Source organism: Cupressus sempervirens, chromosome 4 (assembly GCF_028749045.1).
Source record: "Cupressus sempervirens isolate cs-2001-9-10 chromosome 4, ASM2874904v1, whole genome shotgun sequence".
In the NCBI taxonomy this organism is placed as follows: domain Eukaryota; kingdom Viridiplantae; phylum Streptophyta; class Pinopsida; order Cupressales; family Cupressaceae; genus Cupressus; species Cupressus sempervirens.
In genome coordinates this window covers 244,739,061-244,811,149 of record NC_143121.1, presented here as the reverse complement: position 1 = coordinate 244,811,149, position 72,089 = coordinate 244,739,061, and the positions used below count along the sequence as shown (strand labels likewise).

Below are 72,089 nucleotides of genomic sequence, written 5' to 3'. Positions count from 1 at the left end.
GAGGGTAGAAATCTTATCATCTCTTGCAACACAAACATAGAAAATGATAGTTATGGCATGAGAAAACAAAAAAAAATCATTTTAGTTTGTTAGTTTCACCACTATTTTTGAAGATGCGGTGGCAGCGATTCAGAAAAAATAACTCCAGAGGCAATTTTCAAATAGTGATAGCTCCCTCATATGGACTCCTTTTTCCAAGCAATTTTTTTTTTGTTTTGGGGTAGAATTTTACAATCTACATAGTGATGCAAGTGATTTTCGATCCCTGTCTCTAAATATTTCTAAAAATCACAAATCCCATTTTCTACAACTTTCAAGGCTCTATTTGGGCACATTCGATAACATTTTCAAGTGCAATTTTTTTTTGAAAGTGCATGATTTTTCTTCTACTCTCCAGATATGTAATCAAATTTCAATGATTTAGAGTGGGCATATCACTTTCAGAAATAGATTTTTTTTGGCTATATTTGTACTTGGTGAATACTTGGATTGCAATTTTCATAATTGAATCAATAATTTGAAGGAGTTATTAGTTGATTTCAGTCATTCTTTGATTCATTATGGATTTTTCAAAAGTTCCATTACTCACTCCATATAATTATCATTAATGGAAACAAGCAGTTTCTAATCGGTTGATGAGTATTGGATTGCTTAGAATGATTCTTGGACAAGATCTAGAACCAGCTATAGGTGTTGCAAAAAGAAGAAAATGGTTTGATAGAAGGGATAAAGCACTTGGCTCTCTTAGATCTACCATCTCCAATGATTTTCTATATCATATTGCATCCTTCACACATCCTCATAATGCTTAAACCACATTGGAAGGAATCTTTGGTAAATCTAATAGAATATGAAAATTCAAATTAGAGAATGAGCTTATAGTTCTAAGTCCATGTGATTTTGACAATATTCAAGACTTTTTCTCTAAGTTCAATTCCATTATATTGGAACTTTCTAATTGTGGTACTACTAAAGATGATGAGCAAATGATATTTGTCTATTCTTTCCAAGCTAGGTCTTGAATATTCAATCTTTGTTTTCACATTCTATGTTACTATAGATGCTCTTGCTAGTGCATAAAAAATGCCTTCTCTTCATGAATTTGCAACTCAACTCACAAGGGAACAAGCAAAGTTATCACACATGGGTTAATTGAAGCCTTCAAAGCATCAAGCATTAGTTGCAAATGACTCCTCTCCAAAAGCTCTCAAAGGAAAGGGAAATAGACAACACAAGGATCCTAAGCAACATGACAAAGGTGATGACTCTCCTTCACAACATAATATTGAACCCAAGTCCTCTTCAAGAGAGGAAACATCTAGAAGAAAGAGAGATAAATGTGCTTATTGCAAAAAGTTAGGACATGATGAGCATAAATGTTTCCATAAGAAGATTGATGAGCTTACTCACATTCTTCAAAAGAACAATATCCAATTGCCCTCATCAATGTTTTCTCCTTCTATACATTAGGTAGCTTCTACATCTACATCAACATCATCATCCAAAGGAAAAGGACAAGCACTCATTGCTTTCACACATCCTAAGCAAGGTAAATGACTTCTTGATTCAGGTGCATCGCATCACATGGCATCTTCTATGGATATGTTTTCTTCTATTGAGCCTTGTACTTCTCCAACTATATTGATGAGTAATAATACATACATGAAGGTTTGTGGGAAAGGTTCTATTCCTATGGGAGAGGGTACATCTAGTGATGTTATTTGTGTACTATCTTTGACCACTAATCTCCTTTCCATTTACCAAATTACTCATGGGACATGAGGTAAAATTGTTGAGTTCATTCCTAATTATGTCTATATTAGGGACATGGAGACTAGAGATGTCATAGCTATGGGAGTTATTGATCATACATCACACTTGTATTCTTTTGCACATTTTGTTGATAATGATGATGATATTCATGATGTACCTAACCCTTTATCAAGGGTGAATAATTCATGTGAGGAGAACATTGCACACTTGAATCATTTTGTTCTTGAGACAAGTGTTGAACTTCCTACTCCCCTACCTCCTACTTCTTCATACATGAGTTCTACAATTCAGCAAGATGATCTTTATGCTTTGGATCTTGCAGTGTGGGATGAATTCCTTGATGCTCTTTTAGATGAGTCTCATAATGCAGATTTGATTAATACATTTGAGTGGGTTTCTCTTTGAGATACTTCTTCACCTTATTTGGAGATTGAATTTCCCAACTCTTCATGTTCTCTTGATTTTTCACATCTCATAGATTAGCTTGATGGTGTGACAGAATCTTTGAGCTTGGAGACACCTATTTAGTCTTCAGAGATGCATACACGGAGACCTTCTTCCTCCTTCCTCACTTTTTAAATGGAGTGGCTTCTCCATCATTTGATGTATTTATCTCTTCCTAAGGAGAGACATGTTTCTTGTAGGCATTGGATTATATTTTGCTTGTAGGTACTCTTCATATACATTGGAGCTAATTCATAATGGGGGGGATATCATGTCTCCTTATTTACTTCCTATGGGGGGGTCATTCTTTGTATACACATGATGTATGCAATTTTTGGGGGGTCTTGAGTACTCCATCCATCCATGCATTTGTTTTCATCTCTACTTTTGGAGGAGAGTTTTTCCCATGAGGTTTTCTCGCTTTCTCCACTTTATGAGACATTACATTTCATGTATTGCATTGCATATTGTACATGGGTATCTAAAATGGCCTAATAGCTGGGACCCATCTTGCATTGTGATTTTAAGTGCATTCTCCTAAGTTGCACTTAAGGGGGGGTGTTGATGTAATTAAATATTCACTAATTACACTTACTTAAGCTTACTTATGATAATGCATTGCATCATAGTTTGTGATTGAGATACTTAGGGGTTTGCACCTCAATTAAACACATGGTGTAGGAGAATTCCACTCTAAGTGGTCATAGTTATTATCTCATTCTGTCTTTAGTGTACTTATCACATTATCATCCTCATCATCACACATACTTCATTGCATAATAGAGGATGATCCACCTTTGGTGGATATGTGATTCCACTTTGTGTGGGTGATAGCTTATCTTCTCCTTATCATTGTCTCTTATCACATCTCCTATATAAGGAGGCCTGTTATGTACATTTTAAAATCAATCCATTGGATGTCAATCAAGTCCATTATCAATAATAGCATTCTTGCATCTTCATGTAGTTGTCTTGCCATTCTCTTGTGGAAGTTATCTTGGGCTTTCATCTAATCCTGGGTGTGTTGTAGAGTCACCTAAAACTCTAACATCTATCTTCACAATCATAAGATGTATCATCATCATAAGATGCACCATATTCACTAGGACTTTCAACACTCTCACATTCACTATCAAAAAAATTAATATAGTATCTATTTTCAAGAAAATAACCCTCAATATTTTTCAAATATTCCTCAATGTGAATACCCTTTTCTAATCTCAATTATGTTGACCAATTAATGGAATTAGGTATGAAAACATCTAAGAAGACAATAGGCCATGAAGCCTCCTTAGGTCTTAAAGAAACATTAAGATTCACAAGTGCTAATTTAAACTTCATGTAGATTTGAACATCACTTAGACCTTTAATACTTCCTACTTCATACCTTATGAAAGTGATGAGCTGATTACAAAGTTCCTTTCTTAACCTAACAATATCTTCACACACACTCTCATAACTTGGTAAATCATTTTAAGATTTAGATTTTGGCTCTATTTTAAAATTTATACCTCTTTCTCCTACTATTGAAAACGCCAAATAGAGGCACTAATTTTCTACCAAAATGAAGGAGTAAAACTCATTCTCTATTGCAAATATTGGTGGATATATATCCAAGTCTTTGACAATTTAAATCACCACAAGATTTGCACACATCTAACAAATATGAAATAAAATTGCAGCAGCAGTTCTTCTCTTTTTAAGAGTCTTCACAATCCAACCATATACTTCAATAAACTGAAACTCAAAAGTGTGAATACTTACTTGATGTGTTGCACATTCTAATGACTTTCACTATGAGAGATGCATTCCTTGAGAAACCTTGCAGCCAAACCTCCTTCACGAAAATGAAGCTAAATCAAGATATTTACAACAAGGTTGTCATTCAAAACTATCTTGTGCCAATTTCTTCGAGATTTCATAACATAAATTGCTGAAGTAACTTCCTTAGCAATACTTAGAGACAAGAGTCGCCAACCAACACAAAAGTAGGACTAAATTTCTAAAAAGTTCTTGCACAAGACTACAAGACTCACTTGCATATGTGACACAAAACAAAATGGCATGAATTTTTACCAAGAACATAAAAGCCTTTTCTTCTCAAGATGAAAGACTCAAACACCACTCTATGCACTTCAATGGACAACTCATTGGGTTTCAAAATAATAGAGATATGTATTAATGTTGTACAAACTTTTCAACATAATTATTAGCATTACTAAACATGGATTTCCTCACTATTTCCTTAGTAGGGTCATCATTTTGTTGGCTTCTAATTTAATAGTGATTTTAACTACAAGGAAGTTGAAACAAAATACATCTAAGTATAGCTAACTCCTATGATGACTACACTTTGTTTAGAACCTAGGCCAACTATAAGGCTAAACTCCTTCTTTAGTTTAGGCTCTACAAAACATAGGCAGGTAAACCTTAGCTTCCATTATGAAACCAGTGCAAAAAACATAAACCTAAACCTATCTTAAGTAGATGAAAACCCCAAATGCTTCTATGCTTATGCAATGACAAAGGCTTGGAATATATAATACCACAACCTATGAAATTGACAAGCTAAGTGTGGGTATCCTTTTCAACTCTACAACATGAAAGGGAAAATGATTTTGATTAGAGACTGATTTCAACATAACCCACATATGGCACAACACAAAACATGTAGATCCCATGACTAATTAGTGCCCTATCCATTGGGTATTCTACAAATCACAACAAACATCAAGAGATCAATGATCTATCCATTCACTTTATGAATTAGACATTAGTGTTTGCAATGAATCTCATACTCATCAGATCCTTCCATGAAATCTGCAACTCTGTCAAGACACATCAAGCATTTACTTGATTCTTTGGATCAATGGAAAAACACATGAAAACATACAACCTAAAATAAGTTGCAACTGGGAGCTATGTTCTTTTTCCATAAATCTCAAAATATTGCAAACAACAGAGATAGGAGATAAGAATCAAAATGAAACTAAGCACATTTGCTTTTTTTGTATTCATTTATTTGAGACAAATACATTTAAGATGCATGGAAATAACTCATAAAACACCAAATAGATCAAAACTAAACACCGTAACTTCATTGTCAATGTTCATAAAAGAGAGAATACTAAGAAAATGGTGGAATCACAACTATGGAAACTTTTCCAAAAGTCTGGAACCAAACCTATACAAAGAAAGAGAAAGAGAAGATATAGAAGCATAAAGATCTCATGTCTGATCTAGAAATGCCATTTGTCCACTTGAATCTTCATCCATTATTGAAGTCAAACTTCTCTCCTCTCTCTACAACTAAAAACCAGATCAAATCTCACCATCACTTGCAACCAAGTTGGAAATATCTCTTCAAATGATGAAAATCCCCTTGGGGAAAAGATCAGATCTGCTGCAAAAACCCACAGCTAAAATTTCACCAAATGCACAAAATGGAAAATAACACTACTAGGAGAAACCTCATGAAGTTTACCTAGATGGCAGATTTGCAAGAAAGAATCTGTAACTGTCATTATTGGACCACAAACAACTAGGAGCTAAAAAAGTTAGAATACAACCCACTCAGATGAAACCCTAAATTTTTTTTTACCACAGACACCTACATGCATTTGGACTACAAATCTGGAATATATGTTACGAGACCTTTCTGATGATTTATGATAGTCATACCTTTTCTTGTTGAAAACAAGGCATACCAGAAGAGAATGTCCAGGCTTCATTCATAAAACATTGATTTTATTGTAAAGTTTAAACTTTATAATAGGAAACAACTTCAATTTAAAACTTGCGAGCCCATTGTGAATTTTAAAATCTTTTAATTTTCTTAGGCTATACGTTTTGTTTATGGCAATAATTTTCAAAAATGAAAATTGAACTTTATGAAGCATTTCCCTCCATTTTGGACTTGGTCCAACTTGGATGACTATACATGTGACATGTGTCAAGTCATGATTGGCTGCTCATATCCCAATCACTACCATGTAATTGCCCAGTGAGTACCCTTTGTCAACCCACCATGTCATCACCAAGTAGCATTCTCCAATTAGTTAACAGATCCATGTCACCATGCCACCTCATCTAGTTCCACTTATGCAATCTTCCACATGTCACAATCATGCTTCATCTTGATGATGTCATCATCACCTTGTGGGACAACAAGATTCAACCATGTGTCCTTCATTGATGTCACTATTCTCAACCTTGGGTGCCACATGTCATAATCTGGTTCATCAACATCGCCACATCATCCACCAACTAAGCGCCATGTCGTCAATTGCCTACTCAATGCCCCATGCTTGCTATGCCACATGTCATCATCACACTTCTCTACATCTCTGACACCACAAGCTTGTGGGTGTGCATAATTTCACCATGTGTCACCTCTTGCATGGTCAACTAGCTAAGTCCCACCGCCACATGGCATATTTGTGCTTCATCTCAAGTCTAACAACAATCTCTTGCAAAAATGTGTGTGCTTGCCACCTATCATGCTCATCTAGTCATCCATCTCGAAACTCATGCCATGTGGAGCCTTCTCTTTTTCCACTCTGTTGCCACGTGTTCATTGGTCCTTAGGTATGTGTGCCACATGTCACAAGCTTGTTTGTCCAACTTGTTATCCAATTAAGTCTTGTCACTACCATGTTGATTCAAAATTTATCTATCTGTCATCATCTAACTAGACTGTGACCCACACCTGTGAGCCTTCCTTCGTGTCTAAAAGTGCAATGCTTAAGACACTATCCTCTTGAGCCTCCACACATAAAAAGGATATGGAAAAATTTTACCCCACCAATGTGGGATATATCAAAGCATTATTTTCATTAAAATTTTAACACATTCTACCTACGTAGCAAATGCCTTGTTGACCGTCACATTGGATCAAGTTGTGCCTCCAACATTGAGGATCTTATATAATCTTTGGGCTTCCTTTATGTAGGTTACAATCCATCTAAAAACATTGCTATGAGCTAGGCTAAATTAATCAAGGAAAAGAAAATAGTTCGTTCATCTCTATCTTACGATGCATATATGGCGTTGCTTGGGAATTTAATGTGTGTAGATTTAATCACAAGAGACTCATCTAACCATGAATCTTCTAACTGATAGCATTGCTATAATAGACAATATCCCCACAGTGAAAATACAACTCCTAAATCCACATACAAGATACTTTGTGCAAGCTTAGAACATTGGATAGAACCCATTTTTCTTGTCATTTAACTTATAGATTGAAAAGAGCTTTCAATGTTTGGAAATTCCAAGCTATGCCCATAGTCATGAAAGTGTGTGGTTGCTTGTGTTCAATCATTCAACTCCTCACATACACACAATGAAAAATTGGTCATCCTAATATGTTCCATCTTCTTTCATGTGCTTCCATTTATCATTTATATGTCTATGTATGTAAATTGTGTTTTCCTTCATCCTACAGCTTAGGCACTGAAAGAAAATGCTTGCCTCTAGAATCAAAATGTATGAAAGTCAATGAACTCTTTCATGGATTGCAATCAAACCTCAATAAATGCTCTGTCCATTAATATGCTTGTCCAATTCGAAGTATTGCTTCTAAATTTGATAACAGGCCTTAAGTTTGAATCCATCCTAATGCAAACTTTAATTAATGGGAAAACATAACAAAAGTAATGTTCTCCCTGGAAACTTTCCCTTTTATGTTGCAAGTCACCACCACAACTTTTGATCTTCAATAAGGGACATATTACTTTATGTCCATATGCATTCAAATGAGTCATTATAAGCTCATTAGTATTAACCATAAAAGAACTCCTTCCTCGATTAATCATTGTGTGCATAATCTCATATCCAACTTAACCTCAAATTGATCATGTTCTCATTAAACTATTATATTGATCAGAAGCATTATAATTTCTTTTAAGCATATTCAAACCTCACAATGTCTTATCAATCTACTGAAGTCGACTAAGCCCCAAAGTGGGTCTAGCTAATTTTTTTTCAAACTCAAACACTTGACCCTTGGACTAACCCACTAAGATCATTCCACTAATTGGATTCAAAATAAGGTGCTAATTGAACATTTAAAACTCATCTTTCACCTTTTTTGCAAATTGTTAGTTTATGTTAGGGGGCTTCTAAGCTAGCCTTAAAAATTGACAAAATCAAATAAGCAAAGCCTAAAACCTTGCATTTATGTTCTTTGGTGCATACTCTTTCAATCTACAAAAAAATTTCTTATAATAAAATCAGAGTCAAAAGTTATTAACTATTAAAGTTGTCTCCTTCAAACTGCCCTACATTCAAACATGTCAGAAACAATAAATTGCATTCGGTTTTGGCTTTGAAAACATGTCAAATGACTACTTGGGAAAGTGAAACTTAGGGCATTGGTAGAATTCTACATGAAGAGTATGAATGTGCATTTTGGGCTTATGATGAATAACTGGGTGAATTTGGCAAGCATACAAAGTTGGGTTCTAGGAACTGTAGAATTGGGAATATTATCAAAACAATGATTTTTGTAAATGGAATGAGCCTAGGAAAGTGTACAAATAGATTCATCATAACCTCAAAGCTAGAATCTAACATGTCTTTGACCCATAAAATACAATGGAAAAATAATTTTCACATTTTGGTCAATTGGGTCAAAGTTATGATTGGTCAAATAGGGCTTCTTGGAATTCTGAACAATGAGCATCAACAAGGTAATAATGAAAAACCAACTATGAGGGATTCATAACCTTGTCAAAACATATCAAAATGACTTGAAAGTTGAAAAATAAGTTCTCTAATATGCATACTAGACACTCCCAAAGTGGTGACTCACAAAACTTTACTAGGTACAAGATATTCAAATGCAAATGAGGCTTCTAATCACTATTTGACACTTAGGCAAGAATGCAGATTTCTCAAATGCTCAAAAAGACACTTCAAGAAATGACTTGGAATGACAAATTATCATCATGAAACATATGCATATACTAAATGGAAGGTTCAAGATAATTGAAACACCTCATAGACCTCATATTGGCAGTCACGTACATATGCATGAAAAGCACTTAGAGGGGCTCATTGAGAATTAGTTTTCATAATGGTACTCAAAATAAGTGTTGCACTTTTGTGTTCCAATAGGTTGTAGATTTTTTTAATCAAGATACACAAAAAAAGAGCTAAATGACATAAAGATAGAGAAATCTAGTGGTTTGGTCCCTTGGTTTAGATGTCATTACTATTTTCTTCTACCTATCCTTAAGTTTCATAATCTATTTAGCCTCTAAAAGAATTCATTTATTCATGAATTGAAGAACATGCAAAAAGCAGCAAGAACTTTAGATCATTTGTGCATCAAGGAGAAACATACATATTGACTAAAGTGGACAACATTTAAGAGAAACTAAACAATGAAATTTTATACAACTCAACTTCAACACCATAAATATGGTCTTCAAAACTATACACAGGGGAGCTTGTGGACATAAAAAAGAGGCTCTAGTTCATAGAAGTAAGGAATTAGGAAGAGGAGACCAAAGTGTATGAAGCGATAGCAGGCACAAGAAAAATAGAAAGGGAAAAAAAACTTGAGGAAAAAATCTCAAGCATACAAGTCAAAATGGAGATAGAACAACAACAACAACTAGAAGCCAATAAACAAGAACCATAGCAATGGAGATTAGTTCTAAGGAGTTGAAATTATTGAAATAAGATGACATAACACAAATAAACGAAGTTCAATCAATGTTAGTTGATATGAGATTTAAAGAGTATCAACTAAGGGCACAAATAGAAGAGCCCAAATATTGGCTTGAGTTGTTAATGGATGAACACAAAAAAAGGGAATTATGAACAAGTAATCAAAATACAAATAAAAGAACAACAAGACAAGCATGGCAAAGTGGAAAATATCATTATCAAAGGACTAAAATATTTCAAAGAAAAAGAGATGACTATGACTTTAATAGGGGACTTTCTTAGATATCAATTGAAGTGGATAGGGGGTTTTAAGTTCAACAAGAAAATATGATAGGTAAGTGGATAGATGGAGGGAGAGACATACACATATGAGTTACCTTGAAAAATGTAGAGGATAAGAATATGATTCTTAGAAATAGAAGGACACTTAGAGGCACACATTTCTATCAAGATGTAGATCTAAATTTTCCCCAATAGGAAGGACAAAGGAAGAAGTGGGAAAAAGGAAAAAACAACAAGAAATGAGGGGAAATATGCATGGATGAAGAATGAGAAAGCCCAAATTAGTGAATGCTTCTTGAAGGAGAAATAGGAATTAGGGGCTCCATAAGACTACTTATGTGTTGTGAGTTGGAACTAAAAAGGTTATCCATGGAGAATAGGTCTTAGGGTGGGGACCATGGCAGAGGGGAAATATATTATTATTCTTATTAAAACACATGAGCGTGATTGTTGCAAGGTGCCAAATTTTTAAGGTTTCAAGAAATTTTTAGTTTGGAACAAAGGGAATGAGATGGGTAAAGGACATGGTGGATTTACAGTGCTTATACATGAGAAGTGGCACACCATTTTAAAATTTGGAAGGGAAGACCCAAATAAACAATATATTTGGCTATAAATTACAGTGAATGCAATAATTTTTAGGGTGGTTGCCTATTACTTTTCTCTACAAAACTCTAAGCTCTATAAGAAGAAGAATTTAGAAAATAAAGATTACTATGCATTACTAGAAAAAGAGATTTTAATGTTTGACATCATTGGAGACATAATGCTAGTGAGGGACTTTAATGTTAGGACATCTAATTATCAATATGTATAATTGATTGGTAGTGAAAATGGGAATATAATCCTAGAAGTCTGTGGTTGGAAGAGGGAAATGACCAATTTTGGAAAAGAGCTTTGGAAGATGGTAATGAGGGTGTCTCATGTTTTGGGAAAAAATTATCGGTGTTGTGTTCTTTGTATGGTTATTTGTAATAGGATGATAGGTTGGCCAAATTCAAGGGGTATGACATGAAAAAAGTATAATTGGAGGAGTGTGGTTGATTATGTTATTTGTTCACAAAACCTTACAACTAGAATGCCTAATTTTGACATTGATGTATGCCCCATAGAGTTGAAATCTGATCACATGCCTATATTTGTTAATTTGGACTTTAATTCAAATAGTCCACACAATAGACATGATCCTCACATGCAAAAGAAATCAGCTAACAAAGGCAAAAGCCTCTTAAATTTGGAGAACAAAAGCATCTTCAATGCGGTGCTTAAGCAACAATTTTAGGAAATAAATAACCTCTTGGTGGATGACAAGGTCAATGAGAAATGTGAGCATGTTGAAAGTAGCTTGCTGATTTGTATAATCCAAAAGACTTCAAATGCATGTGATATATCTTGAAGTAGAAATAGGGCTACTAATAATTTTCTAGAAAATCCATGATATGATGAGGAATTTAAATAGAAAAGAGATCGATAAAAGAGAAAGACTTTAGCAAAGAATTCAAGAAGAGAGACACAAAATTGGTTGAAGCAAAAAAATAAGAGTATGTTAGGGAAATAAGGGAAGAGTTAATATTCCTTGGAAAGAATGATCCAAAAATATTTTGGAAAGAGTTGTAGTAGGAGAGAAAACAAATTGAGAATGCTATTATAGATGCACAATGGTTTGAGTATACAAAGTTTCTTTATTAGTGACCACAAGAGGACAACACCCCTTCAATATTTAATACATTAGAGGAACTCTTCACAATTGATAATATCAATCTAGGGATAAAAAAAAATGGCAAGTAGTAAAGCTAGTAATATTGATGGGTTGCAAGTTGAATTTTTAAAATGGGGAGTGGAAATCCTTACACCTCACATAAAAGAAATCTTCAATTGTATCATTCATGACAATTTTCAGGCAGATTAGATTACTAGTGTGGTTATTCCCCTCATTAAGAATGGTGATATAAATAACCATCTAGCTACCAAATCATTTTAGTTAACCTACTTTTTGGCAAATATTTTGGGAGTGTGATAGAACATTGAGTCAATAATTGGGCAAAAGGTGAGGGAAAAATGACAAGAGGACATGCAGGTTTCAAACCTAGACATTCCACCATTGACCATTGCATCACTCTTTGACATGTAATATATAAAATATAGTAGCACCAAGGAGTAGAAGTTGTTAGAAGCATGAATGTTGATGATATTCCTATGGGGGAGTATGGTAGAAACATGATTAGATCATTATCATGATGATATGTTACATTCATGACTATGTTTATCATTGATGTCAACATAGCAATTTTTTGTGGTATTTGATAGAAGAACAACGGTAAAGACCAAGTTGGTATGAATAGATCGTTGAGTACTTTTAGCAGCGAGGTTAAAGAGAGATTATACTATGTGTCTAGTATACGTAGCTAACCTCAAAAGCATAAGATATTAAGTTTGGAAGAAGTTCTGCAAGTTTCAGTGAAGACTGTTCTGAGATAGAGTTTATAGAGGCATGTTCTGGTAAACTTGTTGTATCTCTTAGCAAGGTTATTATTCTGATAAGTTGAAGTTAAAGATGTGAAGAAGACATGTTGGTGATGACGTGGACAAGCTCACTCATCATAATGTTACATGTATGGAAAGTTATTTAAGTTGTAATGGAAAAGATTAGTGTTATTGCTAAGTGTAATATGTTCTTAATATGGTCCTATAATAATTAATTGAGAAGGTGTAATAGCCAACTCAAGGAATTGTTTTATGGATTCAATATAAAGGAAGGACATTTTCCTTTATCATGAGAGAAGTATGTATGGATGAGTGTGAATGATTGTAAGCAGCAAAGATAAGCAAAGCAAAGTGGAAGTAAAGGAAACTTTATTGCTAAGGTTTTATATTCTAATCCAAAGTTTGATACTTGGATCCGAGATTCATGACCTAGTCTACAAGGTTTGATAATGATTGGTCCAATTGACAGGACAAAGGAAAGAAGTTAACATATAATACACAATTATTTTGCAAGGAATAGTTGAGAGATTAGTTGGATAGTGAGTTCGGTGATCTTGCTTTAGAAGCTATTTGGACAGTGGGTCCTTTTGTCTTCTACAACTCATAACATGGTTGGAATCTTCTAACAAGGATTCAAAGTCTTGTAATAGGGACTCATATGCACATGCTATAATAGACTTCTAATAGGGTCCATCCTCTAAAAAGGAATACTTATATTAGTACATCATCTTGTGGGCATCATTCCCACCAGGGTTTTCCCTCTGATCAAGGGTTTCCCTAGTGAACATATCTAGTGTAATTGCCTATGTGCATCTTGTTATAGTTACTGTTTACTTTGGTTGAATGGATAAGATTGCTTAAGGTTGATAAATGGTTTAATTATTGGATAACTAATTCACCCCCCAATTATCTTGGTGGAATATTTTTTCTAACAAAAGCTTATTGTAATTTTTTACACTTTCAGAAAGCTAGATATCTCATACGAGTATAGATCAACAATGCACAACTTATATGATAGTTATAGAGCCAAAATCAAAACTAGTAAAGGAATGTGAAAATGTTTTAGTAGTGACATTGGTGTTAAATATGGATGTCCTTTATCCCCAACCTTGTTAATTTTGGTGATACATTGACAAATTAGAAAATTGGTTAAACAAAAGGGATGGGAAGGTGTTCACTTGGCAAGGTATGTGGTGAATCTTCTTTTGTACATTAATGGTCTTATTTTAATATCAAAGATAACTGAAGGATTAAGAGATCATTTAGGGGCCTTAGAAACCTTTTGATAGGAGGTTGAGATGCAAATGAACATTACCAAAACCAAAATCACAATTTTCACTTAAGGAGGAAAGAAAAGCAAATTACATTCCTTTTTGAAGACAACCCATTGGAAATTATGAAATAATACAAGTATCTTAGGGTTGACTTTCATTATAAGCTCAATTGGGAGCCTTGTAGAGAAAAAAGGATATAGGGGTCTAGAAAGCCTTGTATTTACTTCAAAGTAGGTGTAGGACAATTGAACTTTGGGATTAGAAAACTTAGAAGAGTCTTTTTGGTTTACTGGTCACACTGGTGGTTCTGTATGGTTGCCAAGTTTTAGGTGGAAGCATGTCAAACTATGGATGGAGACAACCAGAGAGAATTCAAAAGCACCTAATCACAAGCAATCTCAAAGCTAAAACCTCCATACCTTATAATATTCTTTTAGTAGAGACTAGGAATTTTTCATTGGAGGCATCAATGATAACTCAATCACTTAGTTATTCAAAGAAGTTTGAAAACACACATTACCAACACTAGCCAAAAATTGTGAAGGAAGAGGATATAAATTGTAGAAAGAAACTTGGATGAAGCAAAATTTAAAAAATCGTTGAATATATGAAACATTAAGCCACGTGAGTATCCTAATACAAATGTAGACATAAAAAGCTTGTCATAGAGAAGTTTTAGAGTGCTATGCGGACTAATAACAATGGTCAAAAAAACACTTACCAAATTCAAGATTTCAACCCAACTAAGGATTATGGTGAGAAAATTCATTTAGAAGCTACTATAAAAGAGAAAAAAAGGCTATTAGAGGCATAATTGAGGACATGATCACATAATCTTAGGTGTGAAACAAGTAGATGGAAAATGCCCAAAGAGGCTTGTGAGGATAGAACCTCCATGTTCTATGGGATGAGCACAATTGAAACTAAATGACATTTTCTCACATAATGTGCAACTTATGACAATATTCAAGCTCAATATGAAATCATCTTGAAGGCTCACAACATGCACAATCTATTTGAGGATGGTGAAATCAATTATACAACTGATTTTTAGGTTAAAACTCATAATATAAAATCATCTATTAAAAATAATAAAGAAATAACTTAGACTATGAACTTTTCTTAGTCCATTAAAATTATTTGTTCTTATAAATGTCATTAAAATTATTCTTTCATTCATATTCATAACTATTGACCTTAAATTATACGCTAGACTACCTTGTATGGAGTTTAGCCTAGAGCAGGTCCCCATGTTGCTTAGCTTATTTTTGCTAGCAGCAGTTGCTCAACATTTTGTGGAACAATTTGTGGAGCAGGTGACCCCATGAATGTAAAATTTTCTACTTATTTTAAAGCAACCTCTTAAATATTATTTTTGAATATATTTCTTACAAATATAAATGGAAATTAAATTATAAATAATTTAAAAAAGAGATGGAAAAAATATGTTGAAGACGTGTACCTTTTCAAAATAAGTTGCTTCTTATTTCTAGCCCCTTCATTTTTCCAACAGCTTAAGGTTGGTTCCCATGCAGCTGCTAAGCCTATTTTGGCTAGCAGTTGTTGCTCAACTTTTTTAGCAGCTATTTGTGGAGCTGGTGGCCCCATGCTTATGAGTTTTGGTTGCTTATTTTATGATCAGTTAGCTTAAAATTATTTTAAAATAAAATCATTAATGAAAAATGATTTAGAGAAAAAATGGAGACAAATAAATGGAGGGAAAACAACTTATGCAGCCACCTCTTATTTTTTTCAATTAGCTCAGCGGTTGCTTATTTCCAACCCCCCTTTTTAGAGCATGTCCCCATGCTGCTACTTAGCTTATTTTGATAAGTTGCTCAACAATTATAGGAAATAATTCTGGAGCTTCTGGCCCTATGAACATATATTTTGCTATTTATTTTTAAACAGGAAACTTAAAGTCTGAATTAATTAATTAGATAATACTTTTACAAAGATGAAATTAGAATTTTTCTTAAAATTTAAAAGGAGGGGAAATATGTTTGTGGAGCCACATAGTATTTTTGGCAATAAATAGGGACTACTTATTTTCATCTCTTCCTCTTTTTGCATAGTTTATTTTCAATTGCTAAATAATAGCCGCTCCACTAAAATATAAAGAGATTATAAATTATCCTTTATAGACACTTTTAAATTTCCATTAGAATACTAAAGTGCTCAAATATAAACACAAAATACACTCCCATTGGGAACACAAGATTATTTTCAATTCCTAAATAATAATTGCACAAGCCAAAATCGCACTTAAGTAGCTACATGAAAATATGAAGTTGATGTCTGATAGACAAATTTCGGGGTCATGGAATTCCTTAGAAGATTTTTCACTCCACTAGGGTTTCTTGCTTCATGTGAACTTTCAGTTTTTTGTGTATGGCTTTTCATCTGAACTTTCTTTCTGTAAGCACCACTTGTCACACTGCATTTACTGTAGGAGTTTTTTAGGCTAGGGTATAATGGCTCTAGCCAACAGTGAACTAGTTGTTTCTGGTGTTCATGATGCTGCTTCGGTCTACCATGGTGCCACCATAAAAAAAACGCTTGCGCAAGTTTGACCTGAAGGTTTTTCATGAAGTAATCCTGACATTATCCTTTCTTTGCAAGAATGTGATGTTGCATGTGATTGGTTAGAACAACACACCTTCATAGGTTATTTTGTGGGTAGGACTCCTCCTGAAGCTATGCTCTGAGAATGGGTTAACAAGAGCTAGACTCCTCATGAAGTCCACCTTGATGCTGTGCAAAACCTTACCAAAGGTTTTTTTTTAAATTTCACTTTGCTAACCCATTGCAAGCAAATGAGGTCTTTAACAATGGACCTTGGTCTGTGCATTCTTCTCTGCTTGTTTTTCAAAAGTGGTCACGAGACTTCACAGTCTTGGATGATAAAAAGCTTAGGGTTCCTGTGTGGGTTGAGTTCTCAGGTTTACCCCTGCCATGCTAGCCTTTCATTGAGTCCATTGCCAAAGCCCTTGGCAAAATTATCACTAAGGAGCCTGAGAATTTTTTTAATGCTCGCCCGTAGCAACACATTTGCATCGAGGTGGATCTTTCCAAGGATCTTAAGGATTCTGTGGAAATTTAGATTGGGGCTCAAACCTTCTCCCAGAAGGTGCTTTACTTGAACCTCACCAACACCTGTTATAGGTGCCAGTTTGCAGAACACAAGATCAAGGACTGCCCTTTAGCTATGCCTAGGGTCAAGCCCATGACTAAAGAATCACCTGTCAAACAAGCTGAAGGGAAAAAAGAAGAATGGGTTACTATTGGGTGTAAGGGCAAGGCTCCCTCGAATCCCTTGCCCCCCAAGCAATCTTATGCTATAGTAGTCATAGTTCCTTCTATACCCACAGAAGCGTCAATTCTAGCCAACATAGGGTTACAAGCGATAGACAAAGGAACCACTTTGAGGGTTTTGCAAGTTTCAAACCCTGTTGGCACATAGGGGATAAAGGAAGCTGCCAGGGCTTCTACCGTATCTGGGGTGCGTACTCCTCTTACTGCTTCTTCCATAGCACCACTAGTGACACAATGTTCTCGCAATCCTCTTGGATGTACAGAGATACCAAAGGTGAAATGACAGGCTATAAGTCCAGAGGGTTTTCCATCTGACTTCAACCATGTTTCTACCTTCTTGCAAAATAGCTACTCCTCTCTTGAGGATGAAGATGATATGGAAAAGTTCTCATGAACTTATTTTCATGGAATGTTCAAGGTCTCATAGACCTCCACAGAAAGTACTATGTCCAAGATGTGCGTCATGGACTTGGTAATTTAGATTTTCTCTGTTTGCAAGAAGTTAAAATTTCTAGTTTCATGCTTTCTTCAGCGTGCCGCATCATTTAGCAAGATGGCGTAATGTTTTCTTCCCATCACAAAGTTGGTAGAGGTGGTGTAGTTACTCTCCTATCACCTCGCCTTTATTCTGCTATTATTTTGCACGGTTCTGACCCCACACATAGAATTATTTGGCTTTTTCTTTCTCTTAACAATCATTCTTTTGGAGTCATTAATGTTTATGGTTCCAATGATGTTGTGGAAAGATCCTAGATGTGGGCCTAGCTAGCTGACAATTTGCCTCTAGCTACTTGGGTCATGTGTGGGGACTTTAATATGGTTGAAGTAGCCTCTGACAAAGATGACATTCTACCTTTTCACTAGACAACCGAGGAAAGACAAGCCTGGTATTACATGCATAATAAATTGGGCCTTTTTGATCCCAATACCAATTGCCGCCAGGATATTGGGGTTTGGCACACTTGGTCCAACTTTCGAGCTAGCTTTGACTCCATATTAAAATGCCTCGATCATGCTATGATCACTACACAATCTTTTTTTCTCTTTTTTTGAGGATTGAGATCTACTTGTCATTCTCCTGCCAAATGTGATGTTATTTGACCACTATCGCATTTATTTTGTCATTTCTTGGCAAATAGCTGTCCCAAAGGTGGCTAAGTCTCAATTCTTCCTCAACACGTCAGTGCTAATACATGCTTCTACCATCTTGCACATCCTACATGTCTGAAATTTGGAGTCACGTCCGCATTCTCAAAGGGGATGGATTAAATGGTGGAATGATGCCATTACCAAAACTGCTCAATTCCTGCACATCTATGGGCGTCAATTGGCAATGTTCAGAAAATGGTCATATGAAGCCAACATGCTTGCCCTCAAAAAATCCTTTGAGGCTCTCACCCTCAATCCCTTTGATGTGGATTTACAAATTCAGCTTGCCAAGCTTCGCCATGACAAACAAATTCTTGATAATTATGCTGCTCGCGGAGCCCAAATCAAAGTCTGTCTCCATTGGTTGGAGGTTGGCGACAAAGCCTCGAAGGAGTTTTTTCAAGCTCTTCGCGCCCATCATGCCAATGTTGGGATTAAAAAGATCAAACAAGGAAATGCTATTCTATTTAGTCTCCTTGCCATCCTGCAAGCATTTGTTCATTACTATGAGAACATGTTTGCTTTGTAGGGAAATTTGGTTGGTCAGGAGAAGGCTCTCAGAAAGTGTATTTCTGTTACTCCAAACTGCCTAGCAATTGAGCAACGTGCTTTCTGTGAGCAACTTCTTTCCCTCCGAGACCTTAAAGAGGCGGCCTATTCCATGGCTAATGACAAGTCCCCTGGGTGTGATGGGTTTCCTTGTGAATTCTACAAACACCTTTGGGAGCATATAGGTCATGACCTGCACAAAGTTTATCTTGAAGGCTATCATTTTAAAAGCTTAGGAGCCATTATAAACAAAGGAAATATCAAATTCATACCTAAAGCCAATGATCTAGAGGACATATGCAATTGGATACCCATTACCCTTCTGAATGTGTCTTATAAGATTATTGCCAAGGCACTCTCTCTCAAAATCAGGCACATGTTGCCTTTAATTGTGCGGCCTGAGCAAACTGGCTTCATCAAGTCCAAATATATTCTTGATAACATCATTACTGTCTAGGAAGGAATGGAATGGGCTCGCAAGTCCAATCAGAAGGCTATCTTTTTAAAAATAGATTTTGCTAAAGCTTATGATCGCATTAAATGGCCCTTCATCTTAGCTATGCTCTAGGCTCTGGGTTTTGGCCCCAATTTGCTTCAGTCCATGGAGATGCTCTTTGAAGATGCTAATGCCTGCATTACCATCACTAATTCATAATCTGAGGCTTTTGGACTTTTTCGTTCAATCAGACAAGTTTGCTTGCTAGCTCCTGCACTTTATGTCCTTGTTGTTGAAGGTTTTGGCTATTTGCTAGCACATTCTGTGTCCTCAGGACTGGTTTGTGACATTTCCTTGCCTAAATCATCCTCCTAGTTAGTCAATGGACACTTTGCTGATGATTCCTTTCTTACTCTTTTAGAGGACGAAGAAAACATCAATAATGCTTTAAGTTGCTTGGACACCTTTTGTCAAGCCTCTGGTTCTACCATTCAATGACATAAAATGCTCTACTTCCATCAGTCATTTTTGCTAGCTCTACCTTGGCTCAGCTAGATTGAGTGGAAATGGGTCACACACGGGGAAATCTTTCACTTTCTTGGCATTCACTTTGCATTCTAGGCGTCGCTTGTGGAACTTTGGAATGCTATGCTAGCTAATATTAGCAAGAAGCTTGACTATTGGATCACAAAACTGCTCTCCCTCACTGGGAATTTCTAGATTTGCTCAAAGATTTTGGCGACCACTCGTGTGTATTACTCCTCCTGTTGGGCTCCATCCAAAGCTTCATATATGAAGCTGGAAAGATCAATCAGGGATTTTCTCTGGGCCTCTGGTTCTGATCATCATGGCTTTCATAGAGTTGCCTGGGGTTTTTGTTGTCTTCCAAAAGATTCTGGTGGTCTTGGCTTGCTTTCCACTTAGAAACAAGGCCTTTCTCTCTGTGCAAAATGGATTATTAGGGCTATTTTAGGAGATGAAGCTCGAAAGATTTTGGTTTGGCACTACATTTCTTCCAGCTTTCCTGTCAATAGGCCTGCATGAAAGGGGAATGGTTTCCAAACCCTTCTCATCATGTGTGAGCCAGTGGTCATTTAGGGATCATTTGCCATCAAGAGCATCTAGAAAGCCTGGGAGGCTATTAAGCCTTGGCTGCGATGGGCTAGAGATGATTTCCACAATGGCCTCTCCCTGAATCAGCAGAACATTTGGTGGTCTCCCTTGTTTTCCATTTAGGGTACTCCCCTCGCCAAGACTCAAGGGCCAATGATTTGCATTTTTTTAAATGTGGCATCAGAACTCCTAAGGACTTCTTTTCAAGGGTCACCATGAGTTTCAAGACCTAGGAAGATATGCAAGTACAGTACCACCTTATCCGTTCAAATCGATAGACTTTTGACCTTCTACTTTCTGCCATCCCTATTCACTTAGTTCATGAAGTGGAGATTTAGTCTGTTCGACCTTGGCAGCTTGATTGGAAGTGGTATCCTACCACTCCATTTTCTAATTACAAGCCAAGTTTGTGTTACAGATGGCTTTCGCCTCATCTTCTGATGGTGGATACGCTAAACTAGAGATGACATTTGCAATCTTCTCTTTCTCAATGGAGAAAACACTTTGATACCATTTGGAACGCTATAACTGAACCCAAGATTGTGCATTTTGCTTGGTGCCTGGCCTTCCAAGGTCTTCCCTTGGGGCCTCGACTCAAACACATTGGGGTTCCTAATCCGAGGTGCCCCTTTTTTGGACAACCAGAGTCTTTCTTGCATATTTTTTGATTTTGTAAGCGTGCTCAAAATTATTGGCATTGGATTCATTATTTTTTTAAGCCATTCAGGCCTGAATTTTTTTCTTGGCACATGATCTTGCTGGGTGACTCTCCCAAATTTCCTCAGAAGTTCACCTAGATTTGGCATACCTTCATGATGGAAATTTTGTTTGCTCTGTGGAAAGATGGGAATGTTGTTCTTTTCACACACCATTTTTTGGATGTTAACATTGCTATGTACACTAAGGCATGCATTTGTAATAGTGTAATTATGCAGATTCAGGTGCAAGCTAACAAAGTTGCCCTTGAGGTAGCTCATCTGCAGGAGCTGCTGAACCACTGGGGCAATGCTCCTTGCACTATTGCTAAAGTTCCTCATGATGCCTCGACAGATACCTTGACGTCTCATGGCCACCGTCCTCGACGCTATTCCTCAGGCCGCCACTCGCACACCCCACGCTCCCAAGTTTCCCGCCATCGCTCTCCTAGTGGTGGTGATGGAGGATGGAGGCGCCGCTCAGCTTCCCCACCCTGTGGTGGTTCTGGTTGGTCCTCGACTCCTCCTCTTGGTACTCATCGGGTGCATTCTGGGAAGTGGCCTCACCTGGACTTGGCGATCTCTCCTCCGCGGCTAGAGGTTAAAGATGTGGAGGCTGCCACTGTTTCTGCTACTACTGATGATGGCTGGACTGTTCCCAACCTGCCCCCCAATCCCAAAGATGATTGGGGTTTTCATGACAAAGATGATCCACCACCCTTGATTGGCACTGCTTTGGCAGCCTGAGGTTGCCTTATATTTTTATTTTGGTGAATAGTTTCTGTTTTCAGCTGTGGCCGTGTTTCCATTTCGACTTCGACCGTGTGAACTCATTCGCGGGGTGATCTTGTATCCCCCAACCCTTTTTTTGTAAATTGTGATTTGAATATATTTTTTTAATAGAAAAGAACTATTCATCCAAAAAAATAAAAATGAAGTTAGTAGACCTTACCCATTTGTAGATGTTTTCGTTATTCCCATGATACAAAGCCTCAAAACCGCGAAAGGCCATAATCGGTTTGCGGATCGTGGATTAATTTTGAGGATCAACAAGAAGTAACAGTGATTAATTCTTTTTTCTTTCACTCCTCATTTAGGATCCATTGTTTTTTTCTCGTGCAGGCATCGTTTGTTCTCTTCCTTTTTAATGGCCAAAATGCTGGATCATCTCTCGGAGAATCACATTAGGAGTCGGATGACCTAGGTGCAACCCATCATTGAGCTCTTGGATGGTAAAATTCAGGATTCAGTCCAAAACATCTTTAAGGCACCGGGTTCTCTTCCTAACCGATCTTTTGCAATTAAACTTCTGTTAGTTTACTTTTCTTCTATGAAATATCTGCTGTGGGTTTTAGGTGAACAGTTGCCCTTTTGGGAGAGCAGTGCTGACTTTAATCTCTGTTTTTATTTTTATTTTGATAGTCTTTGTGAACGTATACCCTCTTTAAGCTTTCTTCGTCACTATAAAAAAAATTCAGATTTGGTTGAGCTATACAAGGATTCAGCGCACTCTACTGCAGCCTAATTTCGTTTTGGCATTTATAACTTGTTTCATATATTGGAAACTGATATTTGTTAAGTAAATGATAAAGAAACAGAACGAAATGATACAAATCTCAAATGTGACCTTCTCGTAATGGAATCTGTTTTATTTTATGTTAAAATTTATTGTTTCTCTGTAAGTCGCACCTTCAGGGTAGGTTTGATTGTCAAGTCATGTTTTTTCCTATAACATCTGAGAAGCACACGGAACAGTTTCTGAGATACTGATTCATATTTGGTGGAAAATGGCCTGACCAAATTTTATATTTATTCTTGTACAAAGCTTATGACGGAACTGCACCTGTATGCACCTAAAAATGGTCAAGATACATCCATTGATTAAATCCTAACAAATTGATCGAATTAAATTAAAGAATATCAAAGTCTAATTGGACAATTAAATTTAATTAATTTAATTACATTATTAATCAGTGATCAGTATTCAATTAGTTCTCCTGTTCAATTAATTAAACCCTAAACAAAATATCACATGTGACTAAGGAAATTAATTCATAGGATTTAATTAAATGTCAAATATTCTTTCAGCCAATACCACTTGTCAATTAATGAACATAAAAGGGAATAACCAATTTGGCATAATTCAACCAATAAGATTAAACAACAAGGATTACTCACGTGCCTTGCTATCTACACCATTCATTTTAAATGAATCAATCTTGACCATTGACCTACAAACACAGCCCTTCGAAGCCTTGAGAATATATAAATCCACATCAAAGTCAAACTCATTTGCATATATAGCAATTTCATTAAGAAGATTAGGCTAGTGTGAGATTTGAACTTACATTGAGTGATCATCCTCATCTTAGTTGTTTTGCAATCATTTCATCATTCAGTTTGATCATGCAGCTTCATAATCACATACTTTTAGCTTGCATCTCAGATCAATGTCATCGCAAATTGCATCATGTAGCATAATAGCACATTCATTTAGTTTAATTCAATCACATCATCATATCATTTGATTAAATTTGCATAATGTAGGTACATTTACAAGTAAAATCTTCCATTTCATGAGTTGTCATTTGTATAGATCTAATATGTATTTTGAGAGCAGCAAAGTAGATTAATGAATCTCATGATTAGGAAGCAATAGGATGCTTTTGATGATTTTTACTTGTGATTTTAATTCCATTTTAATTGTACAACTCATTAGTCTAATGTCCTGTTGAAGTTGTGTGGTTTGTAGACGGGTATCAGTTTGATACAACATATTTGGGCGCGTGTGGGCAGCGTTTTGAATCAAAGAGCACCAATCAGTGCCAATGAAATGTTTGATTTAATTTCACACAGAAGATTTGGAGTATAATTCTTACAGACTATATAATCTATATATTTAAGCTAATTGAAGAGCGTAAGCCGTATATATCACTATGCAATACCCAACATTAGTTACTATCATATGCTCCAGAAGTTCTTAAAAGACCCTTTTGTCAAGGTTTCTTTATCGAAACAGGCCATAAATGCCCATATCTGGGTAGCTGTAAAGAGTCATCTAAGCTGGTGTGTTGCAGATTCACTGACCAGAATTTTAGAGGGCAAAATATATTTCCATATATGGTGCTTTATCTTTCAATCTCAATGCCAACAAATTTTATTGCTTACACAAACTGCACCCACCCGATGCTTATATAGCAATATATCACCAACAGTACTATTCATAGTTCCCTACTGCACCGAACTTATCTGTGTGATGCCTCAATTTCCTCCAGAGTTCTTCCTTTAGTTTCAGGTACAAACAGTACTACAAAGGTTAAGGTAAGACCACTGAACAGGGCATATAGCATGAATGTTCCTGCAAGGAGAAGACCTCAAGTTTAGTTTATGATCCGAGAGCAATGATCCCAGAAACATTAAAAAGGAAACCTTCCCTAGGTTCCTGAATTGGAGTTAATGATCTGGTTACAGAGTTACCTGTTTTGCTCCATTCTAAGAGTAAGTTTATTGTCATTGTCACTACCCAGGAAAGAGACCAATTGGCCAATGTTGCCACACTACCAGCAATGCCCTTAACATTGATAGGAAGTATCTGCAGTGATAGAGTAAAATAGAGTGGGTTCCTTATAGTTGAACATATATGAAACCAAAAATCAGAACAATTTGAATGGAGTCTTTCATAGATGGGATCTCTAGCATGTAGGTACTAGGGAAATTGGATGAAGACGGTCAACACCTAAGATCAACGTTTCAGAGCATTGTAGAAGCCCAATATTTATGTTACGGGGCATACTCACATGCTTTATACTAATGAGTGTGTGTGAAGACTGATTTCTTTGGAAATTGTAAACATGACTATTCCGACCACTAGATCCCATCCATTTCTCAAAATTCGCAAATTATTTCCTTTGTGCCAAATATTAAACTAGTAAACCTCAATTGTCTGAATTGAAATATATGCCCAAAATCCAAGTCATTTACAAAAAAATTTCTCAAGTGTAAATTGGAGAAGACATATTACCTCAGACATAATAATCCATGGGATGGCCCCCATACCAATAGAAAAGGAGATAATGCAAGCCTGTGTCAAAGAGCAACAATCCATCAACTTGTTCGCTAGGCACTGACTAGGAAATGTGATCATTTGCTTTGAAATCAGAAAACCTGAGATGTAAGTTGACCCTGAAGCTTACCAGTAAGCCAATTAAAGCCAAAATACTGGAAAGATAAGAAGCTCCCAGCATATGAATCTGCAAGAATGAAGTAAGAGAGCAAACTTCAAATGGAATTACTTAAGTTTTATTTTTCAGGTCATTAAAATAAATAAATAGTTTCAACAATAATAATTTGTTTTTATTCCTGTTTGTCCATGGAGAATGCACAAATTAATGCCTCCAAACGTCTTGCGTCCACAACAAAAGAAATATTGTGGTAGTTGAAAATACTACCTTTAGGTAGAATGCAACACCTATGAGGAAAAGGCTGGCCGTCATTCCTGCTGATGAGATCTGCCAAAGCGAAAGAAATGATTTGTAATTTTCTTTCAACGAGTCATTTGAATCTGTGATGATTTTCCAAAGTGGTAGCAGGGCATTAATATACGTATCTTATTTATTTACCATGAGGAGAAGACGCCTACCAGTCCTGTCCATTAGCCATGCAATGAATCCAGTCATCAAAACCTATATGACATCATCATACAAGATCAAGGCTATCAGTTCTGTATTGACAACAATTAACTATTAAGGGCTTATTTCAAATCTTTTGTCAAGCAATTAACTGAAGCACTTCCAGCTTAGGACCTCACAATCACCTGAATTCCAGCCAGTCCAAGGGAGGCAACCTCAGCATCTGAGATGCCTGTTGGATTAATCAGAAATTAGTTGTCATTTTCATTCTGGATTACACATTATTTCCCTAGTAGTTTCCACATCTCTTAGAAGACAGTCATCTTCAACTTAAAAATCTTCTACAAATATAGGACTACACTTTGTTTTCCTTCTATTTTTGGCGAGGCACTTCTCTCATATAATTTAATATACTTCTGACTCCCATGGACCTACTTTTTCCCACGTCTATGCATTAAGATAATTTCTTTCTTTCTTGTCTTCCAAATCTTTTGGACTTTTAGGTATGTGCAATGCATGGGTTCTAACATGGTTGTGTATTGATTATCATTGGTTGGTAGAAATTTAAGTTTTAATAAAACAGCTCACCAGCAGATTTGAAAATGGAAGCATTGTAGAACATGATGCCACTTATTCCTGTCAACTGCTGCAATGCAAGCAGTCCAATACCAATCTGACAGAAAACATTCTAAAACAGTAAGACTCTTATACATGTATTTCCATCAGTAAAATAAGTCAAGTAAACTGCTAGTTCACATAAATCAACCAAGATCTAACAAGGTAAGTTGTAACAATTAGGACACACAGATGAAGCAAGCATAAAAGAGGAAAATCAGATTAAGGAACTCATGGATGAATTTGTAAAGCTACTTTGCTAAATGATTGCCTAGGGAATATGCAGTTCTAGTAGAGACTACTAGCAAGGTATTTAGTAGAATTTGCAATGAGAAGGTGGGCGTGTAGCCACAATTTAGCATAACAGAATGTGAAGGCTGGCAAGTAGAGGACTTCGGTGAATCATGGATTTGCTGTTTTGTGGAACAAAGGGTATAATTGAGAAGCTAATGTGCTTGAGAAATGAAAAAACACATATGCCATAGAATGTAAACATGAACATATAATGGAAATACGCCTTTTTTAGAGGATATGTTTAGATCTGCAGACAACTTGTATTTTTCAAAATACATTTCAATATTGCAAGTATACTTATGAATCAAATCCATGCCAAAACAATCCACTCCTTTGAGATAATTTCAATGATTCTACTTATCAATGCTAGAGAAAAGGAAATCTAATATGCCTTATGATATTTCTAGGACTACAATCAAGTGCATAAAACATAATGAAAAACATGGTATATTGAAGACAATGTATCGAAGGAAAGAATGAAGGTGATATCTTGCTATATAACTGGGGTCATATTTTTCATTAAACAAGGATAAGGCTTAATAATAAAAGAGCCTCTTCGTACTGATCTAGTTCAGGAAATGCTTATGATGTCAATCATAATTGTTTCTCTGGAATTTAAGAGATAACAGAAGGGGGATGAGAGATTTCAAACTCATGAACTATGCCCCCATTGAGTATATACGCAAGAGATGGAGATTGACAAACTTAAGAGCCACAAGTGTGGATGCTCTTTGAAAATGTGTTGTATACAAATTATAGTGATTTGTGGGTGCCATTTGTACGTACATTAGTTAGTGTTCAAGTTATTGGATGGAATATGAAAGAATAATAAGGAACTGTTATAAAATTCACTTGGAGAATACAAATTTAAAGATTAGTTTGGAAGCAACATTTAGGCTGGGGTCCCATCAAGGGAAGCTTCCTTAAAAAATTTAGTGGGTGCTGCTGAGATTTTTTAGGATTATTGTACAGTGGATGGATTCATGAATTTTGGAGTGCAGTTTAACCTCCAAAAAGTTTATGGAAGCTGGTGGTCTCATGAATTTTATTTTTTAGCATATTCAATTTAAACAGAGTAGGAAAATACAAAATAAAAAACAATTAATTGGTAAGAGTTTGAAAACTTGAGATGATTGACAAGTGGCAGACAAAAGCCAAAGCTGGTGGGGCAATTTCTAGCCCCCCACCTTTTCCACCTGCTCAAATCTGGAGTTGTAAAAAAATAGGGTATGCTGTTTTTCAGGAAAAGATTCCAGTTAATCCTGTAGCAATTTTTCGGCTTCATGGCACCTCCTAAAAATAAATATCCTAAAGCCTACCCCTATGGGATCCCAGCCTTGACAAAAATACAGCAGATGTAACCAAAGGTGTAGTCCCTTAGACATCACATTTTGTTGAAATTTGGCAAAGCCTTAGCGTTTAATTATCACAACATTATAAACAACTCCATTATTATGTATACAAGAAGCATTGAGAGATTTTTTATACAACTCCCTGCAAAATTAGAGATGTGGAAAACATAGAGAATGTATTGCAGATTCTGCATTCACACAGTAACATAAGAATGCTTACAGTAAGAGGGAATGCATATTTCCGCTGGCATAACTCAGACAATTTGATATTTGATTCTTTTCTGTTGACCTCCATTGCACTCTGAAGCACAGTAAATATTCAGATTAATTCTAGTAAAGGCTTTTCACGAAAGCAACTGCCAATTGCCACTTGCTGATTTGTTCTAATAAATAAAAAGCTCATTGAGGAGATTAAATGCTAAGTGTTCACAAGGGTAGTCTGGTAAAGAGAGAATGGTACAAGATGTTTGTTTCTGCTTGGACCACCCAATGCAAAGCCAAAAATACATTATTTAGTTTTTTGTTCTGTTTTTATTTTGATAGAACAGTACAGATATGGTGTAAAGGAAATGAATGCCAGAAAACTTTAGGTGAAAGAGTTACCCGGATTTCAGTTGCCTCAATTGAAACATCAGTTTCCAACCCACGAAGGATTTGTAAGGAAGCTTCAAAGTCTAATTCTTTGCCAATCTTGGCCTATATGCTCATACACACAGATCAACCAGGGGGAGTTTCAATTATGGTGAAAAGTGTCAATCTCCTCATAATTGAAACTTACACTACATTAAAAGCTAGAATCTGACTTCATTGAAGCATACCAGCCATCTTGGAGCTTCTGGGATTAAAAAAAGCCCAAGAACCAATAAACTACAGGGAACTGCACCTGCATAGCCATAAAATACTGGGAAGATGAGCTTTTTTTAGCAATCACAGAATGAAATTTTAACAAAATGATTTAAATTATACCTTCATCTCTCTTTCATATAATTTCCACCAATATACCTGCAATTGCAAGATGCCTCCAGGAAATGAACATTCCCAATAGATATACCGCGAATATGCCAATTGTTATGGAAAGCTGTTTCACAAGTAGTTTTTTTAATTTGTTACAGTTTGGACTTTGCAAATGAATGTTATTGACCATATGTTACCTTTAAGGTCAGTATAAAGGCCGAGTTCTCAGCAAATATTGATACTGGGTTAGGATCTTACCATATTGACTGTGCCAAGACCTCCACGCAAGTGCTTAGGAGCTATCTCAGCGATATACACAGGCACCTAGAAATAGAATAACATACAATGCAGACAATTACATGAATATCTAGTCCATTTTTCTTCCTCATTACTCCCAAGAGTATTTATGTTAGTCATGGAAATTTTTGATTGGCTAGCATCCAAAGGAACAGAAGCAGTGCAATATGGGAATGAAATATCTGACCAATACAGACTAGTTTATATTTTCTGAAGTTTTTGATGAGATGATTTTTTTCACAATTTGATAAGGAGTTAAGCTTTAAATGTGTCTTTGTTTTCTATGCAGGAAAGCTCTCAAGTAAACATCTGACTACCGTTGTGGCAAGTGATAATTTGCCATTTGTTCTCAGAAATCATCTTTAGTGATTTTTTATTATTTAATCAGAGTTACTTTGACAAACATATTTCTCTATGTGGATAATGAGAATTGACTGGAAACTGCAAGCTATAAATTTCACGATGGAGGGAAAATACAATGGTAGAAAACTTGAACTTATTCTAAAGGGTAGTGATAAATCAATGAACTTACAGTGAAGGATATGATTCCTACTCCCAGGCCTGTTAATAACCTACCTATATACAGAACTGAAGAATCCTGCACTGAGATGGCAATATGAAATTAAAATTATAGAATGCATTCTTTTCCTATGTGAGTTAGAGATATTTGAATGCTGAACTTAAAAACATGCATGTCATTATTCTAGGACTATTTTTCAGTATGTCATGCCTATATGACATAGAACTCATAAATGGAAGAACTGCAACTTGCCTTTGCCAAACAAATGGCTATCCACCCTAGAATATTGGGTATTGAAGCTACTAACAGTGCCTGCTTGTAAAGAGAAATCATAAAAAAGATCAGAACTTGTACATGGCGCATCCTACATCAATAAGATCGATAGGAATAAATTGATTCATTTCATCAACTTATATTTTCCTTCGACTATCATGAATCCTAAGAACATACCCCTTTTCTTCCAAGAAAATCAGCAAGTAGCCCACTGACCATAGCCCCAACCATTGCCCCAACATTGGACAGTGATCCAAATAAAGAGAACTGTAGAAGTCAATTCATCAAGAATGGTAAGCTCAATATCCTCAATTCTAGGTGAGCGAGGTGCTTACAATGCTCTAAGCGTAATGCAACATACCTCAGCAATAGTTAGGTTGAGATCACTCATAATGCCGCTCTCGGTGGGTGATGAATATCCATTCTGCAACAAGATGACTAATATCAATTTTCTTGTTTTTGAACCTTCCTAACATCAATTTGTCGATAGTATTATCATGTTTCATATTTTGAAATATGAGACATTTAGAATGTTTAAATAAGTTATCCAGATCCTGTGTGAGAGAAGAAAGTGCAGAAGAAAATTAGATTCATTTTTCTATGTGAGAGAAACAAATTCTTTGCATGGTGATTTTCTCTCTTAGGCTTTCTCCTATAAACTATGTAAGAAATTTTAGTCTAAATATTCGTTCTTTTTGGAGTAGGTTTTATATGATGGACTTAATTCTAGAAATTGCTAAACATAATAAATAACAACATATTTTTGACATCTGAGCCTACTCTCACACATAAGTTTTGTAACACCCACTGGAAATAATTTCAATCAATGCCAGAGGCCAACCGGGAAAGTAGCATTGTTCACACACTCTATATATTACAATTAATCATTGGAATATTTTTTTCTTCTTTTAATTGTTAGTATTATATGATTGTTTACATGAGAAATATTTTACTATTCTATATCTTGTAATGCTTGGAATTTGTAAGCCATATGCTCTTCTCAGTCTAAAGTGTGATTGTTGCAGGTTGCAGTGCCCCCTCTTTACAACAAAATAAATGCTATTTGGTAATACTGGGCAGTGGCAGTCCTAAAATAATTATAAGTTGCTTAGCATGCAGTTTTGAAGTTGAAAGATGCCCAGGACTCCTTAGGAAGGATTAATAATAATAAAACTGAAATTAAAGTGAAGTTTAGTTTTAATGAACTGAGGAGGCATGTGAAGAGTTATGTCTATTAAAAAAAAACCTTATAAAGAAAGATTAATTATGAAGAAGGAGACATCTTTTTTTCTGAAGAAATTTTATATTATTACTCCTTGCAGAGTGTGAACTGTACTTCAGCATCCTTCAGCCTTCACATCCTCCGCACCGTACCCTCCTCCTCCTCCTCCTCTCCCCCCTCCTTCACCCTCCTTAAAGGTAAAGGACAGAAACCCTTTGATTTCCATCACCAAGTTTGTGGACGAAAACTCTCGATTTAGAAAGACTCAAAGACATTTAAATAAAGAGAGACCACTGCAAGATTGGGGGAAGATTTACAGCAGACATAAGAGGATGTTAGATTGCGGTGACTGATTAGGACATTATTGTACATACTTCATAAATTCTTTGGGGCTTGGGGTAAAAATATAACCCTACAGCGGTAAAAATACTTGTATAAAAGAGATTAGGGTTAGGGATTGTATCATAGTGGTGATGCGAAAATTGGTTCTTGCGGTGGTATTGAGCTGTAAGGGATTATGGATTGTAATCAGGTTGTAATCACTGAATCGTAATAATATCGGACTTGCTGTTTGGTGGACGTAGCCTAGGGATTGGGTGAACCATGTTAAATCTTGGTGTCTTGTGTTCTTTTTTGTGTGATCTATTATTTTCTGATATTGGTTATATTTGCATGTAATTGTTATTTATGTTTGTGGTTTAATATTAACAAGTGGTATCAGAGCGAGATTAGTTTTTCAGTTATCCTCTGTAGGAAAGTCTCACGATTGAGTGGGAGTCTCATGGTTGAGTGGGAGTCTCACAGTTGAGTGGGAGCGATGGCAGATGAGGGTAAGCTAAGGGTTTACAGGTTTAATGGGCAGAACTTTTTGTTATGGAAGATGCAAATGGAAGACTATCTTTATCAGAAGGATTTATGGAAGTCATTGGAAGGCAAAACCAAGAATCAAGGATCTATGTCAAATGACGAATGGGATCTTTTGTACAAAAAGACACTTGGAAACATTCGATTATGCTTGTCACCATCGGTGGCATTTAATATTACAAAAGCGAAGACAATAGAAGAGTTGATGCAAAACCTAGCGAAACTGTATGAAAAATCCTCCACTTCAAACAAGGTATTTCTCATGAAGCATTTATTTAATATGAAAATGGCAAAAGGTGGATCTGTTGCAGATCATTTAAATGAGTTTAATACTATTACTAGTTAGTTATCTTCTGTGGGTATCAATTTTGATGAAGAAATTAGGGCTCTCTTGATTTTGTGTTCTTTGCTTGAAAGTTGAAATGGCTTGGTAATGGCTATGAGTAATTCTGTTCCTAGATCTAGTACCCTAAAATATGATGATGTGATCGGTGTTATTTTGAGTGAGGAAACTCGTAGGAAATCCTCTTGCGGATCTACATCAGGAAGTGCTTTGAACGCACAAAGTCGAGGCAGAACAATTGAGAGAGGAAGTAATTTTGGAAATTGTGGGAAATCAAGAGGAAAGTCAAAAGGGAGGAGGTCTCAATTGAGAGGATTGAACGACTGCTGGTATTGTGGGAAACCAGGGCATAAAAAGAAAGATTGTTGGAATTGAAAGAAAAATGATGGAGATAAACTAGATAGAGACAAGGAGACAAATGTGGTAAGTAACAAATCCGAAGAGGATGCTTTGCTTCTGTCTTTAGAAAGTGTTGATGATTCATGGGTTTTAAATTTCGGTGCTTCATTTCATGCTACACATCATAGAGGTTATTTCATTGATTATGTCCAAGGGGATTTTGGACTTGTTTATTTGAGGGATAATTATTTGTTTACAGATAGTTAGAGTGCCATTCATCTTGCAAAGAATTCAGCTCTGCAGTCAAAGACCAAACAAATACAGTTGCAGTACCATTTCATTCTATCAGTTTTGGAGGATGGACAATTAAAGCTAGACAAGATACATACAGATGACAATCTAGCAGATATGTTGAGAAAGGTAGTAACAAGGGAGAAGTTGAACTCCTCTTTAGCTTCAGTTGGTCTTCTAGACTGAACATGAATAAAAGAATAGTAGAGTCTAGGGTGGTTTGATCCAGTGGGAGCCTCATAGAGTAGTGGCATAGCTACAGGATCAGTCTTCAAGTGGGAGATTGTTGTTTAGTGTGGAGCCTGATCAGCTCCCAATCCTCGAGCTCCAAAGAATTTATGAAGTATGTACAGTACTTTCTTGAACAGTCACTACAATCTAACAATCTCCCACTTGGGGACTGATCAGGCTCCACACTAAACAGCAGAGGACAACCTCTATATATTCTGAGATACATTCAAAGGTTTTAGTATAGTTAAATTTTTTTTTCCTTCAAGGGAATCAAAGCTGGTTCTTGCCAGTCTGCAAGTTCATTTTCACATGCAATTCAAGTGACAAAGTGATTGAAGCCCTATCAATTTAGAAACAATAGAAGTGAAAGTGGTTAAATAAAATGACAACTATGATAAATTGTGGGAAACTTTCCAATTATAACTGAAGTTGCCGGTTCAGATTCAGGTACGGATTTGGGTTTGAAATTTGTTCAATTATTTTTGGGGTTGGGTTCGGATCGTGTTGGTTTTGTCTGTACAAGAATATATATATAGATATGAAGCAAATAAGTTCACACACCACTATGCTAATTTTAAAGCAACATAGAAAAATACACCACCATATCAATGTTTCAGTTCGAAAACAATAATATCAACATTAATAATCAGCCATCATGATCAAATATCATGAAAAACCATTGACTAATCATCATCATTCTGCTGTTGCAAATTAGAATCACATAAAGTAATGTTGTAGGCCCGTTTAAGGCCAATGTTGTGACTGTGTCATATTGTAAGCTTCACACATTAATTGTCATACTCACATGATTCAAAGTCAGCAGCTTTGGATCAGACTGGATGAAGCCAAGAAAACAAGCTTTGGATCTGGATTTAACCACACTAAAGATCTCTTTAAATTTTGTTCAATTCATAGTTCTCTATACATGTTAGCCTATATGCACTACATTCCATAATATATGTGTGACACTTTTATACATCATGATTCTTCTCAAGTAGCATTTAATTCAAATTAAATAGGATTAGTAATTTGAGTTCAATTATGTCCTCGAGTCTAATTTGACATCAAAAACTTTTTGAAAAAGTAAAAGAAGGTGTTTTTTGACTAAATTCTCTGAAATTCTGCCCAGGTTCCTATCCAGGAATCTGAAAGTCGCTCAAAAGTCGTCTGAATTCTTCTAGGGTTCCTTTGAGAGAATTCCCAACAAATTTCCTTTTCTGTGGTAGACTTTTGACAGAATCTGACAAGGACCAGACTTTTGAGAGAATTGAACCAGAAATTTTTAGGTCTAGGAGAGAATTTGGTAACTTAGATGATAATAATAATGAGCAAAAAAGTTAAAGAAACAAGTTTGGGTCTATAGATAGATCCCTTCATCCCACATTTTAAGGGGAGAAGAAGTTTCATCAAAAGAAGTTGCCCTTGATTAAACACAAAATTCAATACAAGATGATATCACTACTTGTTATGCAGCATAAAGAAACCTCCGTGGAAAAATTGATGAAGCATTGTATCTCACAAATTACATAAATATGAAGAGTGGAAGAAATGGATCAAGAATGGAGCTAAGATCCATGCTAAGACAAAATGAATGCCATCAAGCTTTGGGTGAGTTAACATTATCTACATTGAGCAATACTTGTGTGTGGGTGTAGAAATTAGATAGATATCTATTGTTGAAGTCTTGAAACCTTAGTTACCGATTCGGGATACGAATCCGATTCGGGCACATGAATCGGATCCGTGGATTCGTGATTTTTTTTTTTCCCGATTAGGATTCGTGGAGGATTCGTGAATATATATATATATATATATATATATATATATATATATATATATATATATATATATATATATATATATATATATATATATATATATATATATATATATATATATATTACTGATCTTGCCCAAGCCCCAACTAGTAACAGATATATATATATATATATATATATATATTTGTTTGTTTCTCTCATTTATTAGTATATATAATGCATAAAAAAGGTCATTTTAGCACTAGAAAGCAAAAAAATATATTTAAAAAAGTCATATTAAATAACTTAGACTCACTTAAACCTGTCGATCCTTGAGGATTCACACTGGATCCTTGATGATTCGTGCAGATCCGGGCAGGATCCTTGTTTTACACAGTGGATTCGTCAGGATTCTTGGGCCACGAATCCTGACGAATCCACTGTGTAAAACAAGGATCTTGCCCAGATCTGCACGAATCCGGATCCGGATCGGACCCGAATCCGGATCCGGCCTCTAGGGCACGGATCCGGTAACTAAGCTTGAAACCAATGATCAAGGAAGATGGCATCAAATCTGCAACCTTACATTGGAAGGATTAGCTCAAGGATGGTGGTAACATGGGTTTCTTACCCAAGGTCACATGACATAAATGAAGAATTCCATGAAAGCTAGATCCAATAGAAATGATCTGAAAGTTTCTTTTAGAGAATTGGTGCAATTTAAAACAAGAAGGGCTATTGGAGAATTATGTAGAAGAATTCCAAAGATTCTCAGTACTGGTGCATGATATTTTTGGAAAGATTAACTTTTATTCTTATCAAAGGACTAATTGAACTCTGACGGGTTTTAACTAAAGCATTTGATGCATTGATCTTTCAAGAAACTATCAAAAGAGCTTTGAATTTAGAAACTCCTATAGCCAAAGATAAGTTGTTTTAGTAAAACCTTCCCATAGGAGTGAACTTCGAACTCATTTAAAAATAAATCTTTCAATGAAAGGCATTACCCTCGAGAATATTTGGTAAATAACCAAAAATGAGCTATGCAGAAATAAACTGTGTTTTTCTTGTAGGAAGTGATGGGAGCTTGGACACTATTGTTTGGGAAAAAGCCGAGTGTATTATATAGAAGTGATGGCCGATGAGCAGGAAGAATTAGAACCCAAAGTAGTTAATTGTTCTAAAAGAAGAAAGTGAATATTCAAGGGGAACACTTGCAATCTTTTTAGGTGCCCCAAAATATCAACCTTAAAGAGTTCTAGGGGTCCTAGAAGGGCACACTGTTATTGAACTCTTAGTGGTTTAATTTAAACATTTGATCCATTAATCCTTCAAGAAATTATGAAAAGAACTTTGACTATAGAAACTTCTGTAGATAAGTTATTTCAAGAAAACCCTCCTATAGGGCTGAATCTGGAACCTTTTATAAAAAGCTTTACTCAATAAAGGGCATTACTATCAAGAGTAATTTTGGTGAAGTAACAAAAAATGAGCTATGTGGAAACACATTGTGTTTTTCTTGTAGAAAGCCATGGAAATTTGGACACTATTGTTTGGGAAAGGGCCAATTGCATTTTAGAAATAATATCTGATGAAGATTAGAACCCAATGTAGTAAAATACTAAACTTAAGAAGAAACTAACAGTTCAAATGGTACTCTTGCAACCTTGTTAGGTGCTTCAAAAATATCATCCTTTTCGAGTACTAGGGCTCCTAAATGATAGTGGAGTAACACAATATCATCAATGAAGGATTAGTTGTTACAAGAAGTTTGCATATAGAAGATTTCAATGGATTCAATATTATATTGACGGACAGCTTTTCCATCTCATGCACTAAGAAATTTCAACAATTGCAGGTTACTCTTGGTTGATACAAGATGCAAGATGAGTCATATATGATAGGCATTGGAAAACTGGTGTGGTCTTAGTAGTGCAATGGCTACACTCTTTGGAAGATTTTACGCAAAATTATTAGACGATGGAATTAAGGTTCAAATTATAGGGTAAAGACGCAGTGTTATGAGGCATTACTGGGGGAGCTCTAGAGTCTTAACAACAAGGATAATCGAAATATGTTGTAGGGATGGACAAATTCTATAATAAGCACAATGTTTGGTAACATCTACATCCGCTGTAAGAAAGAGAGCTTTAGGAAGTCAAATTGTTTCTTCGCTAAAATCACCCACTTGGTGAAGGACAACTGATTTTGCTTCTAGAAGTTATCATAAATTTCAGAGAGAGAGTTTAAGAGAAAAAAATGGCAAAAGTGATGCAACATGGGGGAGTGAGGGAATCCTTGAGCATCCTAATTTGTGATTTGCATGAGGACAAGCTATCTTCTGAAGGGTGGATTGTAATAGCCCCTCACAAAAAATAAATAATACTTGGTAATGTTGGACGATAAAAGTACTTCTAAAAATAATTATAATTTACTTAGCATGCAGTGCTGAAGTAAAAAAAGTGCCTGTGGTTTCCTTAAGAAAGGATAAGTTGTATTAAAGCTGAAACTAATTTTAGTTTTAGTAGAAGTCAAGAGGCATGTTAAGAGTTATTTCTTTTAAAGAAATAGGTCTATAAGGAATATCAACCAGGAAGGTGTCATTTTCTTGAGGCTGTCCTGCAGCAAAACATTTTAATAAATATGTATTAATAATAAGGCAAGAGCTTACTACACAATGGTAAATTGTGAGCCTCCTATGTGAAGGTCTTGGGCTCAAGTCCACTCAAGCTTAATAACTAATAATAATTAATTACAACATATAATAATAATTAATCTTAGCTTTGGCCTCTTACAGATTAAAAAAAATGTAATAATAATAATAAATTTAATATAATAATTCTGGACCGATCAAATAAACCCTTGTTGGAATGAGCTGACTAAGTATTAATTACAAGTGAGGCCGACTTAGGATAATTTAGGTATGACAATCCATATATAAGAATAGAATAGGCAGCAAACAAGAGACATTTAAAAAATGAATTCAATTAATTAATGCAAGCAATGAATTACAGATCCATAAACAGCAATGACAAATCAATATATGATAAGTAAGTCTAAAATAGCCAGCAAATAAGTGATTAAGAAGGAGACAATGATTGTAATTATCAAGGGGCAATTACATTAATCTAGCCGTAGGATAATGAAAAGGCATGAACATTGACAATTTGCAAATTAGTTATCAAAAACAGCAAGCATCAATAAGGAGATGCCACCCTTGGAATGAAGTGACATTGTCAGCCGACTGGATGGTTCCGGCGGTGTTTTTGTAGCCGACGGATTGACTGTCGTCGGTGTTAATGTATTTTGTTTGTTAATTTGTCTCGGATATTTTGTTAGTCGTCAGGAGACGACTGTTTTTTTTGGGGGGATGGTGTCAGCCGACTGGATGGTTCCGGCGGTGTTTTTGTAGCCGACGGATTGACTGTCGTTAGTGTTTTGTATTTTGTAGCCGACGGGTAAATAGTTTGTAGCGGATGTAATGTTGTGGTCAACGGAACCCTTCGGGAAGGTTCGGCGGTAGTATTTATATCCCGTCTGGGATCATTGTAAATCATCAATCATCTACTATTGCGAATATTATGAAGCCTAATGTATGTTCTGGCATATGCAAATATAATTTTGCTATTCTGTTCCATTGTCTGTATGCGTTGATTTCTTTACCAGTACGGTAAACAGGTAAACATTTCAACGCATACAGACAATGGAATAGAATAGCAAAATTATATTCGCATATGCCAGAACATACATTAGGCTTCATAATATTCGCAATAGTAGATGATTGATGATTTACAATGATCCCAGACGGGATATAAATACTATCGCCGAACCTTCCCGAAGGGTTCCGTCGGCCACAACAGTACATCCGCTACAAACTATTTACCCGTTGGCTACAAAATACAAAACGCCGACGACAGTCAATCCGTCGGCTACAGAAACACCGCCGGAACCATCCAGTCGGCTGATAGACATAACCTAGAAAGAGACACAACTCTTCTGCAATGAGAAGATATATGTATCAAAGAACAACTTTCAAGAAAGGCACGGGATCCCAAGCAAGTTTAATCCAAAACAATCAATTAGAAGTGTTTGAGTATTATCTATAAATTGAGAACTCCAATCTTAGGAAGAGGATAAGGGTGGAAATGAAATAGGGAACGATCATAAATCTCCCTAGATACACCCCCGTCATCTATATGGCAAGAGCCACATGAGGCCAAGAGGATATTAATTGGCTCTTGGCTCTAGTTTAGAGGGTTAATAGATTATGAATCTCTCACTAGATATACCCCCTCCTCTAGATGACGGAGAGCCACACGAGGCCAAGAGGGATAATAATGAGATGCTGGGTGTAGTGTAAAGGGTTAATGGATTATGGATCTCTCACTAAATACACTCCCTCATCTTGATGACAAATAACCACATGAAACCAAGAGGGATAATAATCAGCTCTTGGGTCTAGCATTGAGGGTCAATGGATTAGGGATCTCTTGCTAGATACAACCCCTCATCTAGATGGCAAGAGCCCCATGAGGCCAAGGGGGCTAGTAGTTGGCTTTTGTGTCTAGTGTAGAGGGGTAATGGATTATGGATCTATCTCTAGATACACCCCCTCATCTGGATGGCAAGAGCCACATGAGGCCAAGAGAGATAATAATTGGTTCTTGAGTTTAGTGTAGAGGGTTTATGGATTATGGAGGCCTCACTAGGTACACCCCCTCACATGGATGGTAAGAGCCACATGAGGCCAAGAGGCACAATAATCAGGTTTTGGGCCAAGAATTTGTTAAGGCACCCTAATACAATCCTTATCTTGCCTCTTCTATGGTTAGAGTCCATCAATAAACTAAATATATCTTGGCATAGCCCTAGTTTAAATATTTTTTGCTTTTAACATTTCTAACAAGGAGGATCTATTTTTTGGATTATATTTCAGTGATTTCCTGACATGTCACAGGATCTCAACCAAGACATAATGTTACTAACTCAATCCTGTTTGATGTTTTTTTTTGAAGTTGTGATTTAGGGCATTTACAAGAAGGGACATTATAAGTGGTAGCAAAGCATTGTTCCTATTAGCTTGAAGAACAAACAATAGCTAATGCAACTTAGTAAAAGCACTTTAAGGGCTCTAGAGAGGAATTAGATGAAGATTGCCAATCAAGACAACACACAAAGTGAACAAATGGAACAAGAATTTGGGGCTTTTATGGAACAAACATCCCAAGCCCTCTAAAAAACTTAATCACCGTCATGAGCACAAACCAAAGAAATGAAAGAGATATCACTCCTAGTCAAACTTAAAGTGATGATAGGACCACCCTAAGACCAACCCCAAGAACTATTGACCTTTCTCTTTTTATCTAGGGAGGGATTGTTAAGAGGAAATGGGGAGATTAATACACCCAACCCCAATATGAATGAACATGCTAAAGCATACTCAAATTTAGATCCTGAAGTTAAAATAAGATCCTATTTATGATCTGTTGTAAGGTTGAGATGACAAGAATCATAAAAAAGACGGGGATCAAACTAATCAAGATTTACATCACAAAGTAGGTAGGTTGTGTTGGATGCCTGATTGGAAGTGTGTTGAGCATGTCCAAGATTGATATGCTTGCTAACATTAATGTTTTGCCATTTATGTCAATATACTTTTACTATTCAGACAGCGAGGTACAGATGATTTGTGAAGATCTTGTGCTGCGATTCTAAATGAAGTTTCTGATCTGTCTGTAGTTGATTATACTCAACTTACAGAGGTTCGCATGATTATTTGAGAGAGCTATGATTGATTTTCTGGTTGCTTGTGTTCAGTTGAGTTTTTGCTTCAGCATGGATCAGATTGTTTGTTTCAGAGGCTTCAATGCTGGTTTTGTATTGAGACTTATCATTGTATCCTCAGCTAGCATTGTTCATGATTCAGAGTACAACAAGCTATCTTTTAGTATGACAGAGCTTGGTATTTTGGTATTTCTATCGATCATTAAAGGGAAGAGATTAGATTTTGAGTTAGAAATGATGTGAAGGTTTTGGATGGTATTCATGCTAGTTGTTGGTGTTCTTGGATTGTGTGATGATAGTGTTGTGATGGACATATTGTCATTGATGTCAAAGGGTTTCACAGGAATGGACAAGTTGATAGTATAACCTTCATCAATGCCAAAGGAAAGGAAGAATGATATCAAAACAATTGCATAATATGACAGTGATAGTTATTGACATAAAGATAAGTAAATAAAGAGGAAAGAATTATATGTATATGTTCAGATTTATCAAATCTGATATATATATTTATATATTGTATGTGAAAAACAATATATATCAATATCTTGGACTATAGTGATCATATGAACAAGTACCTTTTATAAATGTGTTATACAATGGAATGGATAAATAGCAGAACTTTCCATTTTAGATAAATACATTTGAAATGAATACTAGACACTTACAGTTTTGAAAGCCATCAAATGTACATCTACAATGATGTTGAAGATTGAGTCAATACTTATATGAAGTCATGGTAACATGATAAGCACAAGCTGAAGTCATTACAAAATTATATAACTGGGGAGACTTGTCAATATGATAATTAGCCAGCGATTTAATCAACAGAGACCTCCATGGTAGAAAGAAGTTCACTATCGGATATGCAGCATTTAAAAGATAAAGACTTGATGTGTATGGTTTCCTATTTGGTCAATGGCAGCAATCTGAGAACACTATTTCAGTAAATAAAAAAGGGAATGTAATGTCTGAATTGATATCTATCCTGTACACTACAGAATTATTATTTACAGATGACAGTAGTATGAAGAAGTGACTCACAATGGATAAAACAAAGTCAGCAATTACTGAAAGGCAAGTAGCAGCCATAATCTCTATGCACCAATCATGCTCGACAAAGGAAATGATACATCTAGCGACATGATATAAGACAGAGATAGAAGTAGCCAAATAATAAATGATGCTAATTGGAAATTGTATGCAGTAGTAACAGGAACTCAAAGAGCAGATAGAAACAGCAATGAAGTCAGGATACAAACAAGAAAATATATACAAGCAAGAAAACCACGATAATATGAGACGAAGTGCGATTGGAAGTGAAAGATGATCACAAGAAGCTACGGCAGATGCAAACAACTTAATCATATGCTTGCTAAGTAAAACGCAGTTCTTAATACATGTCAAAGGAACCGATGAGTGGTTTGGAAACTAAAAGAGAAATAAAGAATCTAGATTCAGCGGTAATACATTTGAATGATGAAACTTGGGATAAGTCTGAAACAATTTACAGGCTGCAATAATTAAACATAGAACGATATAAAAGTCTCTGAAGGATGCTGTTCAATGAAGTCCAAGATAGACATCGATAAAATAAAGATAGGCCCGGTAAAAGTTAAAAGGGAATCCAAAAATATACATTATGTCAGCAATATAGTTTGTATACAAGACAGAGAAAAGAGCAAATGTCTATGAATGTTACCATGTCATCCAACAACGTGGGAATTTGAAGCAAGTTTCGAAGGATGCAACAAATACGTATAAAGGAGATATGATTTGGAAACACTTTAATCCATATCAGCATATGTGAATCAAAATAGGGAATGACAAATACATATGCCATCAGACATGTTGCTGGAGGTTTGCTGTAGGAAGAGAAAAACTCATCTTGAAAGGTCACAGTCAATACATACGATTTGAATATTCAGTGGCAAAAGCATGAAAGGGCAAAGACAATCTTCAGTGCAGAGAAAATGATCAAATAAACATAAACTCCAGCCTCAATTGAAAATCTAGTCAGTATTTGAAAGGTCGATTTGGCATTCAAATGATTAGAATTATATGAATTGATAAACCTGTGTGAACATAACAAAAAGGTTATTAATTCAAAATCAAGCAACAGGCTTTAAAAGTCATTTCGAAAGGGTATCAATCTTGTATATAAAGAGAATGGAATAAAATTATTAGGTGTGTCAAATCAGTAGATGTAATAAAGAAGAATATTTATATAGGTGAGAAGGAAGGTGAGTGTGCTAAAGAGAAAAAGAGAATGTAAAAGAAATATTTGAAGAAGCTAATGGAATATATATGAGAAGGGGAAGAGCAGTGAAGAGAAAAGATGGAGGTTTATAATCAGCATAACATACGTATATATATTATGAGTATATGGAATATATTTATATTCAGATTTACTGGTCTGATATATACAAGTATTAACGTCTTAAAGGATATATATGAATAGATAAAAGGCTAAAGAGTTGATATATCAAGGAATAGAATATCATATTGAAGGAGCTTGAAGAGGATATGAGAAGATAATAAAGGCATGGGAGCCCAAGCAAGATTTATGTGTTTAATCTACATAAATCATTCAGAAGTGCTTGAGTATTATCTATAAACCGGGAACTCCAATCATGGGAAGATAAGGGTGGAAATAGAAGAGGGGAACGATTATGAATCTCTCACTAGATACACCCCCTCATTTGGATGGCAAGAACCACATGAGGCTAAGAGGGATAACAAATGGCTGTTGGGTCCAGTGTTGAGGGTTAATGTATTATGGATTTCTCACTAGACACAGCCCCTCATAAAAATGACAAAGAGCCACATGAGGCCAATAGGGATAGTAATCATTTGTTAGGTCTAGTTGAGAGGTTTAATAGATTATGGATCTCTCACTAGATACACCTCCTCATTTGGATGACTAAGAGATGCATGAGGCCAAGAGGGATAATAATTGGTCTAGTGTAGAGGGTTGATGGCTTATGGATCTCTCATTAGATACATCACCGCATTTGGATGGCAAGAGCCACACGAGGCTAAGATGGATAATAATTGGCTCTTGGGTCTAGTGTACAGGGTTAATGGATTATGGATCTCTCATGTAATGGGCACCCTGGGAATGCCCAAAACTGAACCAACTGTTGATAGTGATTTTAATGTCTGTGCATAGATTTGAAACCACGTAACATGATCAAGAAAGAATTTATGCAAATTGAAGATTGAACTACTATTGAAATAATATTAGTTTTCAAACTAACAAAAGTCAAATACATAGCAAACTTCTCAACTCACTAATTGCTCCAGCATTATAGCATGATATTCCAGTAATGACTTCCCATCTTGCTGCTACAGTAATATGAATAGTGCCATTCTACAGTGCTGCTACAGTAACAACTGCCTTCAATCAGTCCAAGACCCTCATAAAATCATCCCTTCACAATGACATAAGTATTGGACAAGGAGTGAGAACGATATGAGTAAAACACCCAATGTGCCTGTAGTTGGAAATGCGCCCAAGCTGCCTGTTAATGAAGCTGATAGCAATGAATTCCAAAGGTCAAACCCCAAGGGAATGACGTTTAGAATGTCACAAGAGAGGATAGATGTCCTCTAATGCCAAGAACAGATCTGTTACTCACACATCCATTTTCTTCTCACATTCAACCATACCTAACAATAGCCACAAACTCTCCTTTTATTCCTACTTTATAGGGTCGACCACTTTTCACAAGCAATATGGGATAAATAAAATAAAATAAAATAAAATAAAAGGCTAACGGTCACACAACTGGACAACTGCCAAAGTGGGGACATTACATCTCACTAGATACACCCCCTCCTTTGGATGACAAGAGCCACATGAGGCCAAGAGGGATAATAATCTGCTCTTGGGTTTGCTGCAGAGGGTTAATGGATTATGGAAATGAAGGAAAGAAGGGGATCTTGCACTTGTGAAGAATAAGATGCATTTTATCTTTGTATGTATAGCCTCTTTTGAGATGCAAGATGTAAGTCGCTTCATTGAGAACACAGAGGGTTTCTCGGATCCATTTTAAGGTATGGGCACTACAGATATGTAGCTATTTTTTGTTGGAGCTTCTCTTTAAAAATGCCACTTGGTTACAAAGGACGAGGATAATGTTGATGGCTTTATCATACTACTGCTTAATATGATATCGTAGCCTTAGTTTAGAAACAAAAAACGACAATTGAATATTTGTTCATACTTGGAGATTCATAAAGCCCCATAGTTCCTTTCATGCTCGTAGCGTAGGAGATAGTGCATGTTGCTTCCTTGAGCAATATTTGACAAGAAAATTGCAAGACTTTGAATGTGTCAGCTTTTTCTTCTGTGACAGAATATGCATATAGAGTGGTCAATCTCAATGGTTATAGAGATTTCTTTGATATGACCCAATAATGGAGCAAAATGGAAAGTTGTAAATTATTGGTAACACTCAGTGTGGCAGAGGTATGACTCAAGATGAATCAGGCTTCTTAAGTTGAATTGATGCTTAACCTACACTTAATGAATACTCCATCATATGCAGATTTATATTTCAGTAATCCAATAGATGCACTACTTTGTATTTGTCTGCAAGGTATAGCTGTCTTTGCTTGTCTAATACTGAGATGATCTCCTAGACCTACTGGATTAATTATTTCATGCTTAAGTCTTCCTTTACTCTCCTAAAATGACTCACTACATCAACCAGATCTCTCTTGGCAGGCTGTCAAGTGTTCTGCATCCTCCACTGATATTGCTTGTAAAAAGTACTTGTCAGGCAAAGTGTGTTAACTCTCATTTAGTAGGCCGACTGGCAGTTTCGGTTAACTGCTCTTCCCTATATTTGCTCTGAATCATATGATTTGGCTGTTTTAGTCAAATTTTCATCTCTTCCATGAGATAATTGACCTTAGATGTAGGGAGAAGGCATGGTACTTCGTAACTAGTAGCCTGCAAGACCGAAGGACCCCCCTACAGGCTTCTGTTAGCTAAGGTCATTCTGTAGAGAACATCATCGATCTTAATGCCAATATAAACATGGATAGCTCTTTATATTCTCCATGCAATTTGACTTAGACAAACCTTTCATTTGCTATTATTGTTGACAGACATGTGAAGCTGCATTGACCTATTCTGGTCATTTGTAGACAGTTGACACTTATATTATTATCTTGCTCGAGTATCAGATTATCCTCCTTTTGCACTACTACTTCGGCACTTGCATAAAACATTAACATGGCATTGGTCACTTCTGTGCTTTTGGAGTCAGGACTCCACAGAAGTCCTTAATACATTCAGGAAATTCATAAATTGATTGTAGATGGAAACTGTAGCTCTAATTGGTTCATAGCTGTATTACTAAAAGCAGTATCTACTTCTTATGTTGTTTTACCAGCTTTCGAATCTGTAATTTTTGACCATTAGTGGTCCACATGAATTCAGCTCTAGCGAGCAAGACTGTTCCACTTAGAACTCATTGCATCTAAGTGATCCTCTGAGAGGTGAACATCACTTCTTTTCATTCTAATTCTGAATTAACAATTTTTCATTTTCACTTCAAAATATACTCTCGCCCAAATATCACACAGTGCAGTATCTTACATTATGTATACTTGCTAAAAGAACCTGTCTGCTTTATAGAATGTCCTCGCTTCAATTAATAACATGAATGTGCTTTATTTAATGCAATTTTGGGACAACAATATAAGGCTTTCCCTGTTCTCTGAGATTGGAACTGACAACCAGATCAAAAAGAAAATTGCCAATAATATTGGAGACGCAATAGAAAGAATTCTATCTACTGCTGCTAATCGTGACTTAGACTTTGTTGCACTGAGCTCTTCGTAAGGAGTCAGGAAGATATGCAAAAATCAAAACTAGCTTTACTACCATTAAATTACTCTACTTGAATCAATTAATAATGTATTCATTTACTCATTCACCCCCCCTGTCATAATGTGAAGAATAGAAAAGTCTAATAAAGGGCTTTTTAACCTCTACCACACATGAAAAAGTCAAGGCTGGTTGGGATTTTTTTTTTTGAGAAAACAGAAACACGTTGTCCCTAGCTTCTAAGCTTAATTGAGCTACGTGTAGTGACTACCAGAAGGAAATCCCTAGTAGGGTTCTACTGAGCTCCCAAGGTAACTGGCCTGACAGAAAACACCCGTTATACAGGAAAATGGTGAGGTTCTTACAGTTGCTTTATATTCCACCCCGAGACAACGTTCAGCTTTAGTTCCAAGCAAATTTTAGCAGAATAAAAACCCGTAGCATGTGCCTTTGACTTGATTGGGTCGCTAAATTCCCAATGCAAATGGGTTTTAAACTTTTAAGCTTTGATAATGCATTCATGAAGATTACAACTGACCTATGAAATGAAATGCTACATGGCCTCTGGACCAATTCAAATAAGATGTTCTAATCTTCATGGTGCACATATCTGTAGATGATACAATTAATAGCGTGAAAGCATCAAGAAGGAAAATTAAACAACTAATTGTACAAATGAAGGCGAGCATATGAATCCATTCTCCTCAAAATTCATGGTTACAACAAAGAGAACAAAACTTACTGTGAACCCAAATTGCAGAGGACCTAAAGCTACAATAAGTGTACATAGTACAGCACTAGTAGAATTTTCTTTGGAAGTAACCCCTCGAACTTGATAGCTGTCACCACCTTTCTCAATGATAATTCTAGAATTGCTATACCAACTATTTGATTGATGAATCAGTGGCCTCTTTACATCTTCATCTGTTTCCAATTCCCCATTGAAACTCATTTTCAGCTCAAATCAAAGCCCACATGAAAAACCTAATAAAAATCTAAATAGACAAACAAAATATATAACAAGACCTTCTGAACTGATTAAATTCTTTAGTCTACGTAGAGTTTGTGCTTAGGCCTGGTTGGTGACTTACAATAAAACTTAATTTCAACATGTTTCAGCTAACCAACTTCATGTAGGTAGGAATACTGCCATTTTTCTTTGTTACTTTGCAATCATAAAAAATAATTCTAAAACGGTCTTGTCTTGTCACAATCTATACAGCTTGTGATTTTTGGACTCAAGCAACATTCTTCAAATTTGCCCATTACTTTGAGATACGCAACTGAAATGGTTTGCCAATACCTTTCAGGCATGAATATTGAGTAAACGACAGGCATGAGCAGGTAGTAGTCTATAAAACCTAACATTCAACTAGGAACGGAGGTACTAATTTAACTTGTAGTTTTTGCTCCCATGATCCACTTATGAAATGCCTGTGGCTTTTTATAGAAAATGATTTAGTCGGAAGGAATTTTTACTAGAAGTGTTATGTTAACTCAAAATCTCCAATCAATTAATAGATAAGTTAATTTTGAATTTCCGATGGTTTATTAAAATGAATGTTATTCTTTCAGAGGCAGCACGATGCTTTCATAGGGCTCTCAAACGCAGCATAACTTTGATATGCTCCGCTCGAAGCTGATAGGATTAGCTTGATAATGTCAATGATAGATGCATAGGATACTTGAAAATAAGAGTGCTAGCTAGGATAGATTATTTTAAGGATTTTGATAATGAAACAGCTAGCTAAAGAGAAACAATGTGCGAAAATTGTGTTAAAGGCTTATAACATTCGTAGAATGGATGCAATAGCTTCCATTATAAGAATGACAAGTGATATATTTGACATTACACTCATAGAATGGATACAAGAACTTCTATCATAAAAACTAGAGTTGTCAAATTTGACATCCTCGCTACACATCATCCTCCCATTGTACAATCTTTGCATTTAATTGTGTCTATCTTAGCTTTAACAAAATGAAGTAATATGATAATATAACAAGCAATGGTATGTTAAGGTACAATGGATAGGTTGAAGAGATATTTAAGGTGAAACTTTGGTCTATTTAGTTGCATATATTTGTACAACTAATAATGTCAAATGGTAGATTTATTTAGTCAAGATATTTGGATAAGATTGGTTTAATCTTGAAAACATTATTGTCCAAATTGTAAACCTAAACCTAACAATTTTTACCACTAATCATAAAAATGACCATATTCCTAATTTTAACCTCATTGCTAATTTCAACTATAACCCTAACCATATACTAATCATGATGCAACTCCTTGTACAAACAATAGTAAGCCTAAACCCCATTGACAACCGTAACCACAACTTTAACTCTAACCCTAACCCAACTCAAACATTTGATCATATTCCCAATCAATCAAGATTGTAAACCAAACTGTAATCTCAATCCTGGTCCTAAGCGTGATGTACACCCAAAACTTTTCTAAACTGTGTAAGTCTAAATATTAACCGTAATAAAATCTCTTACCCTAACCATCATTACAATCACAATTTAAACCTTAAGCCTAATCATAATTGTGACTAGAATTGTAATTGTAAATGTTTTTGAATTATAAAGCAACCAAACAAGGGGGCTGGCCCTTAGAATAGCCGAACTGGTCAAGGATGAGCAGATCAACACCAGACAAAATTACCTCCTAATGCGTACAATTAGAAAAACATTAACCGGATAGATGAAAATAAGAGTTTTAGTAGGCATTAAACTAATATTGCATGTACCATAACAACATACACTATAAGAGTTTTTAAACAAAGGCACAACTGCCATAAAATTATCAAATTTCAAAAATCAGCAAATAATAAACATAAGTAAAAAAGAGGAAACGACCCTAATTGGGCTTCTTGTCGTCCTTCCCCTTGAGGAGGACGCTAGCCCAGTCCTCGGCCAGGAAGTTGAATAACATTCTGAAATCCTTGTTGGTCAAATCACCTTCCTAGTTGTCCTTCGACAGTTGCAAGTGGTAGTTGCAACGTGAATGACCTTGATAGTGAACTTGGCCATAAGTCTCACTCTTTCCTCCAGGGCATAGACTCTCTCCCTCAACTCTTTATCAGACAGTTTTTGGGCCTCTGCAGGGGTCTCTTGCATACCACTCTAGTTACCGTCCACCTAATCCTTAGTCATTTCTTGCAAGATCGGTGGATTAGGGAAAACATTGTCTTTGGTAGTAACCTTAATCAGTGAGGACATCGTCATGGGGGAGGGCTCACTTTCCACCATGTTAGGGAACTGGTCACATGTGAGGTCCACGCACCTGGTGCAATGGAATACAACATGAGTCCTCTCTTTCCCACCTCTAGTCACACCCCTCAAACCAGACATTGAGGAGTCTGAGATCTCCACCTCCTCCCACTTCGTATATGCCCCACCAAAGTTTGAGGCCTTTTGTTTAACTCTTTGCTTATGGTGGGTCATCTTCTTCGAATCAGAATCCTCCTCCTGTGAGACCCTAGAACTCAACTTCCTTTTTGCATTGAACTTAGTAATTGTAAATGTTGATCCTAATTCTAATGATAATAGTAATGATGATGTAAACCTTAAGACTAACCATGTCTGTAACTATACTCATAATTCTAAACCTTAAAACATAATACTAATCATTAGTACATGAGGTAAATAGTGAACTATGTAAAAGTGAGATTTGTCTAATAAAGGTAGTTGTGGAAAGTCTGTAGGTTCAAATTAATTATGCATCCACGTATATGTATCCAAACAAGATTGAAGAAAAAACCTTGAATTATTAAGATAATCAAACTTTAGAGAGAGAGAGAGAGCGCATTAAACTTTACAAATTTAATTATTAACTAAAATATTTTTTTAATGTATTCAGAAAATAATTTATAAAAACATAATCAAAATCTTGTAAAAACATTTAAGAACATAAGCATTAGCATAATTGAAATGATAAAATAACAAATGTGAATTTTACAAATATTTCTAAATTAAAATATAAATATAATACAATATTATGAAATTCAAAACGAGAATAAAGTTATAATGATAATAATAACTATTAATTTTTATATAAAATTTCACAAAATAGATATAAATAGTTAAAGCAAGCGCAAATTTAAATCAAAATTAAAAATTAAGATAAAATTCAACCTCCAAAGTAAAATGTACAATATTAAAATGTTAACACATAAATTAATTTTAAATAAGTAAAATTAATTAAAAAATAATAATAATCTTAGTATATAAATTTTTTATTAGTCTAAAAATAGTTCTATTAATGATTTTTTAATTATAATTAAAAAAATTATTAGAAAAATTATAAAAATATATTAAATAATTTTTCTATAAATCAATAATAATCTTTTATTTATTAGTTATGTATACATAATTACATTTGTCTTTGTTCAACTACCTTACCCTGATATACATAGATATTACTAATAATATCGTAATATTCTTTTAATAATTTATAAAGATTTTCAAACAATAGAAATGACTAATGATCGTATATATTAATTCTCAGAATTAAAAAAAATTAAAAATTAAAGGAGCATTAAAAAAAAAACAATTAAATGACACTAGTCATAACCAAAATTCTACTCAGAATAATAATATGAAAAAAAATATTAATGATGTGTATCTATTTTACTCACACATTTTGCATCTTGGCATTCACATCCTCCATTCAAAAGGGATACTTTAATAATAATATAGTAATGCAACATGAATTTAATAGAGTAATAATAATGATTTGTCCAAGTTTTGTCCATTTAAAGCAAAAAGGGATGCTTTGAAGAATAATATGAATAAGAATAAGAATAAGAATGATGATGATGAAATATGGATGTTTTGTACGTGCATAGGAATTGTGAATCCTTAGGTCATATAGTTTTCTTCCAAAATCTATTTGTTCATATCTATGTCATGTTTTTGACTGTTTATTGAATAATTTTGATAGTGAAATCTTCCTTATACATCTGAAAAAAGAGTCAAGGAATAGTCAAAATTACGTCTTATGTATTTATTATAATTTTTCCACTTGCAAATAACATTCATTATGATAAATAAAATAGAAACTAATAGTCATTGTTGTGAAGGAAAGGCAATTATCTTCCATAAAATTGTTGCAATCAAAGTCTATGTATTTGGTGCACACAATTAAAAGAATTTTTGTAAAATAAGGACAAATAAGAAATAAAAATAAACTTAAAAGGAGAAGAAATAAATCAATAATTCTAAAGTGAACACTAGATCAAAAAATAATATGAGCGATCATTCTATAATTTCTAAAATTAATTAAAAATTAAATCTAACTATTTGATTCAGATTGAAATAGGGGAAATACTTATTGTATGATCATAAACAAATGTGGTTAAGTTAAATTGCAACTCTTCCAAGCAAGGGAAGTTTTGTGCAAGCTAGGCATCATTGAGATCTATAATGTCAAAATAGGTGATTTTCGTCAATGATTTGATAGTGAGGAAATGTTGAAGATGTACAAAACTTGTTTCCAAATGGACACACACAAGTAAATGTATGTTCTCATTTATCAAACCGAAAAATTCAATAATTTTAAAATTTTCTAATCTTGGCAATCTATGTCTAATTTTGAAGATTATGAGATAGTCTTAAGATTGCATCAAATGCCTCATCACTTAAATCAAACTCTTCAAGATAACATGTTAAAAGTTGAGGGAAACCCTGAAACCATTTAGGCACCCTTATTAATGTCATGTTCTTGTTCCCAATAGATTTTTAATGATAATTAAAATATTAATGAATAAACAATGACAATAAAAGTAAGGTATTGAAATTAATAATGACATATCAATATAATATCAATTGATATAATACTATATTAATAAAAATAAAAATAAAAATAAAAATAAAAATAAACAATCATTTAAGAATATATAAATATTAATAATAATATAGTCTTAATATTTTTTTTAACCTTTTCAAGAGTTTAATAGAAATATTAAAAAAAATAATAAAAATTAATTATAATATAATAATGTAATAATGATTTAATATTTTTTGATAGGTTAAAGGTCACGGGGCCCAAGATTGTGTCTAGATTAAAAACCATCTCATTTGGGCACCAAAGTTCAGAGATGGATAGGTATCCTTGGTGTAGTCCTTACATAAATATGCCAGAGTAATTTAACAAATTTTGGTGCTTATTTTTTATTTCCAAATTTATAGCTTTGCTCTTGATAATTCCTTGTGAGTATAACTTGAAAGTTTAAACTTGTCTATGATAAAGTTGTTAGAATGAAAAAACGTATGCTTCATAACAAAAATGAAACTTATCTGCTTCTAACTTCAATTTTAAAATCAAATAGTATGTAAGGAAAAGTTTTGAACAACAAAAAATATGTCACTTATTAACATTAATCTTCTATGATATCAACTAAATTGGTCTATCATATAGCTTTCACATAGATATCCAAAACTTATCACAAGAAGGAGTTGACTATGGTGAGACATTTTCCCCAGTTGCAAAGTTGGAAGAAGTAAGAACTTTGCTTGCATATGCTACTTACAAAGGACTCAAAGTATATCAAATGGATGTTAAATATGATTTTTTTTTTTGATCGATAAATGACTAAAGCCTAGATTAATTATTATTATTTGTTGGAATTAATTATTATAATATGTTAAGCAAAGGTAGATTTGAACCCAAGACCTCCCACATCAGAGGCTCACAATTTACCGTTGCGTTGTAGGCTTTTGCCTATTCAATATGAATTTTTGAATGGAATCTTAGAGGAAGAATTCTACATTGAACAACCTGAAGGATTTATTGATCCTATCAAGAGAAATATGGTATGTAAGTTACACAAAACATTATATGGTTTGAAGCAAGCCCCTAGAGCATAGTATGAAAAGTTACACACTTATTTGGTGAAAATTGATTTTGTAAGAACAAATGACAATAGCAATCTATACTTGAAAAGTGAATCTAAAAGCAAGATATTGCTAGCTAAAATTTTTGCTGATGATATCATATTTGGAGGAAAATATTCAATGTATAAGTCATTTGCCAATGAAACGGAGAAAGAATTTGAGATGTCAATGTTTGAAGAGACAAAATTCTTTGTTGGATTACAAGTTTATCAAATGAAAGGTGATATATACATCACTCAATCAAAGTATATCAAGGAGATATTGAAGACTTTTGGAATGGAATATTCAAGACCAGTTGGAACACCTATGGTTACTAGTCTTAAATTGTTAAAGAATGATAATCTTGCTAAGATGAATCAAACACTATACATGTCAATGATTAGAAAACTACAATACATTGAACATCGTAGACCTTACATTGTATTAATAGTTGATATTGTTGCTAGATTTTATGGTAATCTTAGAGATAATCATATGACAATAGTAAAAAGGATACTGAGATAGCTGAAAGGAACACAAGAATTTGGATTATGGTACAAGAAAAATGACAAGTTTGAGTTGAAGATTTTTACTGGTTCAAATTGGGCTAGAAATGTTGATGATACAAATAGTACAAGTGGAGACACTTTCTTTCTAGAAAATGGACTATTTTCATGGATATGTAAGAAGTAGAACTATATTTCACAATCTACATCAAAAGCTAAGTATGTTGTTACAACAATCAATTGTTCTAACATTGTATGGATCAACAAATTGTTGAAAGGTATGAAGGAAGAGATTACTAAACCTGTTGTTATTTATTGTGATAACACAAGTCCTATAAACATATCAAAGAACCATGTGATGCAAACAAAGACTAAACATATTGAGATAAAGTATCATTACTTAAGAGAGTTAGTGCAAGACAAAGAAGTGAGATTGGAATGTGTGAACATAAAAGAACAGATATCTGACATATTCACAAAGGTACCACCTAAGGATGTATTTGAATATCTAAAAGGTAAGTTAGAGGTCATTCTCCTACCTGAAAAAAACTGCGAAGAGATGCAATTTTGCATCAATTTTTATATCAGAATATCTTACAGATTGATGTAGGAGGTCACACTTTAGGAGTTTCCCAAAGATTGTGAAAAGATTGATTGAAGCATGGAGAAGATGAGACTATAAGGAGTCAAGGTAAACAAGTGGAAGTGATTTCTATATTAGTCAGAGAAGTGACATAAGGATGATGTGTATAGAGTACAAAACATGAATTGTTGATGTCTGTGGCATTTTTGTCAAAGAGAGAGAAGTTATGTGGTTATCATTCATATTTGTATGAGGGAGATGATGTTGTAGTTATGGAAAAGTGATACTACTACAATTGATGTCAGAGGAAGCATCCAATGATTGCATTGATACGAATCAAAATGAAACTAAGATAGAGAAAACAAAAACACATAGGGAGTTGATAGTACAAGTTTCAAAGAAGAAATAATGAAGATTTTTGGATTGCATGGTAACTAGAGGTGTTGCCATCAATGCCAAAGAGGGATATTGTTGGAAACTACGGTTGGCTCTTGATTTAATAGTTATTGAATAACCCAACAATAAGTACAAATATATCTATGGTGTAGCTTATTCCCATGTTCAACACACCTATTCAGACATCGAGGCTAACTAAAAGGTTGAACTCCTTCTTTAGGCTCTGCAAGGCCTAGGTAGGTAGACCTTAGATTCAATTATGTGACTAGTGCAAAAACTATAAATTTGAATCTAATATAAAGAAGATTAAAACCCAAAATTCTTCTATAAATATGCAATAACAAAGGCATAAAACAACTAATAACATGACCAACGCATTCACAAGCTAAGTGAGGGTTAACCTTTCCAACTCCTCAACATAACATACACCATATCATTGTGATCTATCCATTTACTTTGTAAAGACATCAATATTCAAAATGAATCTCACACTTATCAAATCCTCCCATGATCCTTGCAATTATGTTAATGCATATTAAGCATTTACTCAAGTCTTTGACTCAACAACAAAACACACAATGGCATACAACTTCAAATCAAGTTACAACTAGACTATATGTTCTTTGTCCATACATCACATAAAATTACAAACCCATAGAAAGGAGACAAGATTCAAATTGAAAGATTTCAACAAGAATCTATGTATTAATTTCTTTGAAACAAGTACATTAGGTGCATGCAATAACCTAGAATAATACACCAAAGATGACTGTATTAACTACTTTCTCAAAGGAAACTACAATGTTGTTCATACAAGAGAAAAATGTTGAGGACGTGGAAACACAGCTAGAGCTCTGCTTAATAGACTAGAACCAACCAAGCCTAAAGAAAAATAAAAAAGGAGAATAAGTAGAAGAGGAAGAATTCTCGGATTTGATCTAAAGTGGCCACTTTTCCACTTGAAATCTTCCACTTGCTACTTGCAAAACATCTCTCCTCTTCCATCTTCCAACTGAAAATCAAATCTAATCATTGCCCCAACAAACTGATCAAAATATCTTATGTGACCAATAGAAAACCAACTACAAAAGATGTTAGATTTGCTATTAAAATATGTGCCAAAACACACACTAAAATGTTTTAAAAAGAAAATTGACACTGCTAGTCACATCGCTGCTAAATTTGGAGACAACCCATTTCATAGTTTACTCTAAAATTTAATTGCACTATCAAACAAAAATACAATTGAGAGTGGAGCACACCAGATACATCTGAAAATGATAGTTGCCTATTGATACTTGCATTTGATTTGATGGAAAAATTGAAAATTTCATCTCTTCCCCTTTCTGTTAATATACAATACTCATATATTTGAATCAAAATCAGGCCCTTTCCAAGCTTAGTCAAACCTTGGTTGACTCTTCCTAACACATGACCTTCTGTGATTGGTCGCCTGATCCTTGTCACCAGCTTTGTCATATTACACCTTGGTGCTTCACCATGTCATTCCCACATGGAATCATCTCGCTACTTCTCATCTTAGACATCTCTAGCTTGTGGTTGCACAAGATTTCAACATGTGGAGCCTCCTATACAAGCACTTGGCAGAAAAACGTAACTCCAAAAGTCTTTAGAATTGACCCTACATTGTTACGCTTAACTATATTCCCCTTGGGTCGTATATTTGTGAGCTTAACTTCTTGAAGTCTCCACTCTTACACTTGGCAATTAACTAAACCTTGTCATTACATTGTAACCCTTTTGAAATAAGCCTCTCCTTATATGCTAACCTTCAATTATAACTCTGGGAAGCTTCAGATTTGACCATATGATGTTATGCTTAACCATCCATGGATGTATGCCCTTACACTTCCTCTTTGGACATAACATCATGACCACCCTTAAGTTGCACTTGCGCTCATACACCTTCCTTTTTGGTAGTAAGTTCGGGAAACATAAAACCTTATCATAAAATCCTTTATGAACTTATGCTCACTGCCTTGGTTCTATCTTCGGATGAATTTTCATGTAAGTTTTGATCCTTTTAACCTTTGGCCTAAAATAGATTCAAATGTGGACAAGTGTCATTATTCGAGAGACTTTATCCAAAAAATTTTGTCCTTTAACATTTTGGCCCAAAATAGGCTTTACACTATTGATTTAGGATAATCTAATGGTTATTAAATTTTTTTATTGTATTTTAGATGATATTAAATTATGGTTTCTATATATTTATACTTTTGTTCATGCATTTCTTCAATACTTATAGATTTACCAAGGTTTTATATAATTTTCATATGGGGGTTTTCTTAAAGTTATCCCTGTTAGTTGATGTGTGTTTAAACATAGCTACTACTCAAGGATTCCTTAATGAAAACAATAATTTGAATCAATCAATCCCAACAACACCTAGATCTTTGCCCCTTATCTCTGTATTGTTTGCTCTCTTACTCTTCTCTGCTCCTTTGATACACATATAATCCATGCTAAAAATATTTGCCTACAGATTAAGAAGATGTCTAACATTGTGGAGGATCCTCACCTTGGTCATGGATACACCTGGCTACTCACAAAAAAGACACCTTACTGACTTTGACTTATGCATTTTCAAAAGTAAAAAGAAACATGACTTAAATGGCTAATCCTTTAACTAATGAGAATGGTACTCAAAATCAATGCTTCAATTTTGAGTGCTAACAACTACAATTGGAATAATTATTATGTTGTTATTGATGTCAAATCTACTAGAGAGACATTTACTAACAGTATAGAGTTCCATGTCATTTGATTGATGAAGAGGATTTGAGAAGAGGAGAGTAAGGTGAGCTAGTCAAGTTGTGAGAAGAAAGAAGTTAAGTGTCATGGAATTATAATAAACACTTCATAAATTTGTCATTGACAAGATAATTAATCATAATATGAAGTAAGGAAGACAAGTAAATTGATGTATGAACAAAATGCCAAGAAGTTGAGTAAAAATCCAAGATTGACTGAGTACTGGTGTTGGTCAGTCAATGAAGGAGCTGAAATAAAAGTTTAAAGAACTTAGGAAGAAGCTAAACAAACAACAAACATCAAGTGATATTTATGGATAAGCAAGTCAATAAAGGAAATGTTAGCATTGACTGAGTTTTTGTATTGATTGAGCAAGATAATGAATGATGAGAAAGATAGAATAGTAGAGACTGAGCTATGTAGTGTTGGCTGAGTGTCATAAAGAGTTATAATTTGTTAAAGAATTGTGATATGGGGCTGACACAGTTGAATTTTTGGATTAGTCAAAACATGTGGATGATAAAGATTGATGAGCTACCATATTTAATGCATAATGAGATTTTGTTAATTGATCTACAGAAAGGATTTGATTAAAAGTTTCTAGAAAGTAGAAGGAGAACAAAATGATGGAAGGATTCAATGAATATGATCTAACCCTAAGATCTACGATGATGTTTAAGCGGAAAAAGATCAAAATTGCCTATTTAAGGAGGCACAAGAGATATTTTCTAAGGTTGGTTCATTGTTGATTGGAGATCTTAAGGACAACCTGTGAAGAATAGAGCAATAGAAGAAAAGTGAAGAGATTGGTGAAGTGTGATTTCTTGAAGACTTTCCAAGAAGATCAGTAATGGAAATGTTAATGAAGTCCATTCAATGAATTGATAGATGCACGAATGGAGATCTAAATTTGCAAAGTGAGTTGTGTTTTACATATAAAACCTAGTTGTTACTTTCTAACCATTATGGTAGAAAAACCCTTTAATCAAGGTTGATCTAATAGTCATTTTGTAAATCCTTTAATCAAGGTGACATTCTAATGGAATGATCTGAAGTCCTCTAACAAGGCCACTCCTAACAGGGTGATTAAATCCTTTAATAGGGTCACACCTAAGAATGTATTTTATAACCTTCAATAGGGTCAGCTCTTAATTGAGCTTACTTAAGAAGAGTGAAAATGTTGTAGCATGTTACTTGGTGGTTTTTCCCAAATTGGGTTTCCATGTTAAATAATGGTGTCAAAGTATTATGCGTGTATGAATGTTATTTGCATGTTATTTACAATATTATGTTAATGTTAGTTAGCATACACTAAAATGGAGAGTTAAGTAATGAACAAAACATTAAGTTGTTGATATGTTGCTACATGGACCAAGTTATTTAATGAGATTGTTTGAAGTTGTTAAAAGTTGAATTGGTACATCTAGACTTGAGGATAATTGATTACCCCCCCGTTATTCTAATCATTCTAACAATTCTTCCTTAACCACCCACATCTATTCCTTCATGATATGTATTATGGACTAGAACCTTTGCGGTTATAAGTCACATAATTTAGTCTCATTGTTGTGATATGAACACGCCACCCACATAAGCTTGTCTCCAATGTAGATAGGCCCATGTATGCACATTTTCAAGGTGATTAGAAAATGCATTTTTGTTTTATCATGAAATAGAGGAGCTTAGGGAAAGATTGTACATTCTATATATGAAAAAAGAAGGAAGAGTGAGATTATTTGCATTTTTAGGGGTGGAAATGATACCCATTATACCTATCATCAAATTTTTTTTTTGGTAAAACTACAAATTCCATGTTAGAATGACAAGTTCAACAAGTTCAACAAATTACACATCTTATACATGAGCAAAGAAGGGACAAGACAACAATTTTTTTTTTTTTGCATTTTGAAGGGTGAGAATTATACCCATTACACCAACATTATTGTCTTCTAATTAGAATACAACTTGCAAGTTCAATGAATTAAACAATTCATATATGAGAAAAAAGAGACACAGAAAACAAAATTTGCATTTTAAGGGGTGGAAATGATATCAATTATACCTGATCAAAACAAAAATTCCATGTTATCTTGATAAGTTCAATGAATTATATGTTCAATTCAAGGGATGAAAATGATACCTACTAGACCCATTTGTAATAATTACCTACTTGAGTTGTAATGCCCCACCCAGAGATCCTTGGAAAAAGGATAGATAAAAGCCCATACAATTTATTTTTTTGAACAAGCATAGAGTTAACACATCAACATGCAATCAATGAAAATATCACAAAAGAAGACTTAAACAAGCAATCCAGACATCCAATGAATCTCCAAGCATCACTACTTACCAACGCGTCCAAAACCAACTATGGAAGTTTAAGCAAACTAGAAACCAATAATTTCTGACTTGTTAGGACCTAGGAAGGGGTGCAACCCAAGAGGGTACCCAAAACATCCTTTGAATTTCAACCAACAAGTTTGGAGATACCTGCTGTTTTCCTAAGCAAGTTTTTACAAAGAAACCATGTGATACTTTCCAGTGTCGTATGACACTTCACAGTACTACCGGGTGATATTTTTCTAGTATTGCGCGGTACTTCTTATAACTTGTTGCCATGATTCCAATCCCCCTATATTTTTCAAGCTTCTAGGATTATGGTTGTGTCAATGTTTTGAGTCTATGTCTAGAGTGCCCCTAAGATGATCTCTCTTCTCATCACTCCCTTTAAAGCTAACCTATGTGAGAAATCATATAAGCATTGCACTAGTTAAATGCTAGGTAATTTAGGGTTTGGTGGGTTCGTTATAAGAATCTCCTTGATGAGAAGAAGGTTTTCATGCTCCAATGATTCATTATCTAAAGAATCAAAAGGGTTCTAAGGGTAGAAACTCACGTTGATTTGCAGTTTAATGGAAAATTCCACTAGTAGATCATGCTCAGAACATTGGAGAACCAATTGGTTCAGTAGAAGACAATAAAAAACCCTTTAAGTGAACATGCATCGTCGATTTAGTTTCCTTTATGGTAGAGATTTGATCTCAATAGCTATGTAGATAGGTTGAAAAGTCAGCTACCTATCTATCAGTAATCAAATGAGTGAAGTGATCGAAGAAAGACATATCTTGTTATTTGACAAGGTGAAATTTACAAAGGGTAACCAAAACATTAAGAATACAAGCCTTCGCTACTTCGCAAGCAGTTAAAGTTAAGCCAAGGTCAGGGTCGTGAAGCTGAAAAAGCCAATAATCAAATTGTCCTAGGTAATCATGCAGTTAAAATTTTTCAGTTTGTGAGACTGTGAGGAGTACATGATAGTTAGAATCTCAAGCTATCGCATCATCACAAGCAATTAAAGTTAATCTTAAGTTAAAGTGGTGAAGTTGCGAACCGTAACCTAGTATAGTCATCACAATATCATAGGTTAAAAGGCATTCAAGAAATTTCAAGTTGCAAAGCTACAAAATGAGAAAACAATCAAGATAACAATTGATCACATTATTGCACGGTTAAGCCATGATCAAAGATTTCAAGTTGCGAGGTTGCAAAGTGAAATAATAGTTGATGATTGCACCATCGCAAAGTTTAGTTGTGAGTCAAAACTTAAGGTCATGAAGCTACGAAATATGATAATAGTTAGTTAGCGCATCATTACATGGGTTAAAGGCATTGTATGACGGACAATTATGAAGAAGCGACAAAGATTAAGATGAAATTTTTGTGAGTTCACAAGGTTAAAATCAAGATTAGTCTAAAAGATTGTAATGTTATGAAAGTAGTTGATTGCAACTTCGCAACAATTTTCTCATAGTTATGTTTCAAGGCAGAGAAGGAAAGATGAAAGGATTCTCATGTTTAAATCATGATCATTGATTCAAGATTGATGACTAGAATTCAAACTTGTTGTGGCTATTAGGATACAAAATAAAATTTTTGGCACCAAGGTGACTATTACAAATCAAAGAGGAATATGAACCATTTTGAGGGTTTCTAATCATTTCTTCTTTCTTTCCCTGATGTATTGAAATTGTAACTGATGACTGTTGGATTTCTGAGTGATTGAAGTGCTCTGTTAATGTAACTAACAAATTTGTAACTGGCCAAGAACCCTAAGAGGGGGCTTATATATGTAATTTTAGAAGTTAATAGAAGGGATTGATAAGTTTCATGCATTTTCTCCCCTTATAGCAGAGACTATTGAGTGAGAATCAAGAAGTGTATGGAATGAAGGATTAGATTGATGTCTGCAACTAGGTAATGTGATGTTTTAATTTTGCTTAGAACTAGTATTCCTAGGTTTCTTTCATTGTCTCCTTCAGCTGAGCTAACATGAATTTAGATTAGTCTTTTTGGAATTGTAGGACATGTACTTGTGAAGCTACTAGTATTTGGACTAACTAGAGTGTTAGTACAGTGTTAGTAGTATGGGTAGTCAGAGTGCTATCTTTCATATGTATTCTACTCTTTTCTAGAGCTACATAACATCCTGCATTTATGATGTGAAGTTAGGATTGAAGTGTGCTAGGAGTTTTCCACTAGTTAACCTTGACTGGTCAAAGAGCCACTTAGGGCCATGGATGTTCTTCTTCCATTTCATCTCCTTGCATCTCATAGTCTTAGATGCATTTAGGAGTAGAGTTAGACCTAAAACCTCGCCTAGGTTTCTTATGTCAATGAGCAATCTAGTTAGCCTCTTCTAATCTTAGGTTAAGAGCATACTCCCCCCCTTTTAATCAATTAAAAACATAATTCATTGCACATATTGCATATAATGGAGTTATACCCTTCAATTCAGGGATTAGTGACATTAGATTGAACTAATCTAATATGTTGTAGATAGCTTGTTTCTCACAATCTTGGGCATAAGGAGTCAAGGTAAATCCAATTCAATGTGAGTGACAAACTATTTACCAACAATTTTTGGCAACCTTGCTGGGGACACTTGAATGAATCTCTTGTTATCAAACGATTCTACTAAGGATCAATCCTAACAGTTTCTTTGATATCTCAAGATCAATATTCCCCTTGTATTTTAAATTGTCCTGTATGTTTAGGATTGGAAATTCTATATAAAAGACCTACTTTCTAATTTGGTCTAGGAAGGTCCAGTGTAACTTAATGGCCATGCTAAATTCAAAGGCAGGGAGAAGGCCAAGGCCTAAACCCACTCTCTAAGAACTCAATGAAACTATTGACAACTACTGTAAGAGCTTGTACTTCTATTTAAAATATGCATCTTAAATGTCATCCAAGAGAATATCAACATTGAAGAGGATCATGTTTTTTCATCTTTGTGGGAATGTGTATGTGCCAGATTCTACAAGTTGAAAGAAATGAAAAGAGAGGAACTAAGGATGAAGCAAGAAAGGCTGAAGCTCATTTCTACTCTTGAAGAACTCAATGGAAAAAATGGCAAAGTGCTTTGTGAGCTTTTTTATCAGTATAGAGAAAGCATCTCCTATGCAGTTCGAGAGAACATTAATATAGAATATGATCATATGTCAAAGATCTTTTGGAATCACAGCTGTGCCTATTTTTGTAGAATCAAGGACCTGTGAGAACCTAAAAGTAAGAAGCTGAAACAAGTGCAGATAGTTGAACATAAAGAACCTTTGGTAAGGTCACCTGAATCTATTCCTTATGGTTTCCAAATGTTTTAGAAAGAGACAATAAGTCTTCATTAGATACATCTGTAGAATCAAATCTCAAATCAAAGGTGGATGATTACCATCTTATTTTGATGCATCCATTCAACGATGAGGAACCAAGAGGAAAGACTTCAACATCATCTTGGGAGGTATGCAAGCAACAATCCATGAAGAAACCTTGCCAGTATAAAGAAGAGTTTCAAGAAGATAAGGTAATGTTGTTCACTAGTAAGGAATCATCTCCTAAGCAAGATTTGACTAAAGAAGGAAGTCTTGTTATCAACTGTCAGCCCTTGGCCTCTTCTACATCAACAATGGATATAAGTCCTCTTGTTAAAGATAAAGAGGTTGTCTATTGGTCTATACTACCCCTCAAAACAAAAGAATCACTTGATGGCCCAAGTACAAAACCAATCAAATCAAAGAAGAGCCATTAATGGTTGAGTTTTCTCTCCCTTCTCCTGTAATTATTCCTACTGTTTTCAATCCTAAAGATAATGAGGATGCATTGGAAGATAGGGAGAATGTAGATTACTACATAGTTGTGGGAGATTTGATTCTTGAATGCAATGAAGTGGGTACCCATCTAATAATAGAACTTGTGTAGGAGAAGATTTTCTCTACCCTAGTTGATGAAGCCCATCTATGTGAGAGTTAACTTAAATGCTTGTTGCTAATCACCTTGCTCCTAATGAGGAGGTGTGTGACCATCTTCCTATCCTAGAAGATTATCAAAGGAGACTATAAAATGACCTTAGGGGAATGTGGTAATATATAATGAAGTATGTCTATTCAAATATGAGTGGGCATCCAGTCAAGTCCTACATACTACTTGGAGAGTTGGAATTTCCATGTTGTTTCTGTTGCTACAAGTAGGAATCCTCCTTAGAGAGAAAAAACAATTGTGGGGGAAGTGATCCTACTTTAGTCAATTAGTAAGTGGATTCACTTGAGTATCTTTTGCTACTAGTTTCTATGGTGGGAGTTCTTTCTACCACTATATATAGTTAGTATTAGGTGTGCTTTAGTTTATCTTGTTGTTTCCTTCTTTTTAAGTTTAGTTCTTCCCTTCTTTTTGTTTGTTTTCTTTCCCTTCATGTTGGCTACCCTGCTTCCCCACCACCCAAATGCATAGCATCTCCCTGTGCTCTTTAGACTCTACAACCCAATGGACTAAGGCATTGATGTTTTCTATTTGTGGTCTTTTGTAATAAAGAAAGTAAGGTAGTCTATTGTTGTGTGTGTATTTTTGACAAGTTCTTTGCAAAACCTAGAGATATCTAGGTCCTTGCTTAGGTACTCACATGCCTAAGTCTCCAGTCAAAGCCAACTATTGCCATTATTCCAACCCCCCTATATTTTTCAAGCTTCTAAGATTAGGATTGTGTCAATGTTTCGAGTCTATGTCTAGAGTGCCCCTAGGATGACCTATCTTCTCATCACTCCCTTTCCAACTAACCTATGTGGGAAAACATATAAGCATTGCACTAGTCAAACACTAGGTGATTTAGGGTTTGGTGGGTTAGTTATAAGTGTCTCCTTGATGAGAAGAAGGTTTGCACGCTCCATTAATGATTCATCATCTAAAGATTGAGAAGGATTCTGAGGTTGGAAACTCATATTGATTTATAGTTTAATGGAAGATTCCATTGGTAGATCATGCTCAGAACATTGGAGAACTAATTGGTTCAGTAGAAGATAGTAAAAAATCCTTTAAGCGAACATGCATCATTGATTTGGTTGCCTCTACAGTAGAGATTTGATTTGAATAGCTATGTAGATAGGTTGAAAACTTAGCTACCTATCTTTTAGTAATCAAATGAGTGAAGTGATTGAAGGAAGCAATGTCTTGTTCTTCTAATAAGGTGAAATTTACAAAGGGTAACCACAACAGTAAGATTACAAGCCATTTCTACTTCATAGGAAGTTAAAGTTAATTCGAGGTTAGGGTTGTCAAGCTACAAAAGGCAATAATCACATTGTCACAGATAATCATGTAGTTAGATTTTTTAAGGTTGCAAGACTGCAAAGAGTACATAACAGTTAGAATCTCATGCTATTCCATTATCACAAGCAATTAGAGTTAATCTTGAGTTAAAGTGGAAAAGCTATGAATAGTAACCTAGGATAGCCATTGTAGTATTGTAGGTTAAAAGGCATTCAAAACATTTCAAGTTGCGAAGCTGTGAAATGAGAAAATAGTCAAGATAATAGTTGATCGCACTGTCACATGGTTAAGCCACGAGAAAAGATTTCAAGTTGCAAGGCTGTGAAATAAAATAATAGTGAAAGTAGTTGATCGTGACTTTGCAATAGTTTTCTCACAGTTAAGTTTTGAGGCAGAGAAGGAAAGATGAAAGGATTGTCATGTTTAAATTGCAATTGTTGATTCAAGATTGATGGCTAGAATTCAAACTTGTTGTGGCTATTAGGATATAAAATACAAGTTTTGGTGCCAAGGTGACTGTTACAAATTAGAGAGGAATATGAACCATTTTGAGGGTTTCTAATCATTTCTTCTTTCTTTCTCTGATGTATCAAAATTGTAACAGATGAATGTTGAATTTCTGAGCAATTCAAGTGTTCTATTAATGTAACTAACAAATCTTTAACTGGACAAGAACCCTAAGAGGGGGCCTATATATGTAATTTTAGAAGTTAATAGAAGGGATCAACAAGTTTCATGCATTTTCTCCCCCTATAGCAGAGACTATTGAGTTATAATCAAGGTGTGTATGGAATGAAGGATTAGATTGATGTATGCAACTAGGTAATGTGATGTTTTAATTCCACTTTGAACTAGTATGCCTAGGTTTCTTTCATTGTCTCCTTTAGCTGAGCTAACATGCAAATAGATTAGTCTTTTTGGGATTGTAGGAAAAGTACTTGTGAAGCTACTAGTATTTGGACTAAGTAGAGTGTTATTAGTATGGGTAGTTAGAGTGCTATCTTTCATAGGTATTTCTACTCTTTTCCAGAGCTGCATATAATCCTACATTTGTGATGTGAAGTTAGGATTGAAGTGTACTTGGAGTTTTCCACTGGGTAAACCTTGACTAGTCAGAGAGCCACTCAGGGTCATGGATGTTCTTCTTCCATTACATCTCCTTGCATCCCATAGTCTTAGATGCATTTAGGAATAGAGTTAGTGTTAGACCTAAAACCTCGCCTAGGTTGCTTATGTGTATGAGTAATCTTGTTAGCGCCTTCTGCTCTCAAGTTAAGAGCATATTGCCCACCCTTTTAATCATTTAAAAACATAATTCATTGCATATCTTGCATATAGGGGAGCTATACCTAGGGATTATTGACATCAGATTGCACTAATCCAATCTATTGTAGATAGCTTGTTTCTCACAATCTTGGGTAGGAGTCAAGGTAAAGCCAATTCAAGGTGAGCGATAAATTTTTTACCAACATAACTACTGTGTGATACTTTCTAGTATCACACAATATAACTTACTACTACCATGTGATATTCTACCAATGTTGCACGATATAAATTCTTACTATTGTGCGATACATTCTAGTTTCACACAATATTTCTCTCTAAGGTGTGCAATACTAGAAAGTACCACCCAATGCTGAATTTCTATTGCCCAGGATTGCAAAGAAGCACCTTGACAAGAAATTTTAAGGGGAAAAGAGTTAGAACCTCCACACCAAGGAGTATCAAATCCACAATAGTCAAGGAGTAAACACTCAAAATCATAAGGAAGATCACATAAGACTAACATATCAACCATATATCTAATCCAAGCATCTAATGTAATCATGTGGAAAGAAACATCATAGTGAACATACATGTAAATAAATTAACTAGCTCTATGAACTGAAACAACATATATCACATGGAAAACATACTCCAAAAGATACAGTGAACCATGTGAGCATCCAACTCCAGAAATGAACATGGAGGAAAACCAACTTTGTACACCAGTCCCTAGTAGTGGTAAAGGTAGCTACGCCTTCCAACCACATTGAGCCTATAGGCCCACTCTTGCCAAGCTGATGGAGATAGTGATCTGACCTCAAATACACATAAAGATAATCATCCATGGCTAACACTTGCACCAAATAGTATAAAGGACTGAAACCAAGATTATGAGACAATGAAATACAATAGGTCCTGGTCAGACACTCTGTTGGTCTACTAAGTAGGGACTCTGGTGGATAATAGGTTGCTTGGGATCCCCAAGCTCAACATTGTTATAAACCATTCCCCTCAAGAGCCAACATGTTGTGTCCCTGAATGAGTCATGCAGTCAATGTGGTATTTTCTTATCTTATTTAGTTACACATGAATTTATTTAATTATCACTTAATTAGAATCTTCTCTATATACACCTCACTAGGAATATGACCCAGGGTTACGAGAGAAGCCCCTCCACACTGACCTACCCTACATACCCATGCTCATCACACGATGAGTGCTCGTAGAAAATGCAGTTTCCCAACCCAACCCCAATGAATCACAACTCAACTGACAAGCAATTGGGAGCTTGGGTCTCACAAGATTGATAACTGCATGTTCTCATGTGTGGGCTCACCAACTACACGATGATCATAATAATAATGGATAGATGCAAAACATATAAAACACAAATAAAATAGATCACTCAACCAACCTATATCCGACAATATGAATTTGGCATGAATTCTAATGCAACAAAAATATATCAAGGGCTAGATAGATATCCATATAAATAATTTGGATCCATGATCAACTTCCATGCCAATAAAACCTAAGAAAATTAGGCGACACACAAATCAAGGTGAAAACCAAAAATGAAAAAAACCTTGAAATTAAAACCCATTATGTTGTTGGGTATTAAAGTCAAAACTATCAAATAAAATTTGGGTTTAGAGTTTGTATGCAAAAATGGCTAGCATAATGACATGAAACCCTAAAACCTCAAGTCGAAAAAGGGATAAAGGCTCATATCTGTCCAACTAGGTAGAGCTAGCATAAAAAAATGGAGGGGAGCACTAGTTCTCATCCTCCAAACATTTTACTACCAAAAGAAGACCCCAAAATGGAGCTAAAACAAATAAATAGGAGAGCTCTACCTCACAACCAAAAGGGCTAAATTAGGAACATGTGTAATAAAATAATCGCCTGATGGTCACCACAAAAAATCTTAGCAAATGAAGGTCTCCCTAAGATGGATCCAACAATCTCAACCTCATGATGATCCCACCCCCATAGATCCTACAATGAACATATCAATAAATCCTTCAAAGAGGATTTAAGAATTTTCTCTCCAAATTCCTATTTTGTAAGTGAGAAATGAGGAATAATTCTGTTTTGAGATATATATTCACTTTTAAAAGTGGAATATGTTTTTAGGAAATTAACTAGCTCACTAAAACAACCCCTTTTCAACCTAGACCAAAATTGGGCAATTCCAATTAAATAGAATTCAACTATAGAAAAGATGTCATGAATTAAAATAATTAAATCAAATATAAACTTCCCTTAAACCATTTAAATAAAAAAAATTCTTAATAACTATTGTGACAATTGTGAACCTCTAAATGCACAGACACGCTTATGAGTCTAATCACATAATGCAAATGAGTCCAAATTTATTAATTCACTAGAAGGTTGAATTAATCAATTAAACATGATACATCGAGCATACATGGATGACATTGGCTACGTAAGAACAATCAAATCACTAACTCCATGTGCCATTGTCAAGGATATAAATCTTGCACACTACACAACATAATGAAGTGCAATCACATATAATGATATAGCCAAAGAAATAAATGCATTAAATCACATTAATAACTAGTATTTAATCACATTAAAATCATCTAGTTAAATCACTCACTACATCATAAAACATCTCAAAGCAAGAATGAAGTAAATAGTCACACCATCAAATCAAAGTATCTAGAATCTAATAAGTCCACCATATAATCATAAACAAAGTATATGTCTAAATAAAAAATAACCAAATATCATCATAAAGAATCATGTCACATCAATACACATCATCATTCAGTTATGATCAAATTGAACAACATAGCATCTAACATCTATGATACTGGTAGATCAAAATATAGTATCTGACCATCATTTAATCTCAAATGTCCTTCAACATGAGTATCCAAGTATCTTTGAAAACAAAACATAACAAGGTACAAAATGAAAAGATGAGAGGCACTACATCCTCCCCCACTAGGCATAGGCTTACTCCTGGAATCCTATAAAAAGATAAGAGTACAAATCTCTCAACTGTGTAGCATCTTCCCAAGTAGCAGAAGTCTTAGTGCTTGGGTCCCATTGGACCCTTACTTTCTCTATGTCCCAACCTCTGAGGGCTAGTCTGTGATGCTAAAGGATATAGATGGACTCCAAAGAAAGATGCCCATCCTCCACTTGCAAAGCACCCCAATCAAGTACATGGGTCACATCAAGAATATACTACCTCAAAATAGAAACATGGAAAACATCATGGATGCATGATAGGCTAGGTAGAAATGCTAGTTGATAAGCAACAAGACTGATCCGCTCAAGAGTCTCAAATGCTCCAACAAAACATGGCACCAACTTAGAGCCTTTCCCATTACAGATGGGGCTCTTCCTCAGACGCTCTCTAAAAAATACCCTGTCACCAACTGAAAAGTGACCATCCAACCTATAGGAATTTGCATACTTCTTATGCCTATACTAAGTAGTAACCAAATTCTCTCTAATATGAACAACCTACTGCTCCATATCCTAAAGCATCTCTAGACCTAAAATCATACAGTCCTCTAAATGATCCCAACTCAAAGGGGTACAACATGGTATACCATATAAGGTCTAAAAGGGTGACATGCCAAGAGAAATATGGTACCCATAATTATAAGAAAACTCAACAAGGTATAGATAGTCCTCGCACTTCACTTGCATGTCTGTCACATACATGTGAAGCATCTCTTCCAAAACCTAGTTCACTCTCTCAGTCTGACCATTGGTCTTTGGATGGTAAGGTAAACTAAAATTGAGCTACACACCTAAAGCATGTTGGAGAGATGTCCACAATGATGAATTAAACATTGGATCTCTATCCAATATAATATATCAAAGGATTTCATGCAAACAAACGATGTCTTCCAAGAAAATATGTGCTATGGAGAAAGTTGTGTAGGATTCTTTCATGGGTGTAAAATGTGCTACCTTGGACAACTTGTCCATTTTCACCATGATACAATCATGTCATCATGATGACATAGGCAACCCCATGATAAAATCACTCTAGAATGCTATGTGACTGTAAAATATCTGCTAGATGCTAATGCTCTATCTCTAGTCTCTAGCACTCTAGACATTGAGAAAAAAAATCAACAACATCATGCCTCATCCCTACCCAAAAGTACAACTATCTAGGATCATTATGCATCTTCTTGATGCTAGGATGTGTGGAATATGGTGCACGATGTGCTTCTAAAAGAATCAAGGCACAAAGATCACCAGACACTGGGACATAAATGTGCCCCAAGTGTCACAAGAGTCCATTAGACTCTAGAAAATACTATAAACCTCCCCTCAAGGGTATGTCTAGACTCAATCTCCTCCCTCACCTCTTGATACCATGTGTCACAAGGCAAAGCCTCCAAGATATGGCCTCACAAATCTACTCCCAACGATAACACTAATTTCTCATGTCACCTCCTACTCAAAGCATCCGTGATGATATTTTCTTTCCCTTTGATGTAGTGAACATCAAAATCATATTCACATAGGAAGTCCATCCAATGAAACTATTAGGTTAGGCTAAGTAAAGATATACAAAGAGTACAATGATCACTATGCAACTCAAACCTATGTCCAAAAAGGAAATGTCTCCAGGGCACAAGTGCATGCACAACTGCCACAAGTTCCAAATTATGAGTGGGGTAGTCAAGCTCATGGTCTTTAAGTTTTATAGACTCAAATGCAATTACACGACCATCCTTCATCAACACTACACCCACACCCTCTAACAAAACATCTATGTAAATCATAAAGTCAACTATAGGATTGGGCACTACAAGGACTGATGCATTGGTTAATCACTCCTTTAGATCCTCAAATACTAACTCACATTAGTCTGACCTAACATACTTCTTCCCTTTCCTCTAATGAGAAGTGATAGGGTGAGCCACTCGTGAGAAGTCCTTCATGGATTGACAATAGTAACTTGCCAATCCCATGAAACTATGAATATTAAGAATATTAGTAGGTGCCAGCCACTCCATGATAGCTCAAATTTTCTCTATGTCCACTACAATACCATCACCTGTGATGATATGCCCCAAATACTTCACCTCAGACTAGAAGAATCTATATTTACCCAGATTTCCATACAACTGATGATCTCATAAACACTGCAACACTTGGTGTAAATGGACCTCATGCTCCTCAATGAGACTCCTAGAATAGATCAATATGTCATCCAAGAAAAAAAGGAACATTGATCAAGGTACATGCAAAATACTCCATTCATCAAACTCATAAACATCGAT

At 35.1% G+C, this 72,089-nt stretch overlaps 1 protein-coding gene and 1 long non-coding RNA gene across 3 annotated transcripts; one reads left to right on the top strand and one right to left on the bottom strand.

Moving 5' to 3' along the window:
* Positions 1-22,172: 22,172 nt before the first annotated feature.
* Positions 22,173-29,980, top strand: LOC149560926 (uncharacterized). Its single transcript, XR_016363736.1, has 2 exons — positions 22,173-22,465; positions 29,621-29,980. It is a non-coding gene; the product is annotated as an uncharacterized LOC149560926 (long non-coding RNA).
* On the bottom strand, positions 23,990-47,816 carry LOC149560925 (sugar transporter ERD6-like 4). 2 transcript variants are annotated; one of them, XM_089824891.1, is made up of 18 exons: positions 47,540-47,814; positions 30,486-30,548; positions 30,302-30,391; positions 30,104-30,163; positions 29,864-29,929; positions 29,293-29,358; positions 29,083-29,158; positions 28,899-28,963; positions 28,684-28,776; positions 28,301-28,381; positions 26,408-26,492; positions 26,005-26,051; positions 25,811-25,873; positions 25,640-25,699; positions 25,385-25,441; positions 25,213-25,272; positions 24,669-24,783; positions 23,990-24,549 (listed from the first exon to the last, which is right to left on the bottom strand). In XM_089824891.1, the coding sequence occupies exons 1-18, from the start codon at positions 47,747-47,749 to the stop codon at positions 24,437-24,439; spliced, it is 1,470 nt and encodes a 489-aa protein (XP_089681017.1). In that variant the 5' UTR covers positions 47,750-47,814; the 3' UTR covers positions 23,990-24,436. The 2 variants fall into 2 exon arrangements, 1 of the variants encoding a protein (XP_089681017.1); XR_016363735.1 differs by having other exon boundaries at positions 24,531-24,549; positions 25,831-25,873; positions 47,540-47,816.
* Between the last annotated feature and the right edge of the window lie 24,273 nt (positions 47,817-72,089).

Excerpts from the sequence above, each read along its gene's own strand:
- LOC149560925 (XM_089824891.1), bottom strand. The coding sequence starts at position 47,749 with ATGAGTTTCAATGGGGAATTGGAAACAGATGAAGATGTAAAGAGGCCA. Across the intron at positions 28,777-28,898 it reads CAGAAGCTCCAAGATGGCTG|GCCAAGATTGGCAAAGAATT; the intron begins GTATGCTTCAAT and ends ATGAGCATATAG. Across the intron at positions 25,442-25,639 it reads GTGTTGCATTCTACCTAAAG|ATTCATATGCTGGGAGCTTC; the intron begins GTAGTATTTTCA and ends TCATTCTTGCAG.